The following is a 72,089-nucleotide window of genomic DNA, read 5'->3' as shown; positions in this document are numbered from 1 at the left end:
AAGATGCTTGTTTTTTTGGGTAAGATGTGTCTCTTGAAGACAGCAGAACGATGGCTCTTGCTTTTTGATCTAACTAGACAGCCTATGCCGTTTAATTGGAGAGTTGAGTCCATTGATATTGAGAGTTAGGACTGAGAGATATTTATTGGGTCCTACCATTTTTAAAAGCTTTTATTAGGGCCTGTGTCTTGACAGTTCTTGTGGTCCTTAGGTGGTATGCTGTTTAGGTGCCATTTCTTTCCCTATATTACATTTATTTTGGTTTTCTATGTATAGAACATCTTTCAGAATTCTCTGTAGTGTTGGTTTTGTTGCGACATATTGTTGCAGCTTTTCCATGGAATGGAATGTTTTATTGTTCCCTCAGTTATGAATGAGAGCTTAGCTGGGTAGAGTATTCTTGGTTGGTAGTTATTTGCCTTAAGGGCATGACATATATGCTTCCAGTCACTTCTTGCTTGCATGGTCTCTGATGAGTAATCTGGGGTTATTCTGATTGATTTGCCTTTATAGGTTACTGAACCCTTTTCCCTAGCTGCCTTTAGGATCCTTTTTTTGGTTTCTACTGATCCAGTTCGGATTACGATGTGGCGGTGAGATGTTCTTTTCTGGTCAGGTCTGTTTGGGGTTCTAAAAGCTTCTTGTATCTGGATGGGTCTGCCCTTCTGGATATTTGGGAAATTCTCTGAGATGATTCCCTGAAGTATATTTCCAATACCATTGACCTCTTTCTCCAGACCCCTCCTCAATACCAATTAGCCTTAAATTAGGCTTCCTAATTGTATCTTGGACCTCCTGAAGCGCTCTCTCATTTTTCCTAGATTTGGATTGACTCATTTTCTGTTCTTTCTCTATAATAACTAAATTATCTTCAGCCCCGGAAATTCTCTCCTCTGCATTGTCTAACCTGCTATCAAAGCTATCTACTTTATTTTTCATCTCCCTTGCTACTAATTGCTCAATTTTGATGCCTTGAATCTCTTTTACAGAGCTATAATTCTCAAAACAGCTTGGTACTGGCACAGGAACAGGCCTGAAGACCAATGGAATAGAACTGAGGACTCAGATATTAAACCACAGACCTATGGCCACCTAATCTTTGACAAGGGAGCCAAAAAAGTAGAATGGAAGAAAGACAGCCTCTTCAACAAGTTGTGCTGGCAGAACTGGTTAAGCACCTGCAGAAAACTAAAGCTGGAACCTTCTTTGTCACCTTGCACTAGAATTAACTCCAAATGGATCAAAGACCGGGAGGTAAAAGCTGACACACTGAAAACGTTACAGGAAGGAATAGGAGATACACTAGGCCTCCTTGGCACAGGTCGAAACTTTCTTAATAAGGACCAAGAATCACAACAAATCAGAGAAAGGCGGGATAAGTGGGACTGCATTAAACTGCAGAGCTTTTGTATGGCAAAGGACATAGCTAGTAAACTAATCAGGAAGCCTACAGAGTGGGAGAAGATCTTCACCAACCAAACAACGGACAAAGGCCTCATATCTAAAATATATCAACAACTCAAAAAATTGAATCACTCCAAAACTAACCTCCAAAGTAACAACCATCCCATTAAAAAATGGGCCAAAGACTTAAAGAGAGTCTTCTCTGAAGAAGAAACAAAAATGGCCTATAGACACATGAAGAAATGCTCAACATCTCTGGTCATTAAAGAAATGCAAATCAAAACAACTCTAAGATTCCACCTCACTCCAGCTAGAATGGCCAGGATCAGAAAAGCGAATGACAACAGATGCTGGAGGGGATGTGGCCAGGAGGGATCACTACTACACTGTTGGTGGGAGTACAAACTCGTTCAACCACTAGGGAAAGCAGTGTGGCAGTGCCTCCAAAGGCTAAACATAGAACTCCCCTATGACCCAGCAATTCCACTACTTGGCATTTACCCAACCACCCAGAAACAAGGACATACTAAACCCACTAGCACAACAATGTTCATTGCAGCACTATTCACCATAGCAAAGATATGGAACCAACCTAGATGCTCCTCAGTTGATGAGTGGATCAACAAGTTGTGGTATTTGTACACAATGGAATTCTATGCTGCTGTCAGAAAGAATGACATCGCCCCATTTGTTAGGAAATGGAAAGACTTAGAAAAAATCATATTAAGTGAAGTAAGCCAGACTCAAAGGAACTTAGGCTCAATGGTTTCCCTCATTCTTCATAATCAGTAGAAACCTTGGGCTCTACTAGCAGAGATTTGCAATAGAGCAAAATCTTGATACATAAGGCCATATAATGTGAAGCTAATTGAAAGGACCTCCAGGATAGTGAAACAAAAGCCATATTATGAATGATTCTTGTCCTTAATGTACTATGTTGTCTCTCATCTCCTTTGCTGTCCCTTGGTTATCTCATATTGGTATAGTATCTCACTTTGTTATCTGATATATTGAATTTATTTGTATTTGGATATTTGAAATTTGATAGGGAAGGGGGGGAAACCAAGACGGTGGGGGATGTGGGGGGGAGGGAAACGGGTACCAAGAAATGTGAAAGGGTATCAATGTATGTGAATTAATGCACCTTCTATCTGGAAAATATCATGTAACTCTTTTATTATTTACAGTAAAAAATTTTTAAAAAATTGACCTGTTATTTTGCTGCCTTCAAGAGAAACATTTGCTCCCATCCGCAGCAAAAATAATCTTAAAAAGTAAAGGGTGAAATAAAATCAACCAATCAATAGCCCCAATGGAAAAAAGTAGAATTGCCATCCTTAGATCAGATAAATAGACTTCAAATGAAGATTATTGAGAATAGAAAAGGGCAGTTTTTAAATACTAGTAAAAGGGAATGTAAATATTTTAAACATCTAGACACAGAATGCCAGAGCACCAAACTTCATCAGATATTAATACAATTAAAACAAAATCATATTGATCCAAACACAGTGATCATTGATGACTGTAACACACCTGTGGATATATAACAATGCAAAAACTCAACAGAGCAACCTCAGGAATGCACACTGAATAGAACAATTAGACCTAAAACACATTTGCAGATCAGTCACACTCCTGCTGGGAGCCTCTGGCAAGCCAGCAGTAAGGGATGCCCCCACAGAGCCCAAAGCAGCCCAGGACTTCCCTGAAACTCAACAAGGAACTGAAGGGCAGACCAGCAGGGACCTAGCTGTCAGTCAGAGGGCTATAAAGGTTTGGCTCCACCCTCAGAGTCCACATCCTCTGCTGGGCCCTGCCTGTGGGAACAAGGCCACAAACTAGAATGTTTGGTTTAACTGAGAATTCCAAGAAGTTCCTAAAACCTAGGCCCTCCACTGGGACTGCCCCTGGGAAAAGGGTAGACAAACTACCTATCCATGGGACAGAAGTCCACAATTTCATCTTATGGCGAAGAAAAACTACTGAACATACCACCTTGCCCCAACAAGAATGGCCAAGATTTTGAACTCAAATAATGACAGATGTTGGTAGAATAGTGGAGAAAAAGGAAAAATACTGCACTGCTGGTGGGATTGTAATCTAGTTCAGCCACTCTGGAATGCAATGTGGAGGTTTCTTAAAGAGCTGAAAATTGACCTTTCCTATGATCCAGCCCTACCACTCCTGGGCATCTATCCTGAACATCATAACCCAAGATATGATAAGGACACCTCCTTAACTATGTTCATCTCTGCACTATTCACAATAACCAGGTAATGGAAACAATCCAGATGCCCTACTTCAGGTGAATGGGTACAGAAAATGTGATATATATATATATATATGTATATATATATATATATATATGAAATGGAATTCTACATAGCCAAAAGACAAGATTATCATGCGCTATCCCTGTCCCGCAAGGAAGACACGGGACACAATGCTAGCTTAAGCAGGATCCTTTATTCTTCTTCTCCTCTCCCCCTCCTTCATCTCTCCAGGCCGCTATATACAGGCAGTGGGCCAATCAACTCATGCCAGCTCGCTCAGGCCCTCCAATCACGGCTTCACACGCTCCAGTCATGCACCCTTCATGCATCCGGCCACGCAGAGACCAGGCTTCCGCTAACAATGGCAGCACTCCCCAAAATGGATGCCGGCCATCATCCGGTCATGCGGCAGATACCCCTGAGTCACGCAGCCACCAGCACCGCAGGCGGCCCCACCGTGAAAGGGGGACCCGTGCCTCCAGGTCCCGCCACCGCACGGGAGGGGCCAGGCTCCCCACTGCTCCCCCTCTTTTATTTTATTGAAGCAAGGGACCGTGCCTGTCTTAGGTGGAGGTGTCAGGACATATCCTTACCCGTCATTGAAATGCTGCAAGTTGCAGTTTCTGTCTTAGGTTGGTATATACCTACCCCTGTCCTTACCCATCTTTGACTACTGGTCCAGCATGCTGAGCCAGATTTGAGGGAAGTCTCCAGAGGATAGGGCCACAAAAGACTATCTGATGATAGTATTTTGTCGGGCCATGTTGTTACACATCACACAGATCACTTGCAGCATCAGTACCAATCCAAGGATTTCCAAGTATACCAGAGCCACAAAACCTGCCCACTCTTTTACAAAGCTAAAAGCATTAGAAACCCAGGATAACACATCTGGCATGGACAAAACTTCTACTCTACTGGAATTAACAGCCATTATTTCCAAACGTAACTGTTCTGTCAAATTTTCAAATTGAATAGTCCAAGTGCCACATAGCATTTCTCCCAATAATTTTGATAAATTAGCGGCACGTGACCAATTCTAATATTGAAAGGGGGTGATGCATAACCCTTGCATGGTGGAAATGCATCCAACTCCAGCGGTTTCCTGAAAAATGTCCAATTGTTCTTGAAGTAAATCAACCCATTGATTCACAATCATCAGTCCCCTAAAAAATGAGCATTCATAGACATCTGTGTAGACAAAGCCTGAGCAGTATTTTCAGAAAGTTGGTTAAGTGTAGTAGCTGTGGGAATCAACACAGCCAATGAAACCACAGCAGCAACAGCAGCAGTTGCAGCAAGAACACCAAAATCTCTTCTTTCTCAAAGAACCACCGATAAGTCTTTATCAGTCACCAATGCTGGAATCGGAATGAACATGGGAAGCCGCATCAGCACCGCACTATGGTGGACACTGCCATTCCAGCAGGTGCTAAGCAGGCAGGTTTGCTGTGAACAATTTAGATGCTCTCCTGAAAAATTAAACAACAAAAACAGAAAGGGAGACCAAACACAAACAGGAGTAGATTTAAACTCCACCGATTTACTACAATTAATATGATCACTACAACTTAATTCTCTTTCTCAAGTCTGCGTTTTTCACCTGTTCTTAAACTGTTTACTCCCATATAGAGATTTAGATTTACACCTGTTCTTAAACTGTTTACTCCCGTATAGACTTAGATTTAGATTTACCATTCACACACACATTCGCAGTCATTCCAGTCTGAACCCATTTGGTTCTCTTCTAAAATCTCTACACACATTCGTTCCCTTTCATACACTGATATCTTTGGTTTTGCTGATCCTCAAACACTGGAAAGAAATGACCTATGCAAGGCTCTAGGTTCCATTTATTGTAATTAGCCCGCCTTTTGCCTGGATAATCAGGAGGCAGCACTGTAGGACCAGGAGCAAAAGCAGGGAGAAGTTCCAAAGAAAGCTCCGGAATTTTAGGTATCACTTGCTCTTCTTCGGAGAGCTCCCCCTAGGAAGAGGAATCCGATCTATGGCTGCTGCAAGAGCAAGATCGTCGTTCTTGTTCCTCTCTCAAAATTTCACTTCCCCTTTTCGCTGACTGTCTAAAGTCCTTCTTAGGGGAGACTAGGCAAGTTTTTATAAATCCCCACACAGCAAGGCAGCCAGGGGGTAGCGGAGTCTCCTCCTCTAACCTCTGGAGAGCCTTCCCTAACCTTTCCCACACTTTGGCATCAATGGTTTCCTCCTCCAAGAACCATGGGGTTCTCTCGTCTATAATTTTGATGAATTTCCTTACTGTGGAAGATTTTAAAGGGGTCCCATTAGCTTCCAACAGACCCTTAATGGTAAATTCCATCCTGTTTTGTGACACTTCTGATCCCATCCCACACACCTGTATCCTTCCTCTTTAGTCAACTTCTGTGAGCGTGGTAGTAGCAATCCGCGAGCTTGAGATTAGTCGCTCACCGCGAACACGGGGCTGCCCTAACCTGGATCGGAGTCTCCAAGCGGAGCTCGCTTCACTTACCTATAAATACTTACAGTTCAATAATTCCTGGGTTTCGGCACCAGATATCACGTGCCAGCCCTGTCCCACAAGGAAGACACGGGACACAATGCTAGCTTAAGCAGGATCCTTTATTCTTCTTCTCCTCTCCCCCTCCTTCATCTCTCCAGGCTGCTATATACAGGCAGTAGGCCAATCAACTCATGCCAGCTCGCTCAGGTCCTCCAATCACGGCTTCACAAGCTCCAGTCATGCACCCTTCATGCATCCAGCCACGCAGAGACCAGGCTTCCGCTAACAATGGCAGCACTCCCCAAAATGGATGCCGGCCATCATCCGGTCATGCGTTGGATATCCCTGAGTCACACAGCCACCAGCACCGCAGGCGGCCCCACAGTGAAAGGGGGATGTGCGCCTCCAGGTCCTGCCACCGCGCGGGAGGGGCCGGGATCCCCACACAAGATAAAATAATGGCATTTTCAGGGAAGTGGATGAATCTAGAATGAATCATGTTGAGTGAGACATACTATTACACGATTGATTGGAGTGCAAACTTGTTCAGCCACTATGGAAAGCAGTATGGCAATTCCTCAAAAGACTAAATATGGAGCTCTCCTATGACCCCAAAATTCTAGTACTTGGCATTACCTAGTTGCCCAGAAACAGGGATATACTAAATCCTCTAGCACAATGATGTTCATTGCAGCACTATTTACTATAGAAAAGATATGGAACCGACCCAGATGTCCCTCAGTTGATGAGTGGATCAACAAGATGTGGTATCTATACACAATGGAAATCTATGCTGCTGTCAGAAAGAACAACATCTTCCCATTTGTAAGAAAATGGAAAGACTTAGAAAAAATCATATTAAGTGAAGTAAGCCAGACTCAAAGGAACATAGGCTCATTGGTTTCCCTTATTTGTCCTAATCAGTAGAACCTTGAACTCTTCTAGCAGAGATTTGCAATAGAGCAAAACCTAGATACATAAGGTCATACAGTATGTCCCTAAATAAAAGAACTTCTAGGATATAGAAACAAAAGGCATATAATGAGTGATTGTTGTCCTTAATGTACTATGTTATCTCTCATCTCTTTTGCTGTCCCTTGGTTATCTCATATTGTTACAGTATCTCACTTTGTTATCTGATATATTGGATATATGCGTATTTGGTTATTTGAAATTGAATACGAAAGGGGGAAAACAAGATGAGGGTGGGGGATGGGGGCGGGAAATGGGGACCAAGACATGAGAAAGGATATCAATGTATGTGAAGTAATGCACCTTCCATCAGGTGAATGTAATGTAACCCTTCTATTAATTACAATAAAATATATGTGGGAAAAATGTGTAACTTACACAGTCCTTTATGATGTATCATAAAGAAAGTACATAACTGAGTCTTGTACTTTATGACAAAGGTAATAAATATTATCACCTGCTTGCAGAAAATATTTCTCTCGATTTGAACCTAATATTCTTCAGTTCAAATGAATGCAATAAATTGAATGGTTATGTAAGATGTATCCAACAAATTGTTGTAAACATAATTTTAAAAAACATGGTAAATTCAATGCATGGAGTGCAATAGTTCCAGGTGTATTTACAGGAAATAATTTATGAGTTTTAGTGTGCAATCATATTAAAACAACAGCAATTGGTATTCCATTTCTATGTGTGAAATCACACATGGTATAGGATAGTAACAATAATCATTCCAAAGGATGGCAGGGAAATACGTGCAATTATGTGGAAACAAGTCCCATGTAAGCAGTACCAAAATAATTAAAATAAAATGTATTAATAAATATGAATACACATGTAAGTAAATATGAATGTGCAAACTATTCTTGATCCAAAACAAAATTATAACGCAGGAAAAAAATTACATCTCTATTCAGTAACAAACATTATAAAGTTCCATAATGTATACACTACGTAATTAATTACAATTAAATAATATCAAAGATTCATAATTCAGTTAAAAAAACCTCAGGGGCCTGAAACATTAGCGATTAATATAAACTCACAATCGGAGCCTTGAATAACATTGGATGAAACATAGGGAAAATGATTCCACTCAATATTGCTCTTAATGTACTATGTTATTTCTTTTGTCTTTTTTTTGCCATCATGGTTATTCTTATGTGGCTGCTGTATTTAACTTTATTACCTTGTATATTGTATATATTTTATTTATTTATTTGAGATAGGGTAGGGAAGGGGGAAACAAGATGATTGGGGGGAGAAATCATGAGAAGGAGGAACAATGTGTGAGAATTAATTCACCTACTCAATCACAAAGAAAAATATGCTGATGAATGCATAATTGTAATGTCCGCTAACACTCAATTATAAGAGACAAAATAATCAACATAACAAAATATAGTGAAAATATGTATACATACTGTAGTCTCCTAAAGTTTCTCCGCTGTGCTGCTCATTTCAAAAGCCCTCTATTACATATTTCTGTTTCTACAGAAGAAAATATCTGATTCACATTTGACTCAAAGTTACCACAAGGGCTATGATTACTAAGAACATGGTTTGACATTGAGAGTTATATCAGTAATCTATAATTGCAAAATATATTTTTAGTGTCACAATACATTCTGTGGTTCATGTGAACCATGGAGGAATGTATAAAATCCAACATGACAGTGAGGTTATTGTGAAGTATGATGAAATTTACAAATAAACAATAGGAATTTCAAGTGACAATAGAAATTATTTATACTGGAAAATACCAGATTCACTCCACATATTCCTAGTTTCCCACATACTTGTCCTGTGCAAAAATGTATGTGAGGAAGTATTACAGCATTTCTCCTCAATACTGTCTGTGCATAAAATAAATTCCCCAAAGTAATTATGGTCAGTAAAAGGGATACATGTCACCAAAACATGGCATCATATTAAGAACAAATTGTTAATTGTGTGCATTCATGCACAAAATATACTTAAATTTAGAATATACCTTGAGAAATTTAAAGCCCTCCAGAGGTTGTGAATGATTAATATATTTTCAGTAGGGGGCCCAGAGTTTGGCCTAGTGGTAGAGTGCTTGCCTAGCATTCACAAAGACCCCGGTTCAATTCCTCGGTATCCCACATACATAGCAAAAAAAAAAAAAGATATTTTCAGTTACGATTGGATCGATGAGGGTAATACTGTACTTCTTTTCTCTTTATTCCTTTTTTTTGAATCTGTGCATACGTTGCACTAATACATACTCCAGGTCCAATACTTAACAATTTATCTTACTACACACACACCATACTACCCAATCCTTTTTTTGTTATCTACTTTTTGAATTCATTCACAATACCATTCATTTCTTTGTGTTTTCTACTTTTCATAAATATTTTTCATACTTAATATCATCAAATAGGAAATGCATGTAAAAATTACAGGTATTTTGTGGTATATATTTGATTTATATGGGTCTTATTCCAGTGGAAATACTAAGTCATTTCAACATTCAGTTGGGAAGATGATTGCTGCACGTAGTCGTCATCAACTTTGTGCTACAGGTAAGTGAGCCATGGAGTGCTCTAGCTACATTTGGCTTGGCTCAGCGGCTCTGGAATGTGGCGTAGGCGACCATCGCTGCCACTGCTTCCAGTTTGGGCTCAAAATTATCTTCTTAATCAGGCTAATTTTTTCCTCTCTGACTTCAATCTCTGAGCTACTTCAGCTTAGTTACAATCGTTGTTTAGCTGTAAATTTTCCATTCCAATGCTAAAACTTGTACCTTGTTGAGAGTTCAGAAGACTCGACTGAACCTCCAATACCGTCCCCAAATCCGATGTACACAATTTCTAGATAACAAAATGTTCTTCACAAACCTGGAGCAAATTAGAAACAAGTCCATGAATGAAATGGAATATGGAAAACAACATCATGGATCCTGAGATTCCATGCTATTTTGAGAGTTCTGAAACACATAAATCACAATGGATACCTTCCTGAGCATGAGGTCTGTGCACCTCCACATTCTCTGCTTTAGATTTCATTAGCACAACAATTATTTTTCTGGAAAAAGATATATGAAATTGATATGGATAACCATGAATCACTATGAAAATCAGAGTTAAATACTTGGTACAGTTATGAAGTACGTGTTTGTTCTGGGACACAAGAAATTACCCAAAGTTGACATATTTGTTCAAGCCTATGATAGAATATTTTTCTTCACCACAATTTCTTTTTGAATTTCTGATGAACACTTTTCATATACCAATATATACAAAGCTCCTTTTGCAAAGATATATAAAAAAGCTCTGTCTACACAATGTATTATTAAATTTTAAATCCTTGCTTCTTTCTGAAGTGTGTGAATAGCAATCAAACATATCCCTTTGAATTTCTTTGAATTTATTTTGTCCTTCATCCTGGGGCTTCATTCTAGGCCTGTTCATTGTCCCTAAGTTCCAAAGCTGAAGGCTAATATTCTACCACTTGAATGACAGAACCACCTCTGATTTCTTAGTGGTTGTTTGGAGAAAAGTTTCTCACAGATTTTGGTTCCTGGGCTGGCTTTGAACCCTGATCCCCAGACTTCAACCTCATCATTACCTTGGACTGCAGGCATAAGCAACAAGCAAGGGGACTCATTTGAAAATACAGAGGAGGGAATTGAGTTATATGAGTCCAGCTTTAAAAATCGACTGGTTACTACAAGTCCATAGACCTGACCTAACATTGAAATGCATCATGAAATATGGATCAAATACTCACCACTGAAGTGTCATACATGATAAATCAAATCAAGTAAATTGTCAAATATTGAAAATGAATTGATCAACTTTACCCCCTTGGCTGATTGATTTTAGAAACATTTTCTGAAATGAAAATGTCTGCGCCAATAAATGCCAAGATAAATGAATTGTGAACATGAGGCAAGTCATGAAAAACAATGCATGAATGTGGTAAAGGAAGGATGAATATCCAGACATGCAATTCCATAAGGTTATGGTGCAAGTACAAGTATCATGTTTTCATTCCTGTGTTCTTATGCCTTCATAAAATATTTATTTTTAAGTTCTGATATGTCAAGTGGGCCAATAACATGGAGACCTTAAAGAATTTCTGGAGTAACAGTCTATAACATGTTTGAATTTTAGAAAGATATGCATGCCATTGTTTATATATGAATATTGAAAGCTTGTAGAAAAATACAAGGACAACAAAATGATTGTACTCTGTGTAAATCTCTTTTGCTGTCCCTCGGTTATCTCATATTGTTACAATATTTCATTCCATTATCTGATGTATTGGTTATAAGTGTATTTTTGGTTATTTGAAATTGGATAGGAAAGGAGAGAAAAGAAGATGAGGGTGCGGTGGGGGGAGGGAAATGGGGACTAAGACATGAGAAAGGGTATCAATGTATGTGAAGTAATGCACCTTCCATCTGGCGAATGTAATGTAACCCTTCTATTAATTACAATAAAAATATATGAAAAAAACCTGAATGTTCAAATCACTCTCACAATCCTCTTCATATAGCATACCAATACTGATCAAACCCAGATTTAATACAGAAATTACTGTTCATAATACTCACATAATTGTAAATTCTAGTTTCCAACTTAAATCAAATAAGAATAAATGAGTACAAACAACTGTGATAAAAAATTGTAACTTGGTGCTTTTGGCCAAATTATTATTGTAATTATGTTGAGTACTGATTCTTGATGTCATAATTTCAAAAAGAGACATATTGTCTTAATTTTTGACCTATCTCCTTTTCTCAGTGAGAGCAATTTTTCAGTACTGCCTATCTGTTTATCACTAATTACTGTGCAATTTCTTTGTTTTGTGCCTGGAAAGCAGAGCCTGATATTTTAAATTGTTACACTACTGTACATACCAATATCATTAAGCCTAAATCATTATATCATATCATAAATGTAATGAGGAGTATAATAGTAGTAGTCCTATAACCTGAAAAGGCTACATATTGGATGTAGTTTGCAAATGAAGAGGGAAAGAGAAAGTATATTTGGACATACTGATCATGGCCAAATTCAATGCATATTCTTGGCAAATATATTCTGAATTGAATTGAATCTTCATATAGCAGAGTAATGACAATTATTTTTTTCCTGTCATACTAAAAATAGAGAAGATATAACATTCAGGGTAGGGTAAGGTAAAGGCTTTTTTCAAACTTTGGATTCTTTTTTCCCCCTTTCAAATCCTGGGGCATGAACCCAGGGCCTGGGTACTGCCCATGGGAAGACTAGTGCTCTTCCACTTGAGTCACACCACTGCTTCTTGCTTTTCCTATGTATGTGGTACTGAGGAATCAAATCCAGATCTGCATGCATGCAGGCAAGCACTCTACCACTAGGCCAAAGTCTTGATCCCATAAACTTTGAGTTCTATAAAATGGAAATAAATCTTGTACTTTTCTCTACAGGCCATCGAAGAATTGAAGGTACTATACACATTTCCTGTTAGATTTGTAAGACAAAGGCTGCCTTCCAGACACATACACCAATGGGGAAAGATCCACTATGTGTGTCTTCTACATAAATTTTACATAGAGAAAATTAAGTCACTAAACTTGAGGTGTTTTATTGTATGACTTGAGGACTAATTGGTTCTCCTCATAAAATAAGACTTTATTTACATACAAGCATATGAGTGCTTTCATTATTAACATGAACATGGAAGTGTCATTGAGAAATTGCATATTTGGAATGGAAATGCTAATTTTCAGCAAGTGTTATCTAGCTATTTTTATTACTCAATTATAAAGTGAACTTAACTAGTTAACATTACTAAATTTCTGAACACAAGGTTAAATTTTAAGTACAATTAGTGAAATCTTCTTTGTCATTAGAAGAGTTAGTCTTTCCATTAAAATGTATTTAACACCAACTTTTTCTGGGCCTTCAGAACCACAGCAGAGCAAGTACGGAACACCTTTATTTACATGTTCAAAGTGGGGTTAGATAGCTGGAGATAAACTTATTTGTGACCAGATTTATTAAAGGCAGTTCTTCTCTTTTGGATATTCTAGTTCCTAAAAACATGAAAAAACAGAATGTATCTGCAGTTGCTTAGAATGTTTCCTCATATATGCTTAATTAATTCTGCTAAAGATATAATGCACAATACACAAAAGACATTGGTTCCATCTTCATAATGAAAGAGATTTCTCACCAGATGTTTTAGAAAATCACTAATCAGTGCTTGGTTACATCCTGAATATGGATATTTTTAATATTCTTGATTAAGGATGTAGCCATGAATCAGGGGAGTCTTAGTTTTTACTGCCACCTTAATCAAAAATTCAAAGTAAAACGAACATTTGCACTGCCAAATTTAGGGGACCACATGAGTCTAGACACACTAAGCAGGTACATATTATTCTAGAGAACATTGATACCAGGGTGACAGCTCAATGTGAAAGAAATTGAGCTGCATTAAGTAGATTTCAAAATAATTAAAATTGCCTGACAATTTGTTCTGAAGAAGTATTTTCATGAAGGTGTAGAAAGTATATTGCTACTCTACTGCGGGAGCAACTTAACTTCTGTTTCAAAAAGTGAATTCCAATTTCTCCACTCAAATCTATGTCATGCCAACATGATGCAGGGTCAGAGGATTCCATTTTTCTTTCCTTTAATTTTTAACCCATCATGGGGCTTGTACTGGGAGCCTAACACTTTTCTTGTGCTTTCTCAAGACTAGAACTCTACCAATTTAGTCACAGCACCACCTCTATTTTATTCTACATAAATGGTACCAAAGAATCGAACACACATCTTTGTGAATGCAAGGGAAGCCCTTTGCCATTAGGCCAAACTCTCAGCCCAGAATTCAATTTTTAATAATGACTTAATCACATGGAACATTCAACAGATGTTGGGTAAAATGATTCATATGTGACACATTTGATTGGATATTGATCTAATGGGCATTGAGAGTCGTTAAATATAAAGTTTTCAATTCACTGAAATTCCCATTTTGACTGAGTATCAGTCAATCAGTGGTGATTGTATTCCTATATTGAAAGTAAAAGCAGATAATTCCTTTTTCAGGCTACTGTTTCCAAGCCATCATTCAAACATTGGGTTCAATCCCTTAAGGTACAACAGGTTTTCAGACATGCTGAGGGATACTACAAGTACTCCTAAACACAGAATGCAAGCAATATTGGTGACCAGATAAGATCATATACAGAAACAATAGCATTTTAACAATAATCAGTGTGAGCAGGATTCTTGGATATTTGTCTCCCTTATTTGAAATCTAATAATTCACTTATGAAGATTATAGGTGAATTTATCAAATTTAAAATTTATCAAATTTTGAGAGCTTTTAACACTGTTAATCAAATTGAAAAGTTATGCATTTTAGGAGTAATGGTAGTAAAGCCTCCCTCCAGCACTGGAACAGACAGAACTTCTGGCAGCCCAGAGTACTCACCCTATGAGGCGGAAACCTGCCATCTTCATGGAACCAGAAAAATTTAGCAATTTGCGAGTAATTCTGTGGAGAAGTTTCCAATTCTGCTTGCAGAACTGCATTGGGAAGGAATCCCCTCCCCCACCAGCCGAAAGCTGCACCATCTTGATTGCTGGCAAAGACCCTGCAAACCAAGTGGAGCCTGAGAAGTGGTGCTGTCAGCACCACCATTCAAAAGGGCGAAGGTTTTCCCAGAGGCAGCTTAGCCAGAAGTCCACATCTGGTGCTAGCAGAAGATTTTCCCTCCTGATCCGGGCCATGTTTCTGGTAAACAAAGATGCTCACTGCCTCTCAGGTTTTTTTTTTCTTCTATCCAATCAAGCAAATTGATAAAAAAAAATAAAAGTGAAAAGCCAAATCGCAAGAGAAGAAGACTGAAGTGTTTAATCCCAAAATTAGTGGAAACACAAGTTTCATACCTTGTCCCCCCCACAAAAAATTGAAGAATGCTCCTTTTCTCTACTTTTTTCATTGGCCATTTTTCTCTACTTTTTTAATGTTATGAATTTTTCCCATTTTTTTCTGCTTTACCTCTGTCATTGTCTTTATTCCTAGAAAGATAGTGAAAGCACTGTTTAGAAAGACTGGATACAAATGTTATTTTTATTGATATTGTCACCTGCTTCTTACTCTGTTTGTTCTTAACCCTAGTATTTCTTGTCTAAGAACTCACACTTTTGTGGGATCTCCCCCACGTATTTTTCTTGTTTTCCTTTTTTTGCTGTTGTTTGTGTATACTTTTCAAAAATTTATTATCTCTGATCTTTCTTGCATATACCTTCCTCTTTTGTATATATTCTTCTTATTACTCTTCTTATTTTCATAAGTTTTATCTTATTTTTTCTAAATTTTGAAGTAAACTATTTTATCTTTCTATTACCTTAGGTGAGTTATCCTTATGCTATCCCTTTTCTTCATTACTATATTAATTTTACACTCCTACATTACTCTTTTCTTACCTCCACTTTTGTCTTTCATTCTATTTTTCTGTCTCTGGTCCTGTGTTCATCATTCAACATTTATAATGCATAGATGACAGTTGATTGTTGCTGAGTAATGCTGTATATTTAGGTGTTCAATTACACTAGGTCGAGAGGGAATAAAATACAATACAGAGTGGACTGCAGATTTTTTTTGTCATAAACAGTGACTGGTAGTGGAACCAGGTTTGTCTGTAAGTACACAAAAATAGAGAGAGACTGATATAACCAATCTAAAAATGTGAACAGACATTGTCTGTCCAGCTAAAGAGCTCTAGGATGTTTAATCTTAAAAACTGTAGTATTGTGCAGTATTAATCTGGATCCCATTTTCAAATGGGCTGAACAAGAAACACAAAAAAATTGGAAAATCAAGGAATATCATCTCCTACCCAATATAAACAGGCAATGGGGCAGTCATTGGTAAAACTAGAGGAGGCCTTCTAAATGCTATGCAAATACAATTCATAAATATTATTAATGAAATGCTTGAAAACACACAAAAAAAGAAATATGAGAAAGCCATATGTAAATGAGATGAAACCATGAAGAAGGTGGTTCATGAACATGAGGAAGCAAAAAATGAGGCCATAATAAAGGATATACATGAACATGTAGAATCTACACAAAGAAAAATGGTAAATTCATAGAATCCAGAAACAAAAGCAGACCAATCTCCAACAAATCTCCAATGAGAGTAATGCTGATGAGCTAACCACTCAAATGGAAATCAAGGAGTTTAAGAGGTCCATATACAATCTAAAACAAGAGGTACAAGGCATCAAAAATTAGCAATTGGAAGAAATAGAAATGAAAAATTAAGTAGAAAGTATTGGTAACAGGTTAGAGAATGCAGAAGAGAGAATCCCTGGTTAAAGATAATGTAGTTGTTTTAGAGGAACAACAGAAAATAAGTCAAAACAAATCTAGGAAATATAAGACAATGTGTCAGAACGTTCAAGATACAATTAGGAAGCATAAATTAAGGCTAATTGGTATTTAGGAGAGCCTGGGTAAAAAGATCAATGGTATTGGAAATATACTTCAAGGAATCATTTCAGAGAATTTGCAAATATCCTAAAGAGCAGGATGCGCCTGCCCTTTGGGATACAAGAACTTTTTAGAATCCCTGACCTGATCAGAAAAGAACATCCCACAGCACATTTTAATCAGTACAGAATTGATGGAGACCAAAGAAATGATCCCAAAAGCAGCCAGGGAGAAGAGAACAATTCCCTACAAATGAAAACCAATCAGAATAATCACAGCTTTCTCAACAGAGACCATGTAAGCAATAAAAGATTTGAAAGATATATGTCATGCCCTTAAGAAAAATAACTACCAACCAAGAATACTGTACCTAGCTAAACTCTCATTCATAACTGAAGGAATAATAAAAGACCCACTGTAGCAAAAGCAATTCTTAGTAAAAAGAACAGCGCAGGAAGAATTTCAATACCAACCTTTACACTCTATTACAGTGTTATAGTGACCAAAATAGCTTGGTACTGGCACAAGAACAGGCCTGAAGACCACTGGAATTGATCTGAGGACCACAGAACTATGTCCACCTAATCTTTGATAATGGAGCCAAAAAAATAGAATGGAAGAAAGACAGCCTCTTCAACAAGTGGCGCTAGCCACACTGGTTAAGCCCCTGCAGAACACTAAAGTTGGAACATTTTTCTGTCCCCTTGCACCAAAGTTAACTCCAAAAGGATAAAAGTCCTGGAAGTAAAAGCATATCCACTGAAAACCTTACAAGAAGGAATCAGAGCTACACTAGGTCCTATTAGCACAGGTCTAAAATTTCTTAGTAAGGACCCAGAAACATAATAAATCAGAAGAAGTCTGGGAATTTGGGACTGCATTAAACTGCAGAGCTTCCTTTTGGCAAAGGACATAGCTAACAAAATCACTAGAGAGCCTACAGAGTGGGTGAAGATATTCAATAACAATACAACACACAGGCCTCATATCCAAAATATATCTATAGCTCAAAAAATTGAATTACTCCAAAAATAATCTCCAAAGAAATAACCATCCCACTAAAAAATAGCCCAAAGACTTAAAGAGAGTCTTAGTATGAAGAAGAAATAAGAATGGCCTATGGACACATGAAGAAATGCTCTATATATCTGGCCATAAAAGGATAGCAAATGAAAACAACTTTAAGATTCCACTTCACGACAGTTAGAATGATCAGAATCAAGAAATCTAATAATAATGTATGATGGCAGAGATGGCCAGCAGAGAACACCACTACACTTTTGGTGGGAGTGCAAACTCATTGAACCACTTACGGAAAGGCATATGGCAGTTCCTCAAAAGAGCTCCCTTATCACTCAGCAATTCCAATACCTGGCATTTACTCAACCGTCCAGAATCAAGGACATACTAAAATCCACTGGCACAACGATGTACATTGCAGCACTATTTACCAGAGCAAAGATTTAGAACCAACCCAGATGCCCCTCAGCTGATAAGTGGATCAACAAGATGGGGTATTTATACATGATGGAATTCTATGCTGCTGTCAGAAAGAACGACATTGCCCTATTTGTAAGAAAATGGATAGACTTAGAAAAAAATCAAAGTAAGTGAAGTCAGCCAGACTCAAAGGAACATAGGCTCAATGATTTCCCTCATTTGTCACCATCAGTAGATACCTGGTGCTTCCCCAGCAGAGATTTACAATAGAACAAAACCTAGATACATAAGGCCTTACAGTATAACGCTAAATGAAAGGACCTCTAGGACATAGAAACAAAAGCCATATAATGAGTGATTGTTGTTCTTAATGTACTATGTTATCTCTCATCTCTTTTGCTGTCCCTTGATTATCTCATATTGTTACAGTATTTTCACCTTGTATATTGTTACAGTATTTCACACATATATTGGATATATGTGTATTTGGTTATTTGAAATCTGATATGGAAGGGGGGAAAAAAGATGAGAGATAGGGGTGGGGGGGAGGGAAATGGGGACCAAAACATGAGAAAGTGTATCAATGTATGTGAAGCAATGCACCTTCTATTTGGTGAATATAATGTAACCATTCTCTTAATTACAATAAAAATATATGGAAAGAAACTGATATCCATTTTCATATTTTTGCCCCCATTTTTCTCCCTACAGCCTTCTCCTTATCTTGCTTTCCACTTTCCTATCATGCTATTTTAAATAAGCAAATATACATATATTCATTATATTAGATAACAAGGTATGATACTCTAAAAATATGAGATGGTATAATGTGTGATTGTTGTACTATTTACTATGTTATATCTCATCACTTTTGTTGTCCATTGATTAATGTTTTTAAATTTTGATTATATTGTGGTCATTGAGATTCTAGTGTTCTGTATTCACAACTACTTATAGGATACCTCAGAATACCTCATCATCTTTTGTAGATTAGGGATTATATTCTTGCTGACTAGGAACCAGCAGACTGACAAAGGAAGTAGTTTCCTTTTTTGTTATTATAGATATGCAATCAACCCTCACCTCACAATCAAGGTGGAATATTGGGGGAATTGCAGACTTCATAATAGCTCTGTTTTCCCTGTAGACCAGTATCTAATAAAATATGCCTCACATACATACCGTTTTATTCAAAATCTACTGAATACTCTGTGATTAAATTTGCTGTTATGAAAAATGGAACTCTCTGACCCTGTTTCATGTTGTTGTGACATCAGTTTGAACAGAAGAACTGGAATTCACTTTTATGAATAAGAAGCTTCAGAAGTTCTCCCATAAAGGAGAAGCAATATCTTTTATCAACCTTCATGAAAATATTTCTGCAGAAGGAAATTATCAGGGAACTTTACCAAATTATTTTGGAATCTATTTAATGAAGCTCAGTTTCGTTCACACTATGTTTTTGTCCTGATAAAGACATTCTCTAGAAGAATATGTGTTTTCTTAGTCTATCAGGGCTCATATGGTCCCCTAAACTTGTCATTCCAAAAGTTGATTAAGTTTGAAGTTTTCTGATTCAGTTGTTGCCGGGGCCTACCGGCAGCAAATTGGGGTTCCTGAAATAGGGGGCAGGGACTGGAAAAATTAGAAGAGAGACAAACACATCGGGTCCAGGAGGTCTGCAGCCCAGGCAAAAACTACAGCCCCGTTTATTCTCAACTCAAAGCTTATATCCCTTCTTGAGACCAGGGTAGTGCCAGGTGTTACATCCAGATGGTATATCAGGGAACTGTTGGGGGTAACATTCATATGGTAAATCTCAGATCAATTGAACAGGAGAAGGCCAAAAAACAATAAGACAATTGAGCAATTATCTGATGCAAATCAAAGTGCAGTTTGATTCCACTCTTGCTCCCAACATATCCCCCATCTTTATTTTAAAAGAAACACAAGTGCAATTTCTATTCTTTCCACTATCTCTAAATATCTCTAATTATCCTGTCTCACTTTCCAAAGATGACTGGTCCCTTCATCTAAAGGGGATTGATGGGTGGAGATTCAGCTTCTGTGACTTCTTCAAGCTGACTCAGAGGCGTTGTCTCTGCACTTGACCAGGGACCTTAAGAAGCCTAGCCTGTTTTATCAAGGGGTTGCAAGGATTAGATATCAGGAACAATAATTTGCTCCAAACTGGAGATCATATTTAACATTTAACAACTGCACAAACCATCTTTGGCTACAATAGTGTAACTTACTTAGCACCCATTTGCAAAGGCTTTTTCTTGATTGTCTGGGGAACTAAATTTCTGCAACCTTAACAATGCTTCCGTTGTCAGATCTAAACAGATTAATAGAGACACAAGCCCCAGATCCACAAACATTCCTGAGTTTGTGGCTGGTGTCAAATAAAAAATTCGCTCAATTAGGACTTTAAACTATCCACTATCACAGAAGATTGACAAGTTCCTGCCCAGTTATGAAAGGCACGGGCATTAGTAAGGCATGCTTACAAACTATTCTATGACCTCCTGGCTCTGAATAATTTGAGTGGCCAAGCACAAGTGACTCTAAGATCTGACACCATCTCTGCCATCCAGGCAGAGGCTTTCGTGTCCCAGTAGTGTCTCTCCACACAGGGATAAACATGCCATTGGCATTTCACTTTGTTGGTTGCTGTACTTGAACTTGGGGCCTGGGCACTGTCCCTCAGCTCTCCAGCTCAAGGCTAGCACCCTGCCACTGTGAGTCCCGAACTTAGTGCTTGAGTGCTTCCCCCCAGCTTTTCAGCTCAGAGCTAGCACTCTGCCACTTCGAACTCCAAAGCAACTCTGTCCCAGCATCCTGCGGGCGGATTAGACACCACAGTCTCACAGGGACTTTGCTTTGCCCTGGCAGGCTCAAAGCTGCAGCTTTCAGATCAATGAGTCCTACAAAAGGCCACGTTACTCCAGTTAAGCCACAGGGTGGTCAACACAGAAATAGTCTCTAAGCATGAGCTTACCTAGAACCTGGTAAAAGCCAAAGTTACATCTGAATAAGGATTGCTGTTCTTCTCCACGGGCTAGCTGGAAGTTGCTATAAGGTAACTTACAAGAGCAAGCTGAAATAGCAATTAAGCAATTACTTTGGTAGTCCTAATTTTCCTTGTTTCTTTTTTAGAAACAAAACTTTAGGACAAATTTACTTTTAAATTTTGTTCAGAAACCCATTTCCAATGTTCTTAAAAACTCTTGCTGATACTGGCTTAAGCAATTAACACCTTAGCCTTTATTTGCAATTGAAAAACCTTTAAGGCACAAAGAACTCCTCATGCCTTCCGGCCGCCTAGGGCTCAAGGCACTCCTCTTGCCTTTTAGAAAAGGGCCCTTTTTTTGCAGTTTAGATTACTGTCTAAAACTCCAACAACAGTTTAAACTCAAATAACAGTTTTTCCCTAATGCAAGAACTATAGACATCAGTGCACCAAAAGTCTAAGTCTGGACTTAGTTTCCTTCCTTTTTTAAAATACACCCAATTGCATGGAGATAAACCTTTAAACATTCCTTTAAAATACTAATCACATTATCCATATTTTACCATCAGATTTCTAGTGTCAGTTTGCAAGAACAGACAGGCAAATTTTCTGACGTTAATGAACAATTTTACATTTAAATCTCTAATACATGTTTCCAAACTTTAACTTAAGGTAATAAATCCCAAGTTCCCTAATACCTCTGTGCTAAACAGGATACAATATTTGCAATGTAAACAGCTGTATGTATTGCAATACCAGATTTTTAAAATGCAGATTTCAAGATCCTTAGAAAAATATTTACCAGTTTTTCTTTAAGACAACATAATAATCCTTTGAGACATTGTAAAACATTCAAACCTAATATTTTTCTTGAAGTTTTAAGCTTGATTTACCCAATTGACTTTGTGTTTAAGTATTAATTTATCCATTGTTTTATACAGCATGCTGGTAATTTAACCTTGAACATGTTCACTCACACCCATTCGCACGCAAAATTAATATCGGCCGTTCATTTTCCGGAAGTTTGTGTCAAGAGAGCTTTGCCAATTTTACTCTTGCAGGTGAGAACCAGGTTCAAAACAAAACTTTTTGCAAGGCAACTTAGCTGGAATTTATTTTTCCAGGGCTTGTTACAACTGCAGACATGGGGGAGCGGCCATGCTAGGCCCAGAAATGTTCAAATAAATAACAAGGATGTATGCTTGAGTACATGCAGAAAAACCATAAGGATCCATACTTAGAAATGGTACCAATTTTAAAGACAAAACTGGACAAGGAAAAATATGTAACACGAACAAGACAGAGAAACAGAGATTTTTAAATAATCAGACATTGACATATGACAAGAAAATTGGACTCAATCAGATACACTTAACACAAAAAACATGAGCTTAGATGAATGTTTTCACCAAACAGCTATTTTTAGATTTAGACATGTCTTGCTGGTGGGACTCTCAGGTATGCCTTTTTATTGACAAGAAACTCAGAAGGGGAAGGGGGGGTCAAAGAGTCCCTTGACCACCCAGGCCTCTATTGTAGGCCCACAGTGCACCTTTTTAAAAAAAATGAAATAAAATAAGAAAAATAAAACAAAACACAGACATACAGGGGGTCGGCTGACTTCTACTTACCTCTGGAGGCCTTTGCTTTTCACCTAGGCATCTTTTACAAAAAAGGTTATTAAGAAGAGGGATGTTAAAGACAAAATAAAAAGAACAATCCTTTATCTCAATAATATACAATTTGTAAAAGAAAAATTGTCACATATTAAATTGTGTAGAGTCAATGAATATGTTAAAAGGTCCCTAGATAATAGTAAAAGGAGGAGAAACACAGCTCATATGAATGTGTGGAACAAGTGGATCAGTAGCAGTCCCACTTGACATGCACAAATAACTCAGTTCCTTCCCACGTCGCAGGATGCACCACTGGAGGGTTGGGGGTGTAGGCCCATTGAATCGCTGCTTGGATGGCCACTGTCACTCTCCACGATCCGAACGCAGCGTTCAGGCAGCCAGCGGGCATCATTTTCTCCTTGTGAAAAAACACATACATGCCCTTGACCCCAGGTTAGAACAGGATTGGGTCCATGCCAAGCACCAGTTAGGGGATCCTTCCACTTTACTAAGGCAAAAGCACGCTGCTCTCTTTTTTCCCAGAATTGCTGAGCAGCAGATAAATTATTTGAACCCAAATTCAAAAAATTTAAAACAAATAAAGCATGATTAAGTATATTCACAGGGGTAGCGGGATACGACTCTCCTTTCTGTATTTTAGCAATTTGATGTTTTAATAATCCATTAGCTCTCTCCACGATGCCTTGACCTTGAGGATTGTAAGGAATGCCTGTAATATGAGTGATATTATAAGAATGGCAGCAGGATTGAAATGCTCGGCCTGCATAGCCAGGCCATTATCTGTTTTTATTTGCGAGGGAATCCCCATCACAGCAAAACATCGAATGCAGTGAGAGATACAATGTTTAGTAGCTTCCCCAGCAAGGGGGGTATCTACAGTAACATGAACATATTTTAATCAGCCAAATGATGGAACATGTGTGACATCCATCTGCCAAATGTGATTAGAAAGCAGTCCTCGCGTATTTATACCTAAATGAGGAGCTGGTGAGAAGGGCACACAGTTGGAGCAAGTTTTAACTATTTGACGTGCTGCTTCTCTAGATAATTTAAACTCTCGGTGCAAGGCTCGGCTGTTTTGATGATGGATGGCATGTGACTGCTTAGCAAGTTCAACTTGAGTTAAATAAACTCTGGTGGCAGAATCAGTAACTGCATTACCCTCACTTAAAGGGCCAGGAAGATTCGTGTGAGCTAGAACGAATCCAAAAAAACAAGGGTGGTTGCAAGAACAAAGCAAAGTTTGTACTTGGCGAAATTGGGTCTGAATATTGGAGTTAGTAGTTCCAATAAAGGGAACAGTTTCTATGACTTGAAGAGCACGAATTACATATTGACTGTCTGAGTATAAGTTAAAGGGCTTGTCTTGTAGCAGAACGAGTGCTTGTAAAACAGCCTCTAATTCTACCTCTTGGGTGGAGGAAAAACCCGTAACCCAAGATTGAGTTTTCCCATTAATGGTCAAAGCAGCCTTTCCATTAGAGGATCCATCTGTAAATACTAAAGCAGCAGAAGATAAAGGCGAGGCCCGTACTATGGAAGGACATAGAAACATATGACACGCAGCAAATTGGAGAAGTTTGTTAGACGGGTAGTGATGCAAAATTTTTCCCGTATAATTGGCCCAAGCAATGGCACAAGGATCGCAATAGGCGAATAGCCAATCTTGTTGTTGTAGATTATATGGGACACAGATAAAATGAGGTTCCTGACCTAAATATTTACGGGAATCCACTCGGAACATATGTATCAGATTAGCTGCTGGGGCCAGCTGGCAGCAAACCAGGGTTCGCAGATGGGGATTCCTGAAATAGGCGCAAGGACTAGGAACTATTAAAAGAGAGACAAACAGATGGAGTTCGGGAGGACTACAGCCCAAGTCAGCAGTCCAAGAAGGCTGTGAGCTCCAGACTGCCGCCTAAGACTGTCCTGTTTATTTTAAGTTCTGACCTTATATACTCTTCTTAAAACTAGGGAACTGCCAGAGGCTACATTCATACAAAATAGTAAACAAGTCACATATAGGATAAATGAGAAAGGATTAATATTGCTCAAAGTTATCCTGATAAGAACTGATTGATTTTGCTTAAAGTTATCCTGATAAGAACTGATTGACATTGCTTAAAGTTATCCTGATCAGAGTTACTTCCTTCTGTATACAGTTGTGTAGGTCCAAGGTCAAGTCCAAGGTCATTGACCCCACAGTCGGTCCCCAACAATTAGCTACCAATTCGTAGTAGGGGGTCAGCACTTTGCTGGGTGTTGATGGTAGATAAAGCCATAAAAGTGGGCTATCGTGCCACAATACAGCAGTTGGGGAGTGAGAAGTAGTTAAAATGTAAACTCTCCATGGTTTAGAATAGTCACAATAGGCCACTTGTTGCTGAGAAATTGCCTTTTGTACGATTTGGATGGCCCTCCTGGCATCAGGATTTAATTTGCGCAAGAATGTAGGTTTGGTATCTCCTTTTAAGAGATCAAAGAGGGGTTTTAACTCTCCTGTGGAGAGCTTTAGATAAGGCCAAAGCCAATTTATATCTCCTAAGAATTGCTGAAAATCATGAAGAGTTCTTAAGTGTGAAGTTTTTAATTGTATTTTTTGGCTTTTAAAATAGTGTGGGCCTAATATATGGCCTAGATACTTACAAGGGGGGTGTTCCTGAACCTTTTCAGCTGCTATTATAAAGCCAAAGAGGCTCAGATCTTGCTTTAGTTGTCCAAAGGCTTGTCGTACGACGTTAGGGTCAGAACAAGCCAACAAGATGTCGTCCATACAATGAACAATATAAACAGAAGAAAATTTTTCACGAGTGGAAGAAATGGCTCTAGCTACAAAACTTTGACATAAAGTTGGGCTATTTGCCTTGCCCTGTGGAAGCCAAGGCAGTGATATGACTTCATGGGTTCTTTAAAATTAACAGAGGGGACGTTGAAGGCAAAACGCTTACAGTCTTGAGGCGCCAGGGGTATAGTATAGAAACAATCCTTCAAATCTATAATAATCTCATAAGTATCCTTTGGGATTGCCATGGGTGAAGGCAAGCCGGGCTGTAGGGCCCCCATCATTTCCATAGTTGCATTTACCTTTCTCAGATCCTGTAACAGCCTCCATTTACCTGACTTTTTCTTTATAACAAAAATTGGAGAATTTCATGGAGAGTTAGAAGGAGCCACATGTCCCAAGTCCAGCTGTTCCTGTACCAGCTGCTGGACTGCAATGATCTTTTCTAGAGAGAGAGAGGCCACTGTTCGACCCATACCGGTTGTTCAGAGAGCCAATTTATGGGATCAGCATGAGGGGCAGGACAAACAACAGCCCCCGTTAAAGAATACCCTAATCCTTGTCTCGGGGGTGAGACTGGGGTTAGAGTGGCTCTGGCTCCCCCTGTGCTGCTCGGCCTAGTCCCCTAAAGGGGAGGAGGCCTTGATCAAGTAACTGCTTAGTGACCGCAGCACTAGGACTAAATATATACACTCCCATTTTTTCCATGGTATCACGACCCATAAATTAATTGGCAGATGATCCAAGACAAATGGCTGAAAATGACCAGAGTGCCCTTCCTCATCTCTCCAAACAAGGATCGCACTGCTCTGCTGTGGGTCAGTTGCTTGCCCAATCCCCTGTAGGGAAGTCATAGAGGTTGTCAGGGGCCATTGGGCTGGCCAATGTTTTTTAGATATCACAGACACATCTGATCCAGTGTCTAATACTCCTTTAAAGGGCTTTTCTTGTATAAATATAGTCATCTCAGGCCTCTCTTGTTTTATGCTTTGTACCCAATAGATATCAGAATATCTAAATCCTCTCTGTCCACATGGGGAATCAGCAGTCTCCCCGTGAGGTAAAGGCACAAGTATTAGTTGTGCTAATTTTCATCCGGCTGGGATCGATAACACGTGTTTCAGGGCAGAGGCCATAACTTTGATTTCTCCAGTAAAATCCTGGTCAATTTTGCCAGGTGTAATCTGTATCCCTTAAGGGCTGAGCTACTTCACCCTAACAGCAATCCAGCCACTCCCGGGGGAAGGGGACCAAAGACCCCCATGGGGAGAGCTTGTGTCCCCATCTCTGGGGTCAATACTAAGTAAGTGGAGATCCAATCCTGCACTGCCTGGGGTGGCACGGAGGAGGCTGGAGACTGATTTTGGGGCGTTGTTAGAAGATACACTTGTGGCCGAGAAGAGGGAGGGACTGCCCCATGGTTTTGCGGGGCCAGGGGCGGGCCCCTTCTCCAGTTTCCCGAAAACAGGCCGCCATTACGATTTGTTGCTGACTTGCAATCTTTAGCCCAGTGCTTCCCTTTACCACAGCGTGGACATGTGCCAGGTGATTTTTCTCTCTTTTGCCTGGCCTGGCGTGGGCACTGCATCATCCAATGTCCTATTTGTCCACAAGAAAAGCAATGCCCCGGGGTCTAGCATCCCGAGAATGCCGCTGACCTCTATATTTTAGAAATTCAGTAACAGTCTTTCCTTGAGGAGCCGCGGCTAAAGTAAGGCCTTGTACATGGGAGGGTCCAATATCAGCACACAGTGAAATAAAGTCCGTGATTCCTCCCTTATTCCTATGGGGTCTGATAGCCGCCTGACAGGCGGTGTTGGCATTATCATAGGCTATGTGTCTAACTATAATCTTCCTTGCGTTCTCATCTTGTACTAAGCGGTCTGTAGTCTCCATTAATCGAGACAAAAATTCTAGATAAGGTTCATTCGGTCCCTGTTTAACTTCTACTAAATTTTTTGTAAGATTGGAATTACCCTTTCCAAGCCTCTCTCGCCGCAGCATTTATTTGTAAATAGGCTTCCCTTGCATAACCCAATTGATCTTCGGTGTTTTTATAGGTTCCTTCTCCTAACAACTAATCAAAAGTGTAAGGCAGGTTCTTAGAGCTATTTGTTTCAATTTTAGCCCGACACTGTGCAGTGAACTTTGTCTCCCATAATAAGTACTCTTGCACTAAGGCATGCTTTGGCACTTTTTAAATCCTGTAATAGTTTAACAGGAACAGGTTGATGGTATACTTGTTCATCATGATCAACTAAACGAGGGAAGCACTGAGGCCCTGAAATATTTTCCCTCTCTCTAGCAGCCTGAGCCAAGTTTAATTGCGATGCACTGTGCCTGGTTGTAGTGCCTGTTAAAAGGGACTTGTTGCTAGGGTCCTTAGGCTTCCTAAAGGTTGAAAAAGGGATTAGGGCCATAAGGCTGCAGCCAGAGGCAGTGGGTGTGAGGAGTAAGGTTTAGAATCAGACACCATAGTGGCCTGAACATCATTTTTCTTTCCTACTTCTAGGGGGGCTCTCTGCTCTATCCCTATTTTCGATAGAAGATGTAGGATTTCTTCTAACTTCTTTTCTGTCGTAGATATCCGGTCCTCCATTGGCTCATCATAACTTTCCTCCTTGATATTCAAATCTGAATTCTGATACTCAATATCTACTGGTTGTTGTTCCCTTTTCAAGATCTCACTTAGACTCTCTTGGGCTGCGGCATATAGCTCAGCCTCAGGTTTTTCAGAAGGGTCCTCTAATTCATAAATTTCCCTTAATTCAAGATTAAGTTCAGCATTCTCATGTTGAGGATTTATGCATTCACTTACTAAATTCCATACATTAATAGCCTCTACTGAGGTCTTTTTGGGGCCATATACATTATAATAATCTTGAATTCCTTTTCCTATCCGCTGCCAGGTTTTTAGAAATTCCTCCTCTATAAACCTCGGGCATGACTCCTCGACAAACTGTAAGAAGCTCTGAAGCACCCCTTTTTCCACCCACGTTCTGTGGGCTTCAAGTAGGCCTGTTAAGATCGGTACATATGACATATGGCTATTAACATGACCCATAATTTTTACTCTGACAATGCAGCCTCCTGCTCTGTCACTCTCTTAAAATCCTCTCCTAATAGTCCTATGATGCGTCACTCACCACAGCAGGGTCCTCCACCTTCATCCCAGATTTTCAGGGTCCCTGTTTGGGTGCCAGTTGCCGGGGCCTACTGGCAGCAAATTGGGGTTCCTGAAATAGGGGGCAGGGACTGGAAAAAATAGGAGAGAGACAAACACATCGGGTTCGGGAGGTCTGCAGACCAGGCAAAAACTGCAGCCCCATTTATTCTCAACTCAAAGCTTATATCCCTTCTTGAGACCATGGTACTGCCAGGTGTTACATCCAGATGGTTAATCAGGGAACTGTTGGGGGTTACATTCATATGGTAAATCTCAGATCAATTGAACAGGAGAAGGCCAAAAAACAATAAGACAATCAAGCAATTATCTGATGCAAATCAAAGTGCAGTTTGATTCCACTCTGGCTCCCAACAAGTTGTCAGTAGAAACTTAGAATGTCATGAATCATGGCTTCAGCCTTATTTAACAATACAGAAAAAATTCAGGTCTGATAAGAAATCTCTTTCATTATGGAGATGGAACAAATGTCTTTTGTGTATTGTGCATGATATCTTAAGGAGAATACAACAAGCATACATTAGGAAACAGCAACAGCAGATACATAGTATTTTCTCATATTTTTAGGTAATAGAATACTCAAAAGAGATTAACTGCTTTCATTTAATCCGGTGACAAACAAATTTATATTCTAGATAACTTAATCCATTTTTGAAAAGTAAACAAAGATGTTCTTACTTGCTTTGCTGTGGCTCTGAAGGCCCAGGTAGAGTCTAGTTTTAAATATATTTTGATGGAAAGGTTATTTGTCCTCATTGCAGAGAGGATTTCACTAAGTGTACTTAAATTTAAGCGTCTGTTGGGAAATTTATTTTGGTTAATTACCTAAGATTATGTCATAATTAATTGCCATGGTCCAAATTGAATATTCAAATATGTACGTATAAACATTCCTGAAAATCAATAACAAAATTAACTATACAACACTTGCTGAAATTGATATTTCCACTTAAAATACACAATTTCTCAATCACACTATCATGTTCGGGTTTATGAATACAGAATTCACATGCTTTTGTATATATCTCTATCTATCTATATATATATATAGTCTTATTTTCTGAGGAATCATCAAGTTTCACAATAATATTACAATGCGTTAGTAACTTGATGTTCTCTATGCCGCATTTACATAAATAATCCATGTGGATTGACCTCTCTTCATCGGGGAGGGGGGAGTTGGTCTCTACCTCTTTTCATTTTTCTATCCTCTGTCTCTCAATGCCTTGATCTCTTCTTGCTTGAGTTTGACTATAAATATGATAAGAAAAGTGAATAACTTCAGTCTTTCAGTGGAATTTACAAAAACAAGCAGAATTTATTTCCAGGTTGAAGTTTATGGGGTCAGGAGTTTGGCCTAGTGGTTTAGTGCTTTCATAGCATTTGATTCTTTGGTACTACAGACACAGAAAAATTAGGAGGTGGTGCTGTCACTCAAGTGGAAGATCAGTAGCCATGAGTAAAATCCAAGGCTATTGTTCAGGCCCTGAGTTCATGCCCTGTTGGGAGCCAGAGTGGAATCAAACTGTACCTTGACTTGCATCAGATGATGGCTATATTGTCTTATTGCTTTCTGGCCCTATTCTATGTAAATGACCTGAGAATTATCATATGAATGTAACACCTGGAGGTTCCCTGGGAGAGGAGGAGGGAAGAAGGGGGAGTGGAAAATAAACGCGGCAGTATCGGCAGTCTTTGCCTGTACTGCTGACATCCCGGACCCGGTGTGTCTGTCTCTCTTCTTTTTCTTCCTAGTCCTTGTCCCCTATTTCAGGAACCCCAATCTGCGAACCCTGGTTTGCTGCCGGTTGGCCCCGGCATCTGGCGCCCGAACAGGGACCCTGAAAATCTGGGACGAAGGTGAAGGACCCCTCCCTGTGGTGAGTAACACATCGTAGGACTATTAAGAGAGTATAGTCAGGAGTAAAAATTATGGGTCAAGCTAATAGCCATGGGTTATTTCTACCGATCTTAACAGGCCTATTTGAAGCCCACGGAACGTGGGTGGAAAAAGGGGTGCTTCAGAGCTTCCTACAGTTTGTCGAGGAGGCATGCCCGAGGTCTATAGAGGAGGAATTCCAAAAAGCCTGGCAGCGGATAGGAAAAAGAATTCAAAATTATTATGATGTATATGGCCCCGAAAAGACCCCAATAGAGGCTGCTACTGTATGGAATTTAGTAAGTGAATGCATAAATCCTCTACATGAAAATGCTGAACTTAATCTTGAATTAAGGGAACTTTATGAGTTAAAGGACCCTTCTGAAGAACCTGAGGCTGAGCCATATGCCGCAGCCCAAGAGAGTCTAAGTGAGATCTTGAAAAGGGAACAACAACCAGTAGATATCGAGTATCAGAATTCAGGTTTGAATACCAAGGAGGAAAGTTATGATGAGTCATTGGAGGGCCAGGTGGCTACGATAGAGAAGAAGTTAGAAGAAATGCTACATGTTCTATCGAAAATGGGGACAGAGCAGAGAGCCCCCCCAGAAGTAGGAAAGAAATATGACCCTCAGGCCACTATGGTGTCTGATTCTAAACTTTACCCCTCACCCCCACCGCCTCCGGCTGCAGCCTTACGGCCTCAATCCCTTTCTCAACCTTTAGGCAAGCCTAAAGGCCCTAGCAACAAGTCCCTTTTAACAGGCACTACAACCAGGCACAGTGCATCGCAATTAAACCTGACTCAGGCTGCTAGAGAGAGGGAAGGTATTTCAGGGCCTCGATGCTTCCCTAGTTTAGTTGATCATGATGAACAAGTATACCATCAACCTGTTCCTGTTAAACTATTACAGGACTTAAAAAATGCCTGCTCCCAATATGGGCCAACTGCCCCTTTTACTCAAGTAATATTGGAGGCTGCGTGTGCTGGTATTGCATGCCCAAATGACTGGAAGCGGCTTGCCAGAGCATGCCTTAGTGCAGGAGAGTACTTATTATGGGAGACAGAGTTCACTGCACAGTGTCGGGCTAAAATTGAAACAAATAGGTCTAAGAACCTGCCTTACACTGTTGATCAGTTGTTAGGAGAGGGAACCTATAAAAACACCGAAGATCAATTGGGTTATGCAAATGAGGCCTATTTACAAATAAATGCTGCGGCGAGAGAGGCTTGGAAAAAGTTACGCAATTCCAATCGTACAAAAAATCTAGTAGAAATTAAACAGGAACCGAATGAACCTTATCTAGAATTTTTGTCTCGATTATTGGAGACTGCAGACTGCCTAGTACAAGATGAGAATGCAAGGAAGAGTATAGTTAGACACATAGCCTATGAAAATGCCAACGCCGCCTGTCAGGTGGCTATCAGACCCCATAGGAATAAGGGAGGAATCACGGACTTTATTTCACTGTGTGCTGATATTGGACCCTCCCATGTACAAGGCCTTACTTTAGCCGCCGCTCCTCAAGGAAAGACTGTTACTGAGTCTCTAAAATATAGAGGTCAGCGGCATTCTCGGGATGGTAGACCCCCAGGGCGTTGCTTTTCTTGTGGACAAATAGGACATTGGATGACGCAATGCCCACGCCAGGCCAGGCAAAAGAGAGAAAAATCACCTGGCACATGTCCACGCTGTGGTAAAGGGAAGCACTGGGTTAAAGATTGCAAGTCAGCAACAAATCGCAATGGCCGTCCGTATTTGGGAAACGGGAGAAGGGCCCGCCCCTGGCCCCGCAAAACCATGGGGCAGTCCCTCCCTCTTCTCGGCCACAAGTGCATCTTCTAACAACCCACCAAGATCAGTCTCCGGCCTCCTCCGTGCCACCCCAGGCAGTGCAGGATTGGACCTCTGTTCCTCCACTTGCTCAGTATTGACCCCAGAGATGGGGACACAAGCTCTCCCCACGGGGGTCTTCGGCCCCCTTCCCCCGGGAGTGGCTGGATTGCTGTTAGGGCGAAGTAGCTCAGCCCTTAAAGGGATACAGATTACACCTGGCAAAATTGACCAGGATTTTACTGGAGAAATCAAAGTTATAGCCTCTGCCCCGAAACACGTGGTATCGATCCCAGCCGGTCAAAAATTAGCACAATTAATACTTGTGCCTTTACCTCTGGGGGAGACTGTTAATTCCCCATGTGGACAGAGAGGATTTAGATCTTCTGATATCTATTGGGTACAAAGCATAAAACAAGAGAGGCCTGAGATGACTATATTTATACAAGAAAAGCCCTTTAAAGGAATATTAGACACTGGAGCAGATGTGTCTGTGATATCTAAGAAACATTGGCCAGCCCAATGGCCCCTGACAACCTCTATGACTTCCCTACAGGGGGTTGGGTAAGCAACTGACCCACAGCAGAGCAGTGCGATCCTTGTTTGGAGAGATGAGGAAGGGCACTCTGGTCATTTTCAGCCATTTGTCTTGGATCATCTGCCAATTAATTTATGGGGTCGTGATATCATGGAAAAAATGGGAGTGTATATGTTTAGTCCTAGTGCTGCGGTCACTAAGCAGTTACTTGATCAAGGCCTCCTCCCCTTTAGGGGACTAGGCCGAGCAGCACAGGGGAAGCTAAAGCCACTCCAACCCCAGTCTCACCCTATGAGACAAGGATTAGGGTATCCCTTGATGGGAGCTGTCGTTTGCCCTCCCCCTCATGCTGATCCCATAAATTGGCTCTCTGAACAACCGGTATGGATTGAACAGTGGCCTCTTTCTCTAGAAAAGATCATTGCAGTTCAGCAGCTGGTACAGGAACAGCTGGACTTGGGACATGTGGTCCCTTCTAACTCTCCATGGAATTCTCCAATTTTTGCTATAAAGAAAAAGTCAGGTAAATGGAGGCTGTTACAGGATTTGAGAAAGGTTAACGCGACAATGGAACTGATGGGGGCCCTACAGCCTGGCTTGCCTTCACCCATGGCAATCCCAAAGGATACTTATGAGATTATTATAGATTTGAAGGATTGTTTCTATACTATACCCCTGGCGCCTCAAGACTGTAAGCGTTTTGCCTTCAGCGTCCCCTCTGTTAATTTTAAGAACCCATGAAGCGATATCACTGGCTTGTGCTCCCACAGGGCATGGCAAATAGCCCAACTTTATGTCAAAGTTTTGTAGCTAGAGCCATTTCTTCCACTCGTGAAAAATTTTCTTCTGTTTATATTGTTCATTATATGGATGACATCTTGTTGGCTTGTTCTGACCCTATCGTCGTACGACAAGCCTTTGGACAACTAAAGCAAGATCTGAGCCTCTTTGGCCTTATAATACCAGCTGAAAAGGTTCAGGAACACCCCCCTTTTACATATCTAGGCCATATATTAGGCCCACACTATTTTAAAAGCCAAAAAATACAATTAAAAACTTCACACTTAAGAACTCTTCATGATTTTCAGCAATTCTTAGGAGATATAAATTGGCTTTGGCCTTATCTAAAGCTCTCCACAGGAGAGTTAAAACCCCTCTTTGATCTCTTAAAAGGAGATACCAAACCTACATCCTTGCGCGAATTAAATCCTGACGCCAGGAGGGCCATCCAAATTGTAGAAAAGGCAATTTCCCAGCAACAAGTGACCTATTGTGACTATTCTAAACCATGGGGAGTTTATATTTTAGCTACTTCTCACTCCCCAACTGCTGTATTGTGGCAGGATGGCCCACTTTTATGGCTTTATCTACCATCAACACCCAGCAAAATGCTGACCCCCTACTACGAATTGGTAGCTAATCTGATACATATGTGCCGAGTGGATTCCCGTAAATATTTAGGTCAGGAACCTCATTTTATCTGTGTCCCATATAATCTACAACAACAAGATTGGCTATTCGCCCATTGCGAATCTTGGGCCACTGCTTGGGCCAATTATACGGGGAAAATTTTGCATCACTACCCGTCTCACAAACTTCTCCAATTTGCTGCGTGTCATACGTTTCTATTTCCTTCCATAGTACAGGCCTTGCCTTTATCTTCTGCTGCTTTGGTATTTACAGATGGATCCTCTAATGGAAAGGCTGCTTTGACCATTAATGGGAAAACTCAATCTTGGGTTACGGGTTTTTCCTCCGCCCAAGAGGTGGAATTAGAGGCTGTTTTACAAGCACTCGTCCTGTTTCAAGACGAGCCCTTTAACTTATACTCAGACAGTCAATATGTAATTCGTGCTCTTCAAGTCATAGAAACTGTTCCCTTTATTGGAACTACTAACTCCAATATTCAGACCCAATTTCGCCAAGTACAAACTTTGCTTTGTTCTCGCAACCACCCCTGTTTTTTTGGCTTTGTTCGAGCTCACACTAATCTTCCTGGCCCTTTAAGTGAGGGCAATGCAGTTACTGACTCCGCCACCAGAGTTTACTTAACTCAGGTTGAAGTTGCTAAGCAGTCACATGCCATCCATCATCAAAACAGTCGAACCTTGCGCCGACAGTTTAAATTATCTAGAGAAGCAGCACAACAAATAGTTACGACTTGCTCCAACTGTGTCCCTTTTTCACCAGCCCCCCATTTAGGCATAAATCCACGAGGACTGCTTTCTAATCACATTTGGCAGATGGATGTCACACATGTTCCATCATTTGGCCGATTAAAATATGTTCATGTTACTGTAGATACTTATTCTAATTTTATCTTGGCCACCCCCCTTGCTGGGGAAGCCACTAAACATTGTATCTCTCACTGCATTCGATGCTTTGCTGAGATGGGGATTCCCTCGCAAATAAAAACAGATAATGGCCCTGGCTATGCAAGCCGAGCATTTCAATCCTTTTGCCATTTCTATAATATCACTCATATTACAGGCATTCCTTACAATCCTCAAGGTCAAGGCATCGTGGAGAGAGCTAATGGATTATTAAAACATCAAATTGCTAAAATACAGAAAGGAGAGTCGTATCCCGCTACCCCTGTGAATATACTTAATCATGCTTTATTTGTTTTAAATTTTTTGAATTTGGATTCAAATAATTTATCTGCTGCTCAGCGATTCTGGGAAAAAAGAGCGCAGCGTCCTTTTGCCTTAGTAAAATGGAAGGATCCCCTAACTGGTGCTTGGCATGGACCCGATCCTGTTCTAACCTGGGGTCGAGGGCATGTATGTGTTTTTTCACAAGGAGAAAATGACGCCCGCTGGCTGCCTGAATGCTGCGTTCGGATCGTGGAGAGTGACAGTGGCCCTCCAAGCAGCGACTCACTGGGCCTACACCCCCAACCCTCCAGTGGTGCATCCTGCGACGTGGGAAGGAACTGAGTTATTTGTGCATGTCAATCGGGACTGCTACTGATCCACTTGTTCCACACATTCATATGAGCTGTGTTTCTCCTCCTTTTACTATTATGTAGGGACCTTTTAACATATTTATTGACTCTACACAATTTAATATGTGACATTATTTTGTCTTTACCATCCCTCTTCTTAATAACCTTTTTTGTAAAAGATGCCCAGGTGAAAAGCAAAGGCCTCCAGAGGTAAGTAGAAGTTGGCCGACCCCCTTGTATGTCTGCGTATTATTTTATTTTATTTTATTTTATTTTTGTTTGTTTGTTTGAAAAGGTGCACTGTGGGCCTAAAACAGAGGCCCGGGTGGTCAAGGGACGCCTTGATCCCCCCTCCCCTTCTGAGTTTCTTGTCGATAACAAGGCATACCTGAGAGTCCCACCAGCAAGACATGTCTAAATCTAAAAATAACTGTTTGGTGAAAACATTCATTTGAGCTCATGTTTTTTGTGTTAAGTGTATCTGATTCAGTCCAATTTTCTTGTTATATGTCAATGTCTGATTATTTAAAAGTCTCCGTTTCTCTGTCTTGTTCGTGTTACATATTTTTTCTTGTCCAGTTTTGTCTGTAAAATTGGTACCATTTCTAAGTATGGATCCTTATGGTTTTTCTGTGCGTACTCAAGCACACATCCTTGTTATTTATTTGAACATTTCTGGGCCTAGCATGGCCGCTCCCCCATGTGTGCAGTTGTGACAAGCCCTGGAAAAATAAATTCCAGCTAAGTTGCCTTGCAAAAAGTTTTGTTTTGAACCTTGTTCTCACCTGTAAGAGTAAAATTTGCAAAACTCTCTTGACACAAACTTCCGGAAAACGAACGGCCAATATTAATTTTGTGCACTTTATGATCTTTGAGTATGAATGTGTGTGAATGAGTGAGTGAACATGTTCAAGGTTAAATTGTCAGCATGCTGTATAAAACAATGGTTGAACTCATTTGAAACAAAGGCAATTGGGTAAATCTAAGTCTAAACTTCAAGGAAGTTATTATGCTTGAATGTTTCCTATGTCTTAAAAGTATTATTGCATTGTTTTAAAGAAAAACTGGTAAAAAGTATTTTTCTAAAGATCCTGAAATCTGCATTTTAAAAAATCTGGTATTGCAATACATACAGCTGTTTACATTGTAAACATTGTATCCTGTTCAGCACAGAGGTGTTAGGGAATTTGGGATTTATTACTTTAAGTTAAAGTTTGGAAACATGTATTAGAAATTTAAATGTAAAATTGTTCATTAACGTCAGAAATTTTGCCTGTCCTTTCTTGCAAACTGACACTAGAAATCTGATGGTAAAATGTGGATAATGTGATTAGTATTTTAAAGGAATGTTTAAAGGTTTATCTCCATGCTATTGGGTGTATTTTAAAAAAGGAGAGGAAACTAAGTCCAGACTTAGACTTTTGGTGCACTGATGTCTATAGTTCTTGAATTAGGGAAAAACTGTTATTTGAGTTTAAACTGTTGTTGGAGTTCTAGACAGTAATCTAAACTGCAAAAGAGCCCTTTTTTCTAAAAGGCAAGAGGAGTGCCTTGAGCCTTAGGGGGCCTGATGGCAGAAGGAGTTCTTTGTGCCCTTAAAGGTTTTTCAATTGCAAATAAAGGCTAAGGTGTTAATTGTTTAAGCCAGTATCAGTAAAAGTTATTAAGAACATTGGAAATGGGTTTCTAAACAATATTTGAAAGTGAAGTTGTCTTAAATGTTTAAAGAAAGAGAAAAAAGGAAAATTAGGACTACCAAAGTAATTGCTTAATTGCTATTTCAGCTTGCTCTTGTAAGTTACCTTATAGCAACTTCCAGCTAGCCCATGGAGAAGGACAGCAATCCTTATTCAGATGTAACTTTGGCTTTTACCAGGTTCTAGGTAAGCTCATGCTTAGAGACTATTTCTGTGTTGATCACCTTGTTGCTTTAATTGGGAGTAATGTGGCCTTTTGTAGGACTCATTGATCTGAAAGCCACAGCTTTGAGCCTGCCCGGGCAAAGCAAAGTCCCTGTGAGACTATGGTGTCTAATCTGCCAGCAGGATGCTAGGACAGAGTTGTTTTGGAGCTTGAAGTGGCAGAGTGCTAGCTCTGAGCTGAAAAGCTGGGGGGAAGCACTCAAGCACCAAGCTTGTGACTCATAGTGGTAGGGTGCTAGACTTGAGCTGGAGAGCTGAGAGACAGTACCCAGGCCCCGAGTTCAAGTACAGCAACCAACAAAGTGAAATGCCAATGGCATGTTTATCCCTGTGTGGAGAGACACTACTGGGACACGAAAGCCTCTGCCTGGATGGCAGAGATGGTGTCAGATCTTAGTCACTTGTGCTTGGCCAATCAAATTAATCAGAGCCGGGAGGTCATAGAATAGTTTGTAAGCATGCCTTACTAATGCCCGTGCCTTTCATAACTGGGCAGGAACTTGTCAATCTTCTGTGATAGCGGGTAGTTTAAAGTCCTAATTGAGTAAAATTTTTATTTTTTATTTTTGACACCAGCCACAAATTCAGGAAAAGTTTGTGGATCTGAGGCTTGTGTCTCTATTAATCTGTTTAGATCTGACAACTGAAGCATTGTTAAGGTTGCAGAAATTTAGTTCCCCAGACAATCAAGAAAAAGCCTTTGCAAATGGGTGCTAGGTAGGCTGTGCTGTTGTGGCCAAGGATGGTTTGTGCAGTTGTTGAATGTCAAGTATGATTTCTAGTTTGGAGTAGATTGTTGTTCCTGGTGTCTAATCCTTGCAACCCCTTGATAAAACAGGCTGGGCTTCTTAAGGTCCCTGGTCAAGCGTGGAGACGGCGCCCCTGAGTCAGCTTGAAGAAGTCATGGAAGTTGAATCTCCGCCCATCAAATCCCCGTTGGACTAAGGGACCAAAGTCATTTTTGGAAAATGTGACAGGATAAATTAGGGGTATAGAAAAGAGTAAAAATTGCACTTGTGTTTCTTTTAAAATAAAAAACGGGGGACATGTTGGGAGCCAGAGTGGAATCAAACTGTACCTTGACTTGCATCAGACGATGGCTATATTGTCTTATTGCTTTCTGGCCCTATTCTATGTAAATGACCTGAGAATTACCATATGAATGTAACACCTGGAGGTTCCCTGTGAGAGGAGGAGGGAAGAAGGGGGAGTGGAAAATAAACGCGGCAGTGTCGGCAGTCTTTGCCTGGACTGCGGACATCCCGGACCCGGTGTGTCTGTCTCTCTTCTTTTTCTTCCTAGTCCTTGTCCCCTATTTCAGGAACCCCAATCTGCGAACCCTGGTTTGCTGCCGGTTGGCCCCAGCAATGCCCCAGGACTGTTGAAAAAAAAAAAAGATCCGAAGTTTGAAAAATGCATTTGCCATTATCAGGAATGATAACTCTCCTCTATTTCATACAGGAAATATGCAGATTACTTGACATTACTCTCATATATGAAAATTTGCTTTCCTTCAGAATGTATTTTCCAAGAATATGGCCATGGTCAATATGTCCAAATATACTTTCACTCTCCATCTTTACTCACAGACTAAATCCAATCTGTAGCCTTAGCAGGTCATAGGTAAGTGAAACAAGTAGCACACAATATATGATCAACCAAGATGAGTCTTTGTCACGTCTAAAATTACCATGTGAAGTTTAGAAATATATCATTTCAGAGGAAAAGAAAATTTCTGTGCTTGGAAAATACAGCAGTGTAATTGAATTTTCTTCTATGGAAACAATTTCTGTGTTCCGTATAATAGACATAGGAAACTGTCCAACAACAGGGTAACATTGTTTGTCTTATAGATCATTCCCTATATTAACGATCAACATTTGAAATGCACATATCACATTCAACTTGCAATTGATTCAAAGCTACAACCAGTTTTGTGAAATCCTAAAATCCCAGGACAATATTGCATTGTATGAAAACTTGTCCTGTTTGCAAAAGTTTCAACTTGTAGATAATAAGTATCAATAAACTATTGCTATGCATCTCCTCTAGAGGAATTGACAAAGAACACTTTTCTGTATCTGTAAAAAAAAAGGGGGGATCATGAAAAAAATCCTTCCTTAAAAGTAAGGATTTTCTTTGATTATGTTGTACAACTTGAGTATCATTTACTTTGAAACCTACACTAATAAGAAATGTACCTCTGTTGAGGCTCTTATTTAAACAATTTTCCTTTATTCTAGGCAGTTATCTCAAAATACTTCAGTCATTTATTCTGAGTGAGAAAATGGCTTTGCTTACCATTCTGCATTTAATTTTGTTGTACTACAAACCTGGCAGTTTATTTGCATATATACATGTAACTTTTCTGTGTAATTCTTCATGGAATGAAGAAATAAAGGTGTTTATATTTGCTGACATTGCTCAGAAAAGACAAATCATTTGGTGTATTATTGCAGAGGATTCCTCTTCTTTGCATATTAACATGTATTTATCCTCCAAAATCTTTAAAACAACATACCATGATTAGAATTATAACCCCTCTCTGTACAACACTGACAGTAAAACAATTAATAAAACCTAAATTCATAAAGGCACATCATAATTCCTTACTTGATTTTTTGTGGCAAGGGTTATTGAATTTAACAATATTAAAACTGCCCAGAAAAAGTGCATAGCTAGCAAATTAAATAGAAAGCCTGCAAAGTGGGAGAAGGTCTTTACCAACCATGCAATCAACAAAGGCCCAATATGTAAAGTGTATCAACAGCTCAAAAAATTGAATCACTTCCAAACTAATCTCCAAGGAAATAACCACCTCATTAAAAATGGGCCAAAGACATAAAGTGACTCTTTTCTGTAGAATAAACAACAATGGCCTATAGACTCATGAAGAAATGCTCAACATCTCTGGTCATACAAGAAATACAAATCATCACAACAGATGCTAGAAGGGATGTGGCCAGGAGGGATCACTACTACATTGTTGGTGGAAGTGCAAACTCATTCAACCACTATAGAAAGCAGTATGGCAGTGTCTCAAAAGACTATACAAAGAACTCTCCAATGACCCAGCAAATCCACTACTTGGCATTTATCCAATCGCCCAGAAACAAGGACATACTAAATCCTCTGCACAACAATGTTTATTGCAGCACTATTTACCATAGCAAAGATATGGAACCAAACGGGATGTCCATCAGTTGATGAATGGATCAACAAGATGTGGTATTTATACACAATGGAATTCTATGCTGTTGTCAAAAAGAACGACATAACCCCATTTATAAGGAAATGGAAAGACTTAGAAAAAATCTTATTTTGTAAGCCAGATTCAAAGGAACATAGGTCCAATAGTCTCCCTCATTTGTAATAATCAGTAGAATCGTTGGCCTATCCTAGAAGAGATTTACAATAGAACAAAATCAAGGTACATAAGGCCATAGAGTATGATGCTAAATGTAGGGACCTCTAGGATATAGAAACTTTTCCATATAATGAGTGAATGTTGTCTTTAATGAACTATGTTATCTCTCATCTCTTTTGCTGTCTCTTGGATATCTCATATTGTTACAGTATTTCACATTGTTATCTGATATATTTTTATGCTTAATTTGATATTTTATATTGGACAGGGAAGGGGGAAATCAAGATGAGTGGGGGGGAGGGAAATGGGGACCATGACATGAGAAATGGTAACAATGTTTGTAAAGTAATGCACCTTCTATCTGGTGAATATAATGTAACTCCTCTATTAATTACAATAAAAATATATGGAAAAAAACGGGCCAGATTTCAAATACAGGGGAGAATACAAAAGGGACTTTCAGTTTCAATTTTTTTTCTGCATGCATATTGTAAGATAATACTAATCAATGAGAATACCTTGAGATTTCCAATACTTTAGAAATATTTTTTTCTTTGTTTATATGCACTGTGTTTTTCCCAGTGCATATATAACTGAATGACTATGAAGGTGATCTTCATTCAGCACACATTCCAAACATCTATTTTCTACTCCAATTATTACAAAAAAACAGTCTTTAAGAGACATCTTCATTGTATTCCACCCAACAACATCAGAATATATCTTTCTTTCAGCAGCACATGGAACATTTATTAAAATAGACCACATTTTAGGGAATAAAGCAAATCTGTACAGATTCAGAAACACTGAAATTACTCCTCACATTCTCTCAGACGATAAGGGTATCAAATCAGAACTGAACACCAATCTCATCCAATGAAAACCATGCAACTGAGAGAGATTGAACATCACATTGTTACTTGAAGGAGATCAAAATAGAAATTCAACACTATGGAAATTAACAAAAAAACAGCACACAAAATACCAGGTTCATTTGGAAATAGCAAAGGCAGTTCTCAGAGGAAATTTTATAGTTCTGAGAGGCTACAATCCCATCATTGAACTCCTGGGTATCATATCCCTCCTGAACATCATAACCCAGGATATGATAAAAACACGTGCTCAGCTATGTTGATTTCTGCAATATTAACAATAGCCAAGTGATAAAAAAATCCAAATGCACCTACTGGAGTTGAATGGATATAAAAAATGTGATACATACATATAAATATGTATATGTATATATGACTCAATAGACATAATGTTCTACTACATAAATTAATATGTATTTTTGTATTATTATTCTTTAGTTTTTTAAATTTTTTTTATTGTAATTAGTAAAAGGGTTGCATGATATTTGCCAGATAGAAGGTGCACTAATTCACATACATTGATACCCTTTCACATGTCTTGGTACATGTTTCCCTTCCCCCCCATATCCCCCACCCGTCTTGGTTTTCCCCCCTTCCCTATCAAATTTCAAATATCCAAATACAAATAAATTCAATATATCAGATAACAAAGTGAGATACTATAACAAGATGAGATAACCAAGGGACAGCAAAGGAGATGAGAGACAACATAGTACATTAAGGACAACAATCATTCATTATATGGCTTTTGTTTCAATATCCTGGAGGTCCTTTCAATTAGTTTCACATTATATGGCCTTATGTATCAAGATTTTGCTCTATTGCAAATCTCTGCTAGTAGAGCCCAAGGTTTCTACTGATTATGACGAATGAGGGAAACCATTGAGCCTAAGTTCCTTTGAGTCTGGCTTACTTCACTTAATATGATTTTTTCTAAGTCTTTCCATTTCCTAACAAATGGGGCAATGTCATTCTTTCTGACAGCAGCATAGAATTCCATTGTGTACAAATACCACAACTTGTTGATCCACTCATCAACTGAGGGACATCTAGTTGGTTCCATATCTTTGCTATGGTGAATAGTGCTGCAATGAACATTGTTGTGCTAGTGGGTTTAGTATGTCCTTGTTTCTGGGTGGTTGGGTAAATGCCAAGTAGTGGAATTGCTGGGTCATAGGGGAGTTCTATGTTTAGCCTTTGGAGGCACTGCCACACTGCTTTCCATAGTGGTTGAACGAGTTTGCACTCCCACCAACAGTGTAGTAGTGATCCCTCCTGGGCACATCCCCTCCAGCATCTGTTGTCATTCGTTTTCCTGATCCTGGCCATTCTAGCTGGAGTGAGGTGGAATCTTAGAGTTGTTTTGATTTGCATTTCTTTTATGACCAGAGATGTTGAGCATTTCTTCATGTGTCTATAGGCCATTTTTGTTTCTTCTTCAGAGAAGACTCTCTTTAAGTCTTTGGCCCATTTTTAATGGGATGGTTGTTACTTTGGAGGTTAGATTTGGAGTGATTCAATTTTTTGAGTTGTTGATATATTTTAGATATGAGGCCTTTGTCCGTTGTTTGGTTGGTGAAGATCTTCTCCCACTCTGTAGGCTTCCTGACGCGGAAAAGGCATTTGACAAGATCCAACACCCTTTATGTTAAAAACTGTGGAGAAACTAGGAATCCATGGAACATTCCTCAATGTAATAAAGGCTGTGTATGAGAAACCTACTGCTAGTATTACACTTAATGGTGAAAATCTAAAGCCATTCCCTATAAAATCAGGAACGAGACAAGGATGCCCACTCTCTCCACTCCTCTTTAACATAGTACTAGAATTCCTAGCCAGTGCAATAAGGTAAGAAGCAAGCATAAAGGGGATCCAAGTAGGGAAAGAGGAAAGAAAACTATCCCTCTTTGCAGATGACATGATTCTGTATTTAAAGAATCCTATAGACTCTACTCCCAAGCTCCTTGAGCTGATTCAAAGCTTTGGAAGAGTAGCAGGCTATAAAATCAACCCTCAAAAATCAACTGCCTTCCTTTATGCCAACAGTGAGAGGAACGAGGCAATAATCAGGAAAGAAACTCCTTTCACAATAGCCTCAAAGAAAATAAAGTACCTAGGAATTAGCTTAACTAAGAATGTAAAGGACCTTTTTGACGAAAACTTTAAAACCCTAAAATGGAAATTAAAGCAGAACTAAGGAAATGGAAAAACTCCCCATGCTCCTGGATTGGAAGAATCAATATTGTGAAAATGACAATCTTGCCAAGAGCTATCTACAAATTCAATGCAATACCCATCAACATCCCAATGTCATTCTTTAAAGAAATAGAAGAGGCAATCCAAAATTTCATATGGAATAATAAAAGACCCCATATAACAAAAACACTTCTTAGCAGGAAGAACAGCGCCGGAGGAATTTCAATTCCAAACTTTAGACTCTATTACAGAGCTATAATTATCAAAACAGCTTGGTACTGGCACAGGAACAGGCCTGAAGACCAATGGAATAGAACTGAGGACCCAGATATTAAACCACAGACCTATGGCCACCTAATCTTTGACAAGGGAGCCAAAAAATTAGAATGGAAGAAAGACAGCCTCTTCAACAAGTTGTGCTGGCAGAACTGGTTAAGCACCTGCAGAAAACTAAAGTTGGATCCTTCTTTGTCACCTTGCACTAGAATTAACTCCAAATGGATCAAAGACCTGAAGGTAAAAGCTGACACACTGAAAACTCTACAGGAAGGAATAGGAGATACACTAGGCCTCCTTGGCACAGGTGAAACTTTCTTAATAAGGACCAAGAATCACAACAAATCAGAGAAAGGCTGGATAAGTGGGACTGCATTAAACTGCAGAGCTTCTGTATGGCAAAGGACATAATATGTATCTTTTTATTAAATAATTTATTAACATTGATTTTACATCATATTTGAAATGACAAGTTTATCAAACAAGTGTTCAAGAAGGGAATCTCTATATACTATCACTGGAACTTAGTTTTAGAACTTAATCTATATTAGGCTAAGGGTTAGTATGTCATAGAATTATATTAATTTATGAAATAAAAGATTATGGCTACATATTCATAGGTTTTTATGTCTATATATTTATGTTTATATTTCCATTACCATGTCCATAGCATTGGGTATGCAAATATTGAGTCCTTGCTCTTGTACTCTTTGGATTTAATAGACACATATTAAGGATAATATGTGCCTTTTTTCCTGTGGCCTTGACTTGTCTCACTCAAAATGATTCACTTTAGATTCATCCATATCCCTGGGAATGCCATTATTTTAACTTGTCTGTTGGCTATGTAGAAATCCATTGTATATATGTAGCACATTTTCTGTATCCATTCATCTGCAATAGGGCATCTGGATTGTTTCCATCACCTGCCTACTGTGAATAGTGCAGAGATGAACATAGCTGAGCAGGTGTCCTTATCACATGCTGGGTTATGATGTGCAGGGTAGATGCCCAGAAGTGGTATGGCGGGATCATAGAGAAGGTGGATTTTGAGTTCTTTCAGAAACCTCTGCACTGCTTTCCAGATTGGCTGAACTGGTTTACATTCCCACCAGGAGAGTAGTAGGGTGCCTCTTTCTCCATAACCCCTCCAGCAACTGTCATTGTCTAAGTTCAAAATCTTGGCCAATCTTGTTGGGGTAAGGTGGTATTTTAGGATTATTTTTATTTGCATTTCCTTTATAACCATACATGATGAACATTTTCTCATATGCTTTTCTGCCATTTTAATCTCTTTTTTTGAAAAGTCTCTTTTTAGTTCCCTTGCCCATTTAGTGAATGGTTTGTTGGGTTTGGGAGGGATTAGTTTCTTAAGTTCTCTGTAGATACTGGATATTAAGCATTTGTCAGATGTATTATTGGTAAATGTCTTTTCCAAGTTGGTTGACAGTCTCTCTACTTTTGTGACTATGCTTTTATCTGTACAGAAACTTTTTATTTTTAGGTAGTCCCATTTATTGAGTCTCTTTCCAATCAGTTGTGACCCTGGGATTCTGTTCAGGAACCTTTGGCTTGTGCCTATGAGTTCGTGTCTCTCCTACTCTATTATGTAGCAGTTTCATGGTTTCTGGTCTGACATTGAGGTCTTTGATCCACTTTGAGTTAATGACCAAGATCAAGAAATCTAATAACAACAAATACTGGTGGGAAAGATTGCTACTACACTCTTGTAAACCGGTCAACCACTATGGAAAGCGTTATTGTGATTCCTCAAATGATTAAACATAATGACCTAGCAATTCCACGTCTTGGCCTTTAGCCAGACATCTGGAAACAAGGACATACTAAAACCACTAGCACAGGGTATTTATTGCAGCACTATTTAGTATAGCAAAGATATGGAACCAACTCAAATGCCCCTCAGGAGATGATTGGATCAAGAAGGTGTGATACATGTACATAAAGAAATTTTATGCTGCTATCAGACAGAATGACATTAGCAAATTTGTAAGGAAATGGAAAGCCTTGGAAAATATCATATAAATTGAAGTAAGCCAAATCCAAAGGAACACAGGCTCCATGGTTTCCCTCATATATGATAATCAGTTCACATCCAGGACTCTCCTAGCATAGGATTATAGTAACTCAAAACCTAGGTACATAATGTCATATGAGATGAGACTAAATGTAAAGAACTCTAGTATATGGAAACATACTAGTGTTTTATCTTATGTGGCAGTGGTTCTTAATATGCTATGCTATTTCTCTTTTCATTTCTTGCCCTTGGTTAATCAAATTCAGAAGGGGAGATATAAAAGACCGAGAGGGTGTGGGGGAAGAGAAATGGAGACAAAAATATGAGAACAGTAACTGGGTGTGGTTGTTAATGCCTATAACCCTACCTCCTCTGGAGACTGAGATGTGAGGATCAATGTTTTTTTTATTAAAGAATTTATTAACATTGATTTTTACATCACATTTCAAATGACATATTTAACAAACAAGTATTCAAGAAGGGAATCTCTATAAACAATCACTAGCCTTAGATTTTAGAATGTAATCAATTCAGGCTGAATGTTTTGTATGTCATAGATACATATTAATCTATGTTATAAAACATATGTCTATAGAGTCATAGATATTTATTTCCATGTAGTTGTGCTTATATTTGGAGGACAATATCCATAGCATTGTGTACACAAATATTGAGTCCTTACTCTTGTACTGTTTGGATCTAATAGCCACATATTAAGGATATCATATGCCTTTTGTTCTGTTCTCCAGACTGATGACTCTCTGTTCTAGCTCTAGTGTGTTATCTTCCATTCCTGATGTCCTATTCTCCATCTCAATCAATTCTATTTTTGTTTGCATTGTTGACACTGAGCTGATCATGTCTGCACTAAGGGTATTAATCTTTTTTTCTAGGGAAGTATAATTTTTTTCCTATTTTTCTTTTGAGATTGAGAAGCTCCTTGTTGATTTCCTGCTTATGTTCCTGGAATTGTTTTTGCATTTCTGCTTTGATCTCCTTAATCATGTCTGCAATTATCTCCTTCAATACGGTCATGTTTCCTGCCTCTTCAGATGTCATTTCTTGGATGTTGACATCTCTCTCATCCCTTATCTCTTGTTTCCTGTTGGCTTTGTGTGGGACTTTGATTATTTATATATTTCATGATTTGTTGTTGTGATTTCTAACACATCGGTGGCTACTGTTGTAGGATCGCTCTGTGGTCAGTAGGTGGTGGTCTTTACTTGGTTTGGGGCTGGTGCTTCTGAGAATCTGTGTATGCGTGGTTCTAAGCCAAATTAGTTCCATTGCTGACTGAGTCGAAGATTGAAGCTTTTACAGGTGTGTCAGCCAGCTCCCATAGGCTGTGTTCCACTATGCAGCTAGCTCTCAGCTAGGCTAACAGTGCCCTTGCTGTGAGCCCGCACTTTGGGGGCTTTGGCTTTGAGTCCAATGCTAGTTAGCCTGCCCTATTCCCAGGTGAATAGGTTTGGGATCTTCTGGGAGCCAGCTAGCTTGTGGCATTATTCCTAGGGGCGGTGCCCAGCAAAGGACAAGGGTTCCAAGGACAGAGCTATGCTTTTCTGGCTCTCAGAAGGTGAGCACAACCCCTTCTGGTCTGCCCTACAATTTCCTGCTGTGTTTCAGGGACGTACTGGGCTGCTTTGGCTGAGAATATTTCTGTGATACTATGAGGGGGCCCCTGGGGCTGGCTTGCCAGAGGATCCCAGCAGGAAGGAACCCCACTTAATTTTGGTTCAGTCAAATGCTGGCACACTGACTCATGCACACCCTGTCCTGCTATTGGAAGGCAGGGTCTTAGTGCCCCTCAGTCTCCAGTTTCAGTGGTCCAGAAGAGGAGACTGTTGGGAAGGTGGGAGCAGGAACACCTCCACACCATTTGTTGGGGTGCTTGATCTTAGTGCCTCCTGGCCTTTCAGTCTCCAGACAATGGCCTGGGGGAAGAGCCTGTTGGGGAAACAGACAAGATACTGAATTCCTTGCCTCACCTTGCACTTGCCTGTCTTTCTTGAGTAAGGTGGGAGGGGTCTGGGTTAAATTCTGTAGCTCTCCCCCAGCTCTGCTTTCCCCATGGATTAGGGGAAACCATGGGGCTGGGTTGGGGTTTGGCTGTAAGCTGCTCTGTGGTGTTGGAGAGTCGTTTGCCTCCCTTCTAGTCTCTGCCGCTGTCTGTGCTGTCTGCGCCCAGTCTGTGTGGGATTACTGTGTCTGGATTCCTCTACTTGCTTGACTTCCAGGCTTCCTGGGTCCAGGCATTGTCTGCCATCACTTTCCTGGCAAGGATCTGGCAGGGAGGAGTGGGGAAAAGGTCCTCAAGTTTCTTTTCCCATGTTCCTTTTCGGTTGTGATGGTGAAGAGAAGGTAGAATAATCAAAAAACCTAAATGTGTAGAAGAAACCTGTGAGAGAATCTTTGAAAATGAAAATTTTGGAAAATATGAATTAAAATAGTTTTTGGGTTTGCATACAATTACAGAGTTTCACTCAGAAATACAGGATTTCATAGTGTTTTGCCCAAAATTTGAGATCCCCAAAGACCTCCAAGGAGCTGAAACCTATGTAAGAGTGCAAGAGTCTTTATTGAAAGACTGATTTCTAGACTCACAACTGACACCAACGCATTGGATATGAGTTGAGAGCACTGACCCACCTGTTAGCAGTGTTTTTATATAAAGTTGGGTTTTGGGAATTTCCAGATGAGTTACTAAATGATTGGTTAACATTTAAGATAATCATCTCATGATCTTATTGACCATGGGCACAAGTTTAAGCAATAAAGTAGTGTAAAAAACATTTACTATTTTTATCACCTGGTGAGTAATTGTTGGTGTGTATAATGGAGTCTGAATTCAAAATGTCTTCACGGTGGTTAGTACTCTGCAATAGAAATTTTCTTATTTTCTAAGTTTTTATTTCAGAAAATATAATTGGCATCTCATCAGTGCACCTATTGTCAAGATCTATGTTTTCTGACACTGGCCCAAATTTTTCTAAAAGGTGGGAAATACCATATGAAGAATCAAAGCCAGGAGACTAAGGATGTCAAAGAAATAGAGTTTGAAGTATAATCTGAGATCTTTCTCTCATTTGTAATAATTTGTACACATCTAAGAATCTCCTAGCAGAGGATTATAATAACTCAAAGCCTAGGTATATAAGGTCATATAGGATGACAATAAATGACAGGATCGCTAGCATTTGGAATCATGAGGTTTATCTTCTGATATTGTTCATCTTAAGTTGTTACTTTTCTTTTTTGTAAACCCTTTAGATAATGTAATATTAATACTATGTCTCACTTTTTATATGCTTATAAAAGATATAAATATATGTTAGATATATATTATGTGTTTATTTGACATAGGCATGGGAATGGGGAAAACAAGATGATGGTGAGGGGGTTGATAGAGGGAAATGGTGATAAATCATGGGAGCAGTTATCAATGTATGAAAAGTAAGGTACCTCCTAAATAAGCAAGATGAAACTCCTTTATACTTTATCACTATTAAGTCCACCTACAATTATTGACTTCTCCCTTGGCTCTCTCCTCCTCTACACAGCACCTGTAACCTTGGCATCTGGCATACTTGAGGAGGTTACCCAATCTAAGATATTTCCCCATCCTCTGAGATCATATTCACTCCTGTTGTGGCCAACACCTCCTCCTATATAATCTCTCACTTTCTACCATAAGTCCTCTTGGTCTGCCAGACTCCTTCTTGGGTGTCAGGAAGACTGATATCTCCTCAAAAAAATAAATCCTCTTCTCCTGAACTCCATTTGGCAGAATTTACATTAATGCTGAGACTCAGATGGGAAGAGGTTCAGGAGTTGCTGGATCCCCTCCATTGCTGCAAGGGTCATTGTGCCTTCTTCCCCTGCTTTAAAACAGAGAAAGAGAACTCCACTCTGTGTACTTCTACCTTTCCTATTGCTGGCCATGCATACTGTACAATGTTTCCTGTCTGCATCTATTGAGTGACTCCTGTCTACAGGCTCTCTTTTTCTGTATCAATAAACCCACCTCTGCCTCTCTCCCTGTGCCTTGTTTAAGTCCCCTCTCTCACAAATCTTCTCTGGTGAGAATGCATTCCTCCCTTTCTCCACACTCTACATCATTATTGACTCTAACACAATGATTTTCTTACTGACTCCAGTGACCTCGTTCCTGTTGTCTTCACCTACTCCACCCCAACATTCTTACTGACTCTACCCCCTGCCATCCTCACTGAATCCACCCTAGTCTCCACTGACTCCACCCCATCATGTCCTCACTCACTATTCCACAATGTCCTAACTCTTCCCCTACCTCAGATCCACCATCCTCACCAGACTTCACTTGCCCTTAGTGTTTCTGATTACAATGTGGTCTATTCAGTCTCACCCAGGTCAGGACATCCATTTGGGATGTCTTTTATGCTCTATAGATGTTCTTTCCCTCAGGGATGCCAAAAAGCCAAAATGGCTCATTTTTTATAGCAATGTAGTTTAGCCAAAATATAGAGTAGACAATTGGCCTCAATGGTAACAAACTTTAGATTATAATATTTTCAGGAATGGCTAACACAATGGTAAATGAAGAGTCAGTCTTCCATTGTTATCTATGCTCTCTACCAATCCTGCTCAACTTTCCCTATCCACCTGGCACAGGAAGAGTCTGTCCGTGCCAAATCACCTAAGAGAATAGAGCATCTAGTAATCCTGATGTGCCTGATCTCCTACTCCACAGGAATACGCTGCTTCTCCTCCCCAAGTGGAACCTTCTGTGCCTTCTTCTCCCCATTTCCTCTATTTCTGCCTCACTCCCTGAAGTTCCACACCCAATCATGCACTTGTGGCTCACAGCCTCCTGTAGCCCCCTTATTTCCTCTGCAAAAAGTTTCAGTGAGTACAGAGTTTTTAATGCACAGCCCCCCTTTCAGTAACCCATCTCTCCCAGACTAGAAGTGACTGGGATCTTACTCCTCAGACACTAATAATTATATTCAAGAGTTTTACATACCTGCCCAGACTTATGACTTCACTTGGCATGACTTATATGCAGTCCTGTCCTCGACTCTTACTTCTGAGAAAAAGAAAGGGTTTAGGTTGCAGCCCAGGCACATGGTAAAAAAAACCCATGGCAACTCAACCCTGTTACTAGATTGACTGTACTCTAGCCTTTCATTTTTAGGATCTGAATTTTTCTTTTTATTTCCCCAGATGTGTAAATTAACTCCAGGCCTCAGTATTGTCCCTGAGATCTTCAGCTCAAGTTAACTGCCCTATTTCTTGACCCATAGCACAACTTCTGGTTTTCTGGTGGTTAACTGGAGGTAAGAGTCCCAGAAGCTTTAGTGTCCAATTTTGTTTTGGACTTCAGCCTCATTAGGAGATATTACAGGACAGAACCATTTACTCTCAAGATCTGTTTGTTTCTTTGTTCACTTTTTTATGGTGTGGTGAGGCTTAGGTGTCTCTTGAAGACAGCAGAGAGATGGATTTTGGTTTTTGATCCAACTAGTAAGTGTATGTCATTTAATTGGAGTGTTAGGATCATTGATATTGAGGATTAGGATTGAAAGATGTTTATTAACATCAGCCTTTTTCTCTATTTCATTATGAACTGTATCATGTTAATTTTGCTGTACTTGATATCCTGTTTAAATACCATTTTTCTCAATATCATGGTTGTGTTGGTGTTCATTTTCTCTTTAGTGGAAATGAAAAGTTTTCTTTGATATTTGCCCTAGATGGCTTGCACAACAAGGATCTTAATGATACGTGTAATTGTGACATTAAAACTCTTGCAAATGTGACAAGTTCTAGTACTGTACAATATTGTTCTGCCATTTTATGAATTCAGTAAATTGAGAAACCATAGTAGCTTAGCATCAATTGCAAGTTGAACATGATATGCCCATTGCACATATAAATCATTACTCTACAGACAGTTCTTGTTTGTCCTTGGAGAGTTTGGTCTGGCTATAATACTGAGCACAGAAATAGTGTCCTTGGAGGACAATTCAATCACACTTACACATATTCCAATCACAAATGATGTCTCTTCCTCTGAAATGATGTGTTTCTGCACTTCATATCAAAATTTTAGACCTGGGAATTCAAGCTGGTTGATAGTATTTTGGAGCCAACAATTTCTATTTTTCTACAACCTTACAGGCCACATGTGTGTTTTACTTTGTCAGTGAAGAGAGACAGTGAAAATATACATGTGTGGGATCATTCAATTGAGAGAAAGAACAGAAAAAGAGGGAAAACCCCCACCACACAAAGTGGTGAGAAATCTCTGAATGTGGATTATTTCCTTAACTATTACTTAGAGAAAAATCAAGTCAATAATAACACTGAGGTTTCATGTCTATGTCTGTGTGATTTGAGGGCTAGTTTGGTCACATCTGAAAATATGGCTCTGGCTCAGGTGTGCAACCATGTAACTCCATATTTGACAACACAAACTTGGAACCGTCATCTACAAGTTGTGTATTTTCAATGGAAATACCAATTTTGTAAAGTGCTGTGTTTTGTTATTTTCAGGAATCCACATAATTACAACCTATATTTCAGTACAATATACACCCAATGGTAATAAGTTGTAGAAGATTTGCCTGTAACTAACCCTACTAAATTTCACAATACAAATCTACAATCCAGTTACAAAGTATATTGTCTGTCCCAAACATGGAATTAACCTTTCTAGAAAAATATATTTAAAACCATGGCAAGCAAGTACATAGCACCTTCATTTACATGTCAACAATAGGATTACTTTTCTAAGACATATTTTCTGTCCAGATTTCATAAAGGCTACTCATATCTATGGAAAATTCTACTTCCTAGAATTATGAGAAAAATTTTCTGTGCAAGATATTGCTCAAAATGACACCTAATATATGCTGAATTTTTTGCTTGAGTATCATATAAATTACACAAAAGACATTGGTTCCATCTTCAGAAAGAATAAGAGTTCTTTTCTCAGGAGGGGTTATTTTATCGCTGTGCCTGGGTGTTGTCCATAAGCTCTTCAGCTCATGGCTCCCACTCTATCATTGAGCCAAGCTCCCCTACCCATTTTCTAGAAAATATTGGAGAGAAGATTCTCAGGTTCTTTTGTGCCCAGGCTGACTTTGAACTTTGATCTTCAGATCTCAGTTTCACATTAAGAGTGCTACCAATAATCTATACAAATGTATTACTTAATTCAATTCCTTACCGGAAATTTAGACTAACTCCCTTCAGCAAACTGATGTTCTGTTGAAAATACTCACAGATTAAGTTATGAAGTCACCCATAACAATGAGGTTATCATTCAATAAGTTGTAATTTATAAATAAAAACCAAGAAGATAAAATGTCAATGCAATTGATTTACACTGCAGAATAGTCAATTCCCTGAATACATTATCATAATGGCCAGTATACTCACCTCTGTAAATATGTATTAGAGGAAGAGTTCCTGCTACTCCTCTTCTGAGCAGAAAATAAATTCCAAATGTATGATGGATCAGTAATAGAGATTATATATCCACCTAAATATATCATCACCTTTGGAACAATTACTTAACTGCATGGAGTCATACAACAATATACTTATATGTGGAATAGGGTGTGAAAAATTTTAATGGCCCTTAGCATGTTATGAATACTTAATATAATTTGAAAACAGTTTTGATTATTGGATGACTATAAAAATATTGTATCAGTTTTCTCTTTATTCCTTGACATTTTTTGTGTCTCAGCATGTGATGGCCTAGTATAAACTCCACATCTCTTCCTGACAATTCACATCCTGAAGGCTGTGTTTTTTTAACCTGTTTTGTTTTTATTTGATTTGGCTTTGTTTGTTTCTGTGTATAGCAGGACAATTTAGAGATGGGTCTGAGAGTAAATCTTTCTGCTGAGAATGAGTACTTGATTCAACCCCTAGAAAAGATAGGTTTATTTACCCGATCAACTGCTTGTGCACATGGTTACCTTCACCCACTGATATTAATTGAAATTTACTCTAGGTATTGGTCTTTATGAGGGATGATGAGATTCCTCCTACCTATGATTAAACACATTTAGTTTATCTAACATAATCTTTAATAGTTCCATTTTGAAGGTTGTGTGTTTTTCAGTCATTTCATAGTGTATGGTTTTATGTTTACTTCCAGAATGGCAAAACAATCACATGCTGAGAAGAACTTTTTCATTCCTGTGAGTACTTTTCTCCTTGCCATTTCACCAATATACAAACTCATTTTATTTCTCAGGCAAGATTTTCATTATTTTTCAAATGTATTACAAAAGGAAAAATAATTTCCCCCAGAATACTCACAGACTTTTTCCAGAGAAGAAAATATGGGGCTCAAATGTGGTGACTGTGTGTCCTGTATCCATTTTACAATTCAGCTGATCAGACTTAGTGATATTAGGGTGGATCACAGAAGAGTATATTTGGAAATATCAATAGATCTAGTGTACACATTTGGCATGAAGAAGATGAGCAGTCCACTTAAACTTTGTTACTCTCAATAGAAAAATGTCTCATGCAGAATTCCTAGGAAGCACAATAAGGGCTATTCAACTGATATATTAACAAACTTTCAGTATCATTAAGAATTTCATATTCTGGGCTGGGAGTTCATCCTAGTGGTAAAGTGCTTGCCTAGCATGCATGAAGACCTGGGTTCAATTCCTCAGTACCAAATACATAGCAAAAACCAGAAATGGTTTTGTGGCTCAAGTGGTACAGCTCTAGCCTTGAGAAAGTCCAAGGACAATGCCCAGGCCGTGAGTTCAAGGTCCAGGACTGGCAAAAACAAAGCAAAATGAAAAATAAATGTCATGTTCTTTTAAGATTTTTATGATTTACAAACACCTATCAGCAATTTTTAGTTGTATGGCAAGAGCATGTATATACTGAGAAACATATTCATAAGTTTTAGTGTCATGAGGTGATACAATATCATTTAAAAGCTACTGATCAATCTTGTGTTTTCTATTTTCTATATATAATACATATTTTCCACACTTAATACATGGAACTGGAAATGCACAGATATATATATATATATATATATATATATATATAATATGACTTATTGAAGTAATCCCAGAGACTCTCATGAAGCACTGTATTTTCTCTTCCTGTCTGGAAATTTTCACAATTATTTCACTCCTGTTTGCTACAACTTTAAGTAATATACCATTTGCATCACAAACTTATGAAATTGTGACAAACCTCCATTTTCATGAGACATATTATTCACTTTTTGCATTTCATCAGGTGATAGGGGGATCAGCAGGACCTCATCTTGTGAGTTTTATCATAGCATCAGTGTAATAACCTTTCAGAATCCACAGATTCTTCTAAAAAAAGGATATCCAACTGCCACATTATAATCTGTACAGGAACCAAAGAAAGGATACTAGAAGTGGCCAGGGTGAAGTGAACAATCACCTATAAATGAAAACCAGTCAGAATAACCACAGATATCTCAGCAGAGATTATGCAAATAAGAAAAGCTTGGGAGGATGTATGTCATTCGCTAAGGACAAATATGTACCATTCAAGAATACTATAGCCAGCTAAGCAAAATTCATAACTGAAGAAATGATTAAAAAATACCATTCCAAGAAAATGTTACATTATGTAGTAATGAAACCGGCCTTACAGAAAATTCTACAAGTTGCTCTACACATTGAAAACCAACACAAACATGGTACTGACAAAAAATTGACATCTAAAACTCATGCCAGCTAATTACCACAAGGACTAATAATGCACAAGCCCTCATGAAATTTAAAGCACATGGCAGGAACTAAAATTATTTTTCAATTCTAACCCCCAATATCAATGGACTTAACTCTCCCATTAAGTAGCATAGACAGTTTAGTTGGATCAAAAAGCAAGACCCATATTTCTGTTGTCTTCAAGAGACATACCTTGCCCCAAAAACCAAACCTATATTGAGAGTGAGAGGCTGGAATAAAAACTATCAAGACAACAACCCCCATAAACCAACTGGAGTTGACATCCTCATATCAGATAAACTTCAAAGTAAAATTAGTGAGAAGAGACAAAAAAGGTTATTACATATGAATACAGGGATTTCTCCTCCGGGTGGATATAACCATCCTAAATATCTACATACCTAATCACAGGGCACTTCATCAACAAATTTTACTTTTACCAAAACCACACATAGATCCAAAAACAGGGATTCTTGGTGACTTTAACATACCATTCCCACCTATGGAATCATCAACCAAGCAAAAATCTCAATAGAGAGATTTTAGAAATGAAAAATTGAATATACCAAGTAGATCTAACAGACATCAGCAGATTATTCCACAAAACAACCAGAATAGTTTTTTTTTCAGCAGCACATGGGACATTTTTTCAAATAGACCATATTTTAGGACATAAAACAATCCTGTGCAGTTTCAGAAAAACTGAAGTTATTCCCTACATTCTCTTAGACAACAAAGGCATAGAATTAGAACTGAACAACAATCTGCACCAATGAAAACCCCTGCAACTCATGGAGATTGAAAAACACATTGTTGAATTATCATTGGGACAACAAGAAGATCAGAGCAGAAATTCAACACATTTTGGAATTTAACAAAAAGGAACATACAAAGGGACACAGCAAAGGCAGTACTCAGTATAGCTCTGAGTGCCTAAATTAACAAATTGTAAAAAAAATGCAAACCAACAATTTAATCTCACACCTTAAATTCTTGAAAAAAGATCAAGAAAACATCCCTTTTCCAAGTAGAGGGAAGAAAATTACTAAAATCAAAGCAGAATTAAATGAATCGGAGTCCAAAAAACTATACAAAGAATCAACAAGGCAAAGCAATAGTTCTTTGAAAAATTTAACTCATATTAAAACTTACTCAAAAAAAGAAAGAAACACAACCACATGAACTCAAAGATGGGAATGGAAATATCATGACAGAAATTACCAAGATCCAGAGCATCATAAGGGAATACTTTTTAAACCTTTATGCCAACTAATTTTAAATTCTAGAAGAAATGGATAAATTCCTAGTCAATATTAACATACCCACACTAAACCAATTGCAGCACTATGCACCATAGCAAAGATATGGAATCAACCTAGATGTCCCGCAGTTGATGAGTGGATCAACAAGTTGTGGTATTTGTACACAATGGAATGCTGCTGTCAGAAAGAATGACATTGCCCCATTTGTTAGGAAATGGAAAGACTTAGAAAAAATCATATTAAGTGAAGTAAGCCAGACTCAAAGGAACTTAGGCTCAATGGTTTCCCTCATTTGTCATAATCAGTAGAAACCTTGGGCTCTACTAGCAGAGATCTGCAATAGAGCAAAATCTTGATACATAAGGCCATATAGTATGAAGCTAATTGAAAGGACCTCCAGGATATCGAAACAAAAGCCATATAACGAATGATTGTTGTCCTTAATGTACTATGTTGTCTCTCATCTCCTTTGCTGTCCCTTATCTCATATTGTTATAGTATCTCACTTTGTTATCTGATATATTGAATTTATTTGTATTTGGTTATTTGAAATTTGATAGGGAAGGGGGGAAAACCAAGATGGGTAGGGGGATGTGGGGGGGGGAGGGAAATGGGTACCAAGACATGTGAAAGGGTATCAATGGACGTGAATTAATGCACCTTCTATCTGGCAAATATCATGTAACCCTTTTACTAATTACAATAAAAAAATGCAAAAAAAGACCTAATCCAAATAAACAGACTTATTTAAAGTACTGAAATAAAAATGGCAATATAAACCCTCTCATCCATTAAAAGCCCAGGGACAGATGAATTCACAGCTGACTTCTGTAATGTCTTCAAAGCAGAGCTCATTCTACAAACTCATTCTACAAGGCCTCTATAACACTCATCCCAAAATAACACAGACATTAGACCTAGAAACCAGAAAGAGAACTATAGATGTATTTCTGTGATGAATATTGATGTAAAACTGCTCAAAAAATACTGGCCAGCCATCTTCAGCAATTCATCAAAAAAATTATACTGTATGGTGAAACAGGATTCATCACAGGGATGCAAAGCTGGTTCAATATATGCAAGTCAATTAATATAATTCATCACATCAACAGTAAAAAGGACAAGAATATCATGATTGTCTCAATAGATGCCAAAAGGCATTTGACAAGACCCAATACTGCTTTCTGGTAAAAGCTCTGGAAAAACCAGGAAATCATGGAACATTCCTTAGTATAATAAAGGCTGTGTATGACTTAATGGAGAAAAACTAAAGTCATTTCCTCTCAAATCAGGTAGGAGACAAGGAGGTCTACAATCACCACTCCTCTTTAACATAGTATTAGAATTCCTAGACAGAGCCATAAAGCAAGAAGCAAGCATGAAATGGTCTAAATAGGCAAATAGGAAGTGAAATTTACTCTCTTGCAGATGACATGATTTTATATGTAAAGAATCCTATAGATGGCACTCCAAAGTTGCTTGAGTTTATTTGATACTTTGGTAAGGTAAAAGGGTATAAAATTAACCCTCAAAGTCAACCACCAACCTATATGCCAAGAACAGGAAGATTGAGGCAGCGATTAGTGAAGCAATTCTTTTGCAGCATCTTTCTCTGAAGTAACAATAAAATGGCCTATACTCAGAAAGAAGTGTTTGACATCTCTGTCCATAAAAGCAATGTAAATCACATTAACTCTGAGATACCACTTCACTCCAGTTAAAATGGTTATTGTCAAGAAATCTAATAATAGCAGCTGCTGGCAGGGATGTGGCCAGGGGTTTCACAACTCCACTGTTAATGTGAGTGCACACTCATTCAACCCTATGGAAAGCAGTATGACATTCCTCAGAAGACTAAACATAGAGCTCCCCTATGAGCCAGCAATTCCACTACTTGGCATTTACCCAATCATCCAGAAACAAGGACATACTGAAGCCACTAGCACAACAATGCTCATTGCAGCACTATTTACCATAGCAAAGATATGGAATCTTTGCCAGATGCCTCTCAGTTCTTTATTGGGTCAACAAGGTGTGGTATTTATACACAATGGAATTCCATGCTGCCATCAGAAAAATCAGATTGCCCCATTTGTAAGGAAATGGAAAGAATTGTAAAAAATTTTATTATGTGAATTAAGCCAGACACAAAGGAACATAGGCTTAATGGTTTACCTCATTTGTCATAATTAGAATAGACTTTTTGGACACTCCTAGCAGAGGATTACAATAAGGCACAACCTAGATACATAAGGCAATATAAGATGAGGATAAATGAAAGACCTCCTGAATATGGAAACAAGAGCCATATAAGGTATGATTGTTGTTCTTGATTATGATGTTGAGGATAGATGCCCAGGGGTGGTATGGTGGGATAATTGGGAAGGTCTATTTTCAGTTCTTTAAGAAACCTCCACTCTGCTTTCAGAGTGGCTGAACTTTCTTTCAACCCCACCAGCAGTGCAGTATGGTTCCTTTTTCTCCTACTAAGCTAAGTTAATCTCTGCACTACTCACAATAGCCAGGTAATGGAAACAAGTCTGATGCCCTAGTGCAGATGAATGAATACAAAAAATGTGGTGTAGATATGCAATGGATTCTACATAGCCAACAGACAAGATAAAATAATGGCATTCACAGGGAAGTGGATGAATTTAGAGCAAATTATGTTGAGTGAGACAAGTCAAGACCACAGGAACAAGAGGTGCATATTATCTTTAATATGTGTCTATTAAATCCAAAGAGTACAAGAGCAAGGACTCAGTATTTGCATACCCAATGCTATGGACATGGTAATGGAAATATAAACACAATTACATTACATAAAAATGTATGACTCCATAGACATATTGTATTACTACATAAATTAATATGTATTCATGACCTATAAACCCTCAGCCTAATTGTAGTTTGCTTTGAAATCCACATTCCAGTGATTGTATATATAGATTCTGCTCTTGAATACTTGTTTGTTAGTTATGGCATTTGAAATATGACATGAAAATATATATTAATATACTCTTTAAAAAGCACAAAAACAAAACTATGGCAAGGTAGCAAGATATAAAATTAACCCTCAAAATCAACTGCCTTCCTATATACCAACAATGAGAGGAATGAGACAACAATCAGGAAAGCAACTCCTTTTGCAATAGCCTGAAAGAAAATAAAGTACCTAGGAATTAACTAAGAAATGTAAAGGACCTTTTTGATGAAAACTTTAAAACGCTGAAAAAGAAAAAGAAAGAAGAACTGAGGAAATGGAAAAACCTCCCATGCTCATGGATTGGAAGAATCATCATCATCAAAATGGCAATTTTGCCAGGGGATATCTACAAATTCAACACGAGACCCATCAGTATCCCAATGTCATTCATTAAAGAAATAGAAGAGGCAATTCAAAATTTCATATGGAACAATAAAAGATCCCGTATATCAAAAACACTTCTAAGCAGAAAGAACAGCTCAGGAGGAATTTCAATGCCAAACTTTAGACTCTGTTACAGAGCTATAGTGACCAAAACCACTTGATACTTGTACAATAAGAGGCCTGAAGAAAAATGGAATAGAACTGAGGACCCACAGACATATGGTAACCTAATCTTTGACAAGGGAGCTAAAAAAAATAGAATGGAAGAAAGACAGCCTCTTCAACAAGTGCTGTTGGCAGAACTGGTTCAGCACTTGCAGAAAACTAAAGTTGCATTCTTCTTTGTCACTCTGCATTAGATTAACTCCAAATGAATCAAAGACCTTGAAGTAAAAGCCAATACACTAAAAACTTTACAAGAAGGAATAAGAGATACACTCGGCCTCCTTGGCACAGGTTGAAACTTTCTTAATAAGGACCAAACTTTCTTAATAAGGACAAATCAGAGAAAGTCTGGATAAGTGGGACTGCATTAAACTGCAGAGCTTCTGTATGGCAAAGGACATAGCTAGTAAATGAATTAGTAAGCCTACAGAGTGGGAGAAGATCTTCAATAACAATACAATGGACAATGGCCTCATATCTAAAATATATCAAAAGCTCAAAAAAAATTGAATCACTCCAAAACTAATCTCCAAAGAAACAACCATTCCATCCTACACAAGATGGGCCAAAGACTTAAAGAGAGTCTTCTCTGAAGAAGAAATAAGATGGGCCTATAGACACATGAAGACATGCTCAACATCTCTGGTCATAAAAGAAAGGCAAATCAAAACAACTCTGAGATTCCACCTCACTCCAGTTAGAATGGCCAGGAGCAAGAAAATTAATAACAACAGATACTGGAGGGGATGTGGCCAGGACGAATCACTACTAAACTGTTGGTGGAAGTGCAACTCATTTAACCACTATGGAAAGCAGTATGGAAATTCCTCAAAAGACTAAACATAGAGCTCCCCTGTGACCCAGCAATTTCACCACTTGGCATTTACACAATTGTCCAGAAACAAGGGCATACTAAATCCATTAGCACAACAATGTTCATTGCAGCACTATTTACCATAGCAAAGATATAGAACCAATCTAGATGTCCCTCAGTTGAGTGAATCAACAAGATGTGGTATTTTTACACAATGGAATTCTATGCTGCTGTCAGAAAGAACTCCATCGCCCCATTTGTTAGGAAGTGGAAAGACTTAGAAAAAATTATATTAAGTGAAGTAAGCCAGACTCAAAGGAACTTAGGCTCAATGGTTTCCCTCATTCGTCATAATCAGTAGAAACCTTGGGCTCTACTGGCAAAGATCTGCAATACAGCAAAATCTTGATACATAAGGCCATATAGTATGAAGCTAATTGAAAGGACCTCCAGGATATTGAAACAAAAGCCATATAACGAATGATTGTTGTCCTTAATGTACTATGTTATCCTTATCTCCTTTGCTGTCCCTTGGGTATCTCATATTGTTACAGTATCTCACTTTGTTATCTGATATATTGAATTTATTTGTATTTGGTTATCTGAAACTTGATAGAGAAGGGGGGAAAACCAATACGGGGAGTGGGTGGTGGGTGGGGGAAGGGTAATGGGTACCAAGACATGTGGAAGGGTATCAATGTATGTGAATTAATGCACCTTCTATCTGGAAAATATTATGGAACCCTTTTATTAATTACAATAAATATATATATAAAGAACAGTCTTTTTTTTACTTTTTTCATACATTTTTACTGTGATTAATACAAGGGTTACATGATATTTGCCAGATAGAAGGTGTATTAATTCACATACATTGATACTCTTTCACATGTCTTGGTCCCCATTTCCCTCGCCCCCACCTCCACCCCTCAGCTTGTTTCCCCCCTTCCCTATCTAATTTCAAATAACCAAATATAAATTCGTGTGATATATCAGGTAACAAAGTGAGATACTGTAACAATATGAGATAACCAAGGGACAGCAAAAGAGATGAGAGATAACATAGTACATTAAGGACAACAATCATTCATTATTTGCCTTTTGTTTCTATATCCTAGAGATCCTTTCATTTAGTGTCATACTATATGGCCTTAGGTATCAAAGTTTTGCTCTATTGCAAATCTCTGCTAGGAGAGCCCAAGGTTTCTACTGATTATGACGAATGAGGGAAACCATTGAGCCTAAGTTCCTTTGAGTCTGGCTTACTTCACTTAATATAAATTTTCCTAAGTCTTTCCATTTCCTAACAAGTGGGGTGATGACATTCTTTCTCACAGCAGCATACAATTCCAATGAAGAAATTCTAATCAAACAACTCTAAGATTCCACCTCACTCCAATTACAATCTTACACAGGGAAACTGGCACATATTTCCAAGAAAGAGCTTGATGTTTTGAGAATATTTTGAATGATCAATTGTTCAATGATTTCCCATATAATTCAAAACGTACTGCATAAACTACTTCATACACTTTCCTATCATAAATACCATAAGGGAAATAAGATTAGAATACTGGATTGCAAATACCTAGGTAGGTAAACATACAGAGATTCAGACAGATAGATGAATATACATATACAATGAACCTATCTGTATTTAATCATAATGCAAGCTTCTCTTTTTCATATTTAAGTTAAAGATGCTAAGGAAATTTGTTTAGAAAATCCTAATCTGTTTGCTTATTACTTTACAGGATGGTGATACCAAGATTCATTTTAGAAAAAATATGTACAAATATTAAGGATATATTCAGGTAAAGAAGCACAATGATTTAATGTACAAATGTTTATCTTTAAATGCAGTAAAAATTTATCCCAACTTAATCTTTCATGGTGATATTGTTTTTTGTGTGTGGTATTAATAACTTTGTTCAAAATGGAAAGACTTGGCAAACAATTACATTAAGTAAGCCATACCCAAAAGAACATAGCGTCAATGGTTTCCTTTATTGGTAATAATACACATCTAGGAATCTCCTAGCCAAAGATTACAATAGCACAAAACCCAGATTGATATAGGATGAGACTAAATGAAAGCATCTCTAGGATATGGAAACAATAGCTTTTTATTGAGTGATTGTTGTTCTTTAAGGTACTATGTTATTTCTCCTGTCTTTTGTTTCCATTTGGTTAATCTCACATTGTTAATATACCTGTCTGTGTTTCCTGGCATCGTGCATATACATTTGATTATTTGAAATAGGAAAGGGAATGGGTGAAAACCAGTTGATTGGGAGGGGGTAGAAGGTTGGGAAATGAGGGAAAACAGGGGGAGGCTTATCAATATGTGAGAAATAATGCACCTACTATTTGGCAATGTAACTGTAACCCCTTTATAATTACAATGCAAAATTAAAAAAAAAACTATCATTGTTCAGTAGGTTCTTTCCATGGTCTAGAGGATTTTTACTAATGTCAACTGATTCACACACAAACTTTCTCACACAGGGAATTCCCGTGTTTTCCTAGATATCTTTCTTTGGAAACAACAGAAGAAAATATGACGAAGAATTGAATCACTGACCATGTGTGTGCAAAGAAAGCATAGAGAGGTGTGAGCAGAAGCAATTAGAAATATTGAGTAGTTTAGGGATGCAGTGTGGTTGCACACTGTATGAAAACCGATCTAGCATTAGTCCACTGAATTCTGGCACATGTCTACTAAATTGTTCCCAAGAACACAGAGTCAAATGAAGGAGGAACTTCTCTTCAGCCTTCACTGTGGGACATGAGTCTGTCCACAGAGTTATCCCGGAGTGGGCCGAACTACCGGTCTGACCACACTGGAAGTGAGGATGATGAGCTGGGTCACAATCATGGTGACCCCGTGCAGAGGTGTCAAGACAGAGAAGGAAAGGCTGCTAGGGGAAAGCTTCCTCTAGCGTCTTCTGTCTTGGCTGCCTTGGCAGTGAAGAAGGGCCCTCAACATCCTTGGTAAGTTCAGGCAGCACTTAGAGACCTCTAACAGCCCCATACTTTCTTTGCCTTCTTCCTCTCTACACTTGGTACATGGATAGTCCTTGATATTTCTCTCCTGATCTTAGCATTTTCCTTTCCATCCCTAAAGTCCCACCAGGTAGTATCCAGAGTTTTCTGATAGTAGTCACTTATCTACAATGGACAAATGAAGCAGAATCCATTACCTCTTCAAACTTGAGAAAGTACCCGTACCTTCCCCCCTGACAGGACATTTATAATTCTCTCTGACCTGATTATGTTGGTCACAGCAACAGTGTACTATTTCTGGCTTTGGTTCATGAGCAAAAGATACATTATGCTGAAATTTTCCACCAATTGAGATAGAAAATCTATTAAATTTCCCATGAATATGCCTGTTCCTCTTCTGATGACTATTCAAGGAAATCTTAAATGAAGTCTTCTTTTGAGATAAATATCTAATTTGATGTGGAGGTTATGTGGATTTTATTTCTGATTTATTTCTAAATACATTTTATTGTAAACATTCTATGGTAATCCTACTTTTCTTGAATAATATGGGAAATATTACTTCATATAATTTTGAAGCCTGGGAGAAAAGTGATTCACAATATTTCTAATATTAACTCCTGACCAAGACTCTAGTATATATGAAATAGAGAAATGAAAGTATTTTAAGATTGTTTAGATTGGACCAGCTTTATGATAAGGAGATAGAAATATATGCACACAGCCCTGCTTCTATAAGCAGTGAATACCAAAAGTGGTGCTTTGCTTCAAATTTCAGAACTCTGATCATCACAGCTGAAATCTATGGAAGCCGAAATAAATCCCTAGGATGGCAAAAATGTGACAAAGGATGAAAAATAAAATTACAGAAGTTTAATTAGGTCTAGTTGTTTGGGGATTATAGCAATGAAATTGTGTCTAATATTTGGTTTGGAAGCATTTAGTCATGGTTCTACTAAGAGAGCTTTTCTCCCCACAAGATTTATGGAAGCTAACCTGCCTGTGAGAATAGAAGAAAGCAAATATAGTTACCATATCACTTATACAAAGTACTTCAGTTAGTACTATGCATTTTTTTTCTTTTCCTTTTGCTGAAAAATACACTGTATATTGTCAAGTGCTCACAAAGTATATCTCATAGAAATAGTATCTGAAATTTTAAAGTTTCTGATAATGAATTTGAATTTCATATATGAATTTCAAAAGTACAGAGAGCAAGTTAACGATGAACCTTTATGAAATAACAAGTTAAATGAGTGAAAAAATTTCCACGTTTTCAAGAATGAACTACCTAATAGGAGATGTGTGTACCTCAGAAATGAATTTCTCTATCCTGCTCAATTCTGCTAGTGCTGTTCTTTGACCTGGTTTGATTCTTGTCATTCTAGACATTCTAAACTAATGCAAAATTGTAAAATGCAATAACAAAGGTTTATATTTTCCCCAATATATTTACTATTCCATTAGAACCTTTACTTTTTCTAAGGAATCTGCAGATCCTGAAAGGCTATTGCATTGCCCATATGATAAAACTCACAAGATAATCTAGTGAAATGCAGAGAGGTAATACATCATCTGAAAATCATGGTGTATGACAATTTCTTATGTGTATGAAGAAATTTATATATTGCTTTTAATTAGGAGCAAAATAATGGTTAAAATGTCCAGATAGATGAGGCAGAAGATGGCGCTGAGACAATAGGGACTCAGCCTTGCTCTCCCACAAAAAGACAGAATCAGTGAATCCCACAAGCCAACTACCTTAAGAAAACCAGACCTACACATTCAAGAAGCAATGGAGAAGTACACAAATCAGAAAAGAAATCCAGATAAAGCTTATAGCCCTCATTCTTTAAGAATCCAAAATGAGAGGCCTCCCTCCCCCAACCCTCGATGCCTGCTCAAACCCAGGAAAGATCCAAACTCCAGCAACTCCACCAAGAACCGAAATCCAGGTGCTGGGACCCACACAGACTGGGTGCAGGCAGCACAGATGGCAGCAGAAACCAGAGGGGAGGCAAACGACCCTCCAACACGGTGAAGCAGCTCACAGCCCAAACCCATCAGTAAGTAGTCCAGCAGGTTCCCCAAACCCATTGAGAAAGTACAGTGGGTGGCAAGCCTCAGAACTTAACCCAGACCCCTCTCACCCTGCCCAATAAAGACTGGCAAGTGCAGGGGGACAAGGAATTCAGAATCCTGTCCTTTCCACCAACCACCCCACCCCTGTCCATTGACTGGAGACTGATAGGCAGGTAGGCACTAAGACCCACCACCCCACCAAAGGCAGAGTGACCCTGCTCCCACCTATCCTAAACCCTCCTCTCCAAGACCACTGAAACTGGAGACTGAGGGCACTAACCCTGCATTCCAACAGTGGGTGGGGATGTGTGTGAGTCTGTGTGCCAGCCACTGACAGATCCAAACCTAAGCAGGTCACCAGCCTACTGGGTGTCTCCAGCAAGACAGCACCAAGGGGCCCCCAACAAGTCACAGAAAGACACTGCCAAAGCAGCTGAAACAGAGCAAGGAACTGAAGGAAAGATCAGCAGAGGACCAATGAGCTTGCCTTCTGAGAGCTAGAAAGGGGAGGCTCCGCACACAAAGCTCATTTCCTAGGCTGGACCCCACCCCTGGGAACTGGACTGAAAACAAGTTGGACAGGTTTAGCTGAGAGCTACCAGAAATCCCCAAACTCCAGGCCCTTGGCTGGGCCCCACCCCTGGGAATGGGACAGAAACCAATCATGCTGATTTATCTGAGAGATCCCAGAAAATCCCAAAGCCCAGGCCTTTGACTGGTCCCCACCCCTATGAACAGGGCAGGAAAACTAGCCATCTGCTGGGCTATCTGAAACTGAAGTGCACAACTCCAGCCTATGGCCCACTGTGGGGCCATTCATTAGGCTGAGAGCTAGCCATGCAGTGGCATATAGCCTGTGGGAACAGGCTGAACACCTGTAAAAGCTGCAAACTCTTACCTAGTCATCATCAAAACAAATTTGGGTGAGAACTACACGTTTACACAAATTCCCAGAACCACCAGTCCCAAACTAAGAAAAGACCACCACATATCGAACACAAAAGGAACCCATAACAATCCTCAATGCCTTGGAAAGCACAAAGACAAATTATGACATTTATAAATAATCAAAGCCCAAAAGGAAACAAGAGTGAGGGATGAGAGAGATGTCACCATCCCAAGAAATAGCACCAGAAAAGTAATGCAATATGACTCTATTTAAGGAGATCATTGTTGACATGATGAAAGAGATTAAAGCAGAGTTACAAAAACAGTTCCTGGAACATAAGCAGGAAATTACCAAGGAGCTTCTCTAATTCAAAAGAAAAATGGAAGTTAATACCCTCTCAGCAGACATGAACAGCTCAGTGTCCACAATTCAAGCAAAAATGGATGCATTAAGCAACAGATAGACTGAGATGGAGAATCAGACATCAGGAACAGAAGACAGAATGCAAGAGCTGGAAGAGATAATCATCAGACTGGAGAAAACACTCAAAATTCATGAAAGAGAACTCCAAGACCTTGGAAGAGGCAGCCAAGAAATTAAATCTTCATATAATACGGATCCATGAGGGGTCAGAGTATCAACACAAAGGAATGTACCCTTATTCACCAAAATCATAGCAGAGAAGTTCTCCAACATTGACAGGGAAAATACTCACATTATTGAAGGTTTCAGGACTCCAAACAGACAAGATCCTGGAAGAAACTTGTCTAGACACATCATAGTAAAAACACTAAACTCTAATACCAAGGAGCTGATCATAAATGCTGCAAAAACAAAGAAAGAGCTATAATAAAATAAAAGAAATAGAGTAACTGCAGACCTCTCCACGCAAACCCTAAATGCAAGAAATGCTTGGACAAAAACATACAGGTCCTGAAGACTAACAACTGCCAACCGAGACTGATATATTCAGCAAAACTAATATTTACATTTAAGGAAGAAATAAGAATATTTCACTCCAAACAGAAGCTATATGAATACGAGCACACTAAACCAGCATTACAAAAAATATTAAATAATGGAGAATAAATTACTGAACAGCAAGAACCTACATCAAGAAGCAATTACCTAAACACAAAGGGAGAAAAAAAGAGAGAGAAAGAAAGTTGGAAATAAAAATAAATAATGACAACACTGAAAACTTCTCCATAATTTCCCAAAATGTGTACAGGCTGAAGAATCCAATCAAAAGACAAAGAGCAGCAGAAGGGATTATGAAATAAGACCCATCCATATGTTGTCTCCAAGAGACCCACCTCACTGCCAAAGACAGAAACAAATTCCAAGTGAAAGGATGGAAAAGAATTCTCCACTCCAATGCACCATGCAAAAAAACAGATTTGCAATCTTAATCCCCAACAAAATTAACTTATCAATATAATCAGTACATAGAGATAAAGACAGCCACTATGTATTAGTAAAGGGTAAAAATTCATACCCTCAATATTACAGTTATATACATTTACTCCTCCAACATGGGAGCACCCAAGTATGCCAAACAAACTCTCTTAGAATTACAGAACAAGATAGACTCAAACACAATCGTAGTGGGAGACCTCAATATGCCACTCTCAACAAATGAAAGGTCAGCTCAACAAAAGTTAACCAAAACACCATCAATTTAAACGACATCATAGCCAGCTAGGCATAACAGATATACACAGAGTCTTCCATAAAATGGAGTAACTTTTTACATTGTTTTCAGCAGCACATGGAACACACTGCAAAATAGATCATACAATAGTTATAAAGAAAACTTAAGCAGATACAAGAGGAGTGATATAATCCCATGCATTGTATCTGATCATAGTGAAGTCAGACTAGTATCTGAACAATACAGTAAAAATCAAAAAACATTCAAAAACTTTTTTTTGCCAGTCCTGGGCTTGAACTCAGGGCCTGAGCATTTTCCTTGGACTTTCACGAGGCTAGAGCTCTAGCACTTGAGCCTCAGCACCACTTCTGGCTTTTTTTTCTATGTATGTGGTACCAAGGAATCGAACCCAGGTCCTAGTGCATGCTAGGCAAGCACTTTAACCACTAGGGCAAACTCCTGGCCCCACATTCAAACACTCTTAAAAGCAGAACAACCCACTTGTCAATAACCCCTGGGTACAGATCAGATCTGAGATGAAATTCAAAATTTCCTTGAATGTAATGACAATCAAGAGACATCACAAAGGAATTTATGGGGCACAGCAAAGGCAGTTCTAAGGGGAAAATTTATCACACTAGGAAAAAGATAGAAGAAGATCATGTAAATAAGCTAAAAAAGAAATTGAAATACCTAGAAAAGCAAGAAAAAGTTAATTCTAAAACAACAGGAAGTGCAGAAATAACAATAATAATCAGAAATATCAGAGATTGAAATAGCATACACTACACACAAAATAAATCAAAAGTTGATTCTTTGAAAGAGTCAACAAAATAGACAGACTCCTGGCAAGATTAATCAAAAACAGGAGATGTAAGACTCAAATAAACAAGCATAAAGACCAAACAGGAACAATCACAACTGATATCCAAGAAATTCAGTCCATTAGCAATAAGTATTACCAGGGCCTATATTCAAAGAAAGAAGAAAATCTAGTAGAAACAGAGGATTTCTGAAATAAATACAGGCACACTGAAAAAAGGAAGAGGTAAACAAATTGAACAAACAAATGTCTTACAATGAAATTGCAGAAGCAATCAAGGAAATGCCAACCAAAATGATGCCAGATGCCAGAATTCACGGTAGAATTCTAAAAGACAGTTAAAGATTAAATAACACCTATACTCTTGAAAGTCTCCTGAGAAATAGAAGCAGAAGGAGCAATACCAAACTCATTTTATGAAGCTAAAATTACTCTCATCCCCAAACCAGGGAAAGATCCAACAAAAAAAGAAAATTACAGACCTATGTATCCAATGAACACAGATGCAAAACTCCTCAATAAAATATTAGCCAAAAAAATACAGAAACAAATTTAAAAAATCATACACTATGATCAAGTAAGCTTCATCCCACAGATGCAAGGCTGTTTTAACATTCGCAAATCAATCCATGTAATACATCACATCAATAGAGTTAAGGATAAGAATCATATGATAATTTCTCTGGCAGCAGAGAAGGCATTTGACACAATACAACATCCATTCCTGTTAAAAGCACTAGAAAAAATATGAATAAGACATACATTCCTTAAAATAATTAAAGCCATATATGACAAACCTACAGCCAATATTATACTTAATGTTGAAAGACTGGAACCATATACCTTAATAGCAGAAACTAGACCGGGATGCCCACTCTCTCCACTTCTCTTCAATATAGTGCTGGAATCCTTAGCCAGAGCAATAGGCAAGAAATGTACACCTAAAAGATCCACATAGGGAAAGTGCCGGGGCCTCCCGGCAGCAAATTGGGGTTCCTGAAATAAGGGGCAGGGACTGGAAAAATTAGAAGAGAGACAAACACATCGGGTCCAGGAGGTCTGCAGCCCAAGCAAAAACTGCCGCGCGTTTATTCTTAACTCAAAGTTTATATCCCTTCTTGAGACCAGGGCACTGCCAGGTGTTACATCCAGATGGTTAATCAGGGAACTGTTGGGGGTTACATTCATATGGTAAATCTCAGATCAATTGAACAGGAGAAGGCCAAAAAGCAATAAGACAATCAAGCAATTATCTGATGCAAATCAAAGTACAGTTTGATTCCACTCTTGCTCCCAACATATCCCCCATCTTTATTTTAAAAGAAACACAAGTGCAATTTCTATTCTTTCCACTATCTCTAATTATCTCATTATCCTGTCTCACTTTCCAAAAATGACTGGTCCCTTCATCTAAAGGGGATAGATGGGCGGAGATTCAGCTTCTGTGACTTCTTCAAGCTGACTCAGGGGCGTTGTCTCTGTGCTTGACCAGGGACCTTAAGAAGCCTAGCCTGTTTTATTAGGGATTGCAAGGATTAGATATCAGGAATAATAATTTGCTCCAAGCTGGAGATCATATTTAACATTTAACAACTGCACGAACCATCTTTGGCTACAATAGGGTAGTTACATAGCACCCATTTGCAAAGGCCTTTTCTTGATTGTCTGGGGAACTAAATTTCTGCAACCTTAACAATGCTTCAGTTGTCAGATCTAAACAGATTAATAGAGACACAAGTCTCAGA

The sequence above is a fragment of the Megascapheus bottae genome, chromosome Y, assembly GCF_031878675.1.
Source record: "Megascapheus bottae isolate mThoBot1 chromosome Y, mThoBot2.hap1, whole genome shotgun sequence".
Lineage (NCBI taxonomy): Eukaryota > Metazoa > Chordata > Mammalia > Rodentia > Geomyidae > Megascapheus > Megascapheus bottae.
Note: the sequence above shows the minus strand (reverse complement) of the source record.